General features: G+C 31.9%; 6 protein-coding genes and 2 non-coding genes across 8 annotated transcripts in view; 4 read left to right on the forward strand and 4 right to left on the reverse strand.

Annotated features, from left to right (window-relative positions):
- LOC145603940 (uncharacterized) overlaps positions 1–2633 on the reverse strand; it is a 7737-nt gene extending 5104 nt beyond the window's left edge. Inside the window, exon 1 of the mRNA XM_081659907.1 lies at positions 2494–2633. Within this exon, the coding sequence (XP_081516033.1) occupies positions 2494–2633 (140 nt within the window). The remainder of the gene's footprint in view (positions 1–2493) is intronic.
- Positions 2634–2760: 127 nt separating this feature from the next.
- Positions 2761–11040, forward strand: LOC145603745 (serine/threonine-protein phosphatase PP1-like). The gene is made up of 4 exons (XM_081659721.1): positions 2761–3215; positions 5308–5867; positions 6463–6729; positions 10588–11040. Exons 1-4 carry the CDS (start codon positions 3041–3043, stop codon positions 10600–10602), a joined length of 1017 nt encoding a protein of 338 aa, XP_081515847.1. The 5' UTR covers positions 2761–3040; the 3' UTR covers positions 10603–11040.
- Positions 11041–28881: 17841 nt separating this feature from the next.
- Positions 28882–30669, forward strand: LOC145604566 (phosphoenolpyruvate carboxylase kinase 1-like). Its single transcript, XM_081660455.1, has 3 exons — positions 28882–29340; positions 29472–29866; positions 29979–30669. Exons 1-3 carry the CDS (start codon positions 28943–28945, stop codon positions 30029–30031), a joined length of 846 nt encoding a protein of 281 aa, XP_081516581.1. The 5' UTR covers positions 28882–28942; the 3' UTR covers positions 30032–30669.
- Positions 30670–36431: 5762 nt separating this feature from the next.
- LOC145605055 (inositol phosphorylceramide glucuronosyltransferase 1-like) lies at positions 36432–44196 on the reverse strand. Its single transcript, XM_081661069.1, has 10 exons — positions 43540–44196; positions 42784–42904; positions 42468–42653; positions 40286–40449; positions 39965–40072; positions 39463–39600; positions 39247–39384; positions 38810–39086; positions 38599–38722; positions 36432–36826 (listed from the first exon to the last, which is right to left on the reverse strand). The coding sequence occupies exons 1-10, from the start codon at positions 43792–43794 to the stop codon at positions 36691–36693; spliced, it is 1647 nt and encodes a 548-aa protein (XP_081517195.1). The 5' UTR covers positions 43795–44196; the 3' UTR covers positions 36432–36690.
- A 7958-nt stretch (positions 44197–52154) lies between these two features.
- On the reverse strand, positions 52155–52227 carry TRNAR-CCG (transfer RNA arginine (anticodon CCG)). Its single transcript has one exon. It is a non-coding gene; the product is annotated as a tRNA-Arg (tRNA).
- A 1848-nt stretch (positions 52228–54075) lies between these two features.
- TRNAR-CCG (transfer RNA arginine (anticodon CCG)) lies at positions 54076–54148 on the reverse strand. The gene has a single exon. It is a non-coding gene; the product is annotated as a tRNA-Arg (tRNA).
- Positions 54149–54251: 103 nt separating this feature from the next.
- LOC145605356 (protein CHLOROPLAST J-LIKE DOMAIN 1, chloroplastic-like) lies at positions 54252–59063 on the forward strand. Its single transcript, XM_081661396.1, has 10 exons — positions 54252–54471; positions 54579–54678; positions 56037–56141; positions 56242–56319; positions 56829–56884; positions 57608–57665; positions 57900–58025; positions 58134–58229; positions 58603–58674; positions 58787–59063. Exons 1-10 carry the CDS (start codon positions 54338–54340, stop codon positions 58847–58849), a joined length of 888 nt encoding a protein of 295 aa, XP_081517522.1. The 5' UTR covers positions 54252–54337; the 3' UTR covers positions 58850–59063.
- Positions 59064–69765: 10702 nt separating this feature from the next.
- The window catches only part of LOC145604510 (low-specificity L-threonine aldolase 1-like), a 9282-nt gene continuing 6958 nt past the window's right edge, over positions 69766–72089 (forward strand). Inside the window, exons 1-2 of the mRNA XM_081660395.1 lie at positions 69766–69961; positions 71799–72089. The exon at positions 71799–72089 is cut by the window's right edge and continues 163 nt beyond it. Coding sequence (XP_081516521.1) covers positions 69937–69961; positions 71799–72089 — 316 coding nt within the window. The 5' untranslated portion in view covers positions 69766–69936. The remainder of the gene's footprint in view (positions 69962–71798) is intronic.

Genomic DNA, 72089 nt, shown 5'->3' on the forward strand with positions numbered 1-72089 from the left:
ATTATTAAATATTGATATTAATAATATTATTATCATTAAATATTAATTATTAATTATCATTATTATTGAATATTAATTTTTAATTAATATTATTATTATAAAATAATATTTATTATTATTATTAAATATTAATTTTTAATAGTATTATTATTATTACATATTTATTATTATTATTAAATATTAATTATTTATTATTAAATATTAATTATTATTATTATTAAATATTAATTATTTGTTATTTTTATTAAATATTAGTTATTATTATAATAATTCAATATTAAGTATTATTTTTAAGCAAAGCAGATTTCAGTAGAGTAGAGCAGAGCAACTCTAAAGAACGGGGCCTTAGTATCCTATACTAGATTGAATTCTTGTGGCAGGACATTGTACTCCTTTTATAGGGTTTCAAGTGGTAGTAAAGTTTGCCTAAAAAAAAAAATAAATAAAAAAAAAAAATTGGTAGTAGAGTTGGTTAGAGAAAAATAAGAACGACTCCCTTGAATTTAGATGGTGGCAGACTGGCAATTGACTCTTTCACTTGATCTTTAATGAATGTGGACTGTTTTAGGCTGTGTATTCATATTTACCAATTCTTTGACTCATTCTAGTTGTTAGATATTCTCTCCTTGATTTAGGAAGCATTAAAATTTGACTTGTTTCGCAGCTATTTGGGCCATTTGGCGTCATCTAACTTGTATAGTGGAGTCAGTCGACGTTGTATGTGTTGACACCGAAATTTTGTTAATTATTAGGTGTCTAATTTATGTAAATTAAGATATAATATCAAAAAAATATAAGATATTATCTTTAAGATCTCGTAGAATATTTTATAGCTATCTTGTTTACTACTCTACGACACTCTATATAAAGAGGGTCGTATATCTAGGGTTTAATCAGGCTCAGATTGAACAAGTCACAGAACTCCATCTCCTCCCTACTACCAAACATTGTAGGTACATAGTATGGAATTAGACAACAAGGCCCCGTACGATAGACAAATATCAAACCCTAGCCCTTTGGAGAAATGAATCAAGAGATCTACGAAAATTGTAACCCACAAATTATAAATGAAAATAATTGTTCCCGTATATTTTTCTGCCTCTTTATTTGTATATTGCAGGTTTGAATTTTTATGGTTTACAAATTAAATTTGTAAACACAAATTTTAAATCTGTAAAATATAGACTCAAAACAAATTCAACAAATTAAAGTGTTAATCTTATTAATTTGATAATTTTGGGTACAATCTCTAATTTGATCCTCTTATTCGATTTCCACTTTGACGTAATTTACAAATTGACATGATTCTTGAACGAGGGTCGACGAGGCTTGATCTCAATCGAAGATTTGATGCAGAACTTTGACTTATGTTGATGTAGACCCTTGACTTGTACTATTGTTGATGTAGACCTTCGATTTGAATTCTTGATTGAGGGCCGACGAGGCTTGATCTCGATCAATGATTATTTGATATAGAGGTTGAACTAGTGTTCTTGATGATTTGAATTCTTTCTTTCCTTCGTGTTGAGGGCCGTCGAGGCTTGATCGATCTCTTCCACAGGTGATCTTCTAGAGTAAAACGACACGTTGAATGCTTGTTGTTCTTCTTCTAGGTTTCGAGAGGATTTCTTTGAAGAAGTTTAGGGAATTTGACGAGAGGTTTTCTTTGGAGAGGTTTTGAACATTTGATGAGATGTTTTCTCTGGAGAGATCTAGAGTATTTGAGAGGCTTTCTCTATATTCCGATCTCCTTGTTTTCTCTCTTTTTCTCTCTAGGTTTTTCTTTCTGTTTTATTTCCTCTAGGTTTTCTCCTCCCTCAAATGAAATAGAGAACCTCTATTTATAGAGAAAGACACCCTAGGGTTAGGGTTTGATGTACAATGAAAGTGGCTTTGCTTGATTATTATAACCCATTTTTAATGGGTTAAAAATGGGTTTAACTATTAAATAAATATTTTAATTAAAATAACTAAAATGGACTAATTTAATTTATTCACCCAATTTAATTAATTTCAATTAATAGTCAAATTAGTGTCAAGTCAATAAACTGATTTTTGACCCATATAAATCTAATGTGGCACTTATATAAATTTTTCGTGCCTACAATATGTTAATCATCAACGTCGATCACGAGCTAACGATGACGGTTGCATTACTAGTCGCCATTATCAGAGGTTAATCACGATGCCTGTCACAACGGTAATCGTGATAGAGATACTTGTTGTGATGGTATTGTTAGAATAACAAAATCCTTAATTGTAGGAATCAACTTAATCTTTCTTTGATACTTTATTTGTATCTGCACGAAAGTAGGAATTCCTTTGTCGAAGTAGGAAATTTTTTTAACCTTTCTTGATAAAATAGTAGACTTTAAGATTGACTTCATCTTATGTCCTACGGAGTAATTTAGTTCGTACAAAATATGCGCGTAAGTTACATTTGATTTATATATACCTCGTATAATGTATTGAATTATCTATGAATCTCAATACAAATCATTGAAATCATAAACAATAACAAGAGTGTCACACTTATCACCAAAGTCCCCATCATAATCATCATCCTCATCACTCACACTCTCAAATCTCAACCTTAGATAATATTTTATGGACACTATACGCGGCACTCCCATTTTCAACTTCAACTCCCTTTATCTATTATCTTAATACTTTTATTAATTTTTATTTAAATAATTATTAATTTTGTTTCAAAAAAAAAAAAAATTATTAATTTATCTTTATTGAATTATTTCAAATGCTTCCCACGCGCCACACTTCTCTCTCAACAATCCAACTTTTTCAAATCTCTCTACTAAAACGACACTCAAATCCTCAAAACGACACCATCTAATCCTCGAAACGACGCCCAACTTCAATCCCAAAATCCCACATTCCTCCGAAACTTCCTACCATTCTTCGCAATCATCTTCTATCTCTCTCTAGAATTTCCCATTTTCTCTCTCTAGAAAAACCCACCAAACCCAGGAAGAGAGAGAGAGAGTGAAAGAGTGGCGGGAAGAGAGAGAAAGTGAGTGTATTAATGGAGCAATCAGTATTGGATGACGTCATCCGTCGTCTACTAGAAGTAAGAGGTAGACCAGGGAAGCAAGTTCAGCTTTCTGAGTCTGAGATCCGTCAATTATGTTTACAATCTAAAGATATTTTTATGAAACAGCCTAATCTTCTTGAACTTCAAGCACCTATCAAAATTTGCGGTAATTTTTCATTTGGGTTTTGCTTAATTCTTTGTTCATTTAATTTATATGATTGTTTGCAGTGTTTTTCAATCATAGTTTATCTGGGATTTGCTTAATTTATGTATATTTGATTAATATGATTGTGGGTAGTTTTATCAATCATTATTTTGATCTGGGGTTTGCTTATTTTTTCTGTATTTGATTTTGGGTTAGTGTTTCCTAAATTTGTTGTTTTTCAATCATTCCTATATCTTGCTAATCTGGATTTTGCTTATTTTTTTGTAATTTTGCTGAATTTGATTTGGGTTAGTGTTTTTAAATCATATTTTTACATGGGTTTTGCTTAATTCTTATGTATTTGATTTATATGATAGTGGGTAGTGTTTTTCAATCATTAGTTTATATGATTTCTGCCCAATTTTCTGTCAAGTTTTTGTATTGTAATATGGGTAGTGTTTCCTATTTCCTAATCATTATTCTATCTGGTTTCTGTTTAGATTTGAGCTATTTGATCTTAATAATTATGAGTGATTATGTTAATAATCAATACTTTTTTCTTTTATACCTGTTGACCCATGATTGATGTGTTAATAATTTTATATAATATAGGTGTATAGGTAATTATCTTCTTTTAGATGTTGAGTTTAGATACATGTCTATTTTACCAGTTGACCTTTTTATTTAACACTAATTATTTGAATTATATTTGGACTCTGTTGGAGTTATTTGGTTACTGTTGAAGTTAAGTCTGTGAGCTCTAATTCACCCAGAATGAGATCTTGATTCAATTTCGCTGCTGATGGGAATCATTTCTGTTCTTTTGATTTGAATCCAACACATTGTGGTTGAATTAGATCAAGGTCTGAAATCTGAATTTCATATAAAGACCTATCAATTTAATCAGCTAATTAACGAGAGAAAATAGTTACGTTTCTGTAAGAGTGTGTTATGCTATGATAAGAGTGTTGCTGATGCATTAGTTTATTACTTTTGGTGTGCTGAATTCAAAATATGAAGTCATTAACTTGAGCTAGTAACCTGAAATGATTAATTAGTCTCACTGATTAAATCATTTGTTGAATCATTTTTATAATTTAGTATTTCTCTTGTATAGAATCAGCTATTTACTGGCAGTTGCAATAAATATTTCTCTAATTCATTTTACAAAATATCTACTGCAGCACCTCAATAGCTAGTTTTTTTTTTAAAAAAAAATTATTTTATTTTATTTTATTTTGAAACCCCTCAATAGCTAGTTTATCACATATTTTTAATGTAATCAACTAGTTTAAACACTTTTTGCTAACAATCATCGGCCACCATTTCATCTTTTAGCTAATTTCACTAATGAAAGATCTCGGCTGAGACAGGATGATCAAAGGATTATTGTTTTTAACTTACAATGCCATGAAACATGTTCATCGCTAAAAGTGATCTCCAATCATGTTCACTATCTTTATGTGAAGTACTATTTTTCCATACAAAGTGATAGAAATTAAAGGTGGTATGTGGGGAATCTGGGGATTGATATCAATAGCGCAGGGAAGTTTTAGTAAAATTTGGAAAACCCAAGGAATTTGTCACTTGCCTGTCAGCTTGAGTTAATATTTGCGTAACAGAATGTATTCCATTCTCTGTTTATCACATAAAAGAACATATATGTTGTTGCGAGCTCTACTCTCGCTGTGAAACAAAGAAAGTTACATTATAGCTACCAGCCTGCAACAATTATTCTGTAAACTGAAAACTCTTAAATCTATAATGCTTGAATGGTTTGTTGAGAACTTTTCTCTTTCTGTCTAGGTTTTATTTTTTCGTATAATCTATCACTGACGGCCTATTGTCAACTGGAATTTCAATGTGTGAATTATGACTAACGTACTTGGAACTCTTTCGTAGATCTAAGGCATGCATGTTTGACTGCTTTAGAACTCTTCTAACCACCATGGTTTAAAACTTAATGAGCCAATCATCATAACCTAAAAGCCAAAATAGTATTGGTCTTTGACTCCTTTAGAAATGGACAGCATGCTATTTTCATTTTTATCTATTTTGGTTGTTGAAGTGTTGAGTATTCATGTCTGATTGCTTAATTACATGTGATTTTCAGGTGATATACATGGTCAATATTCTGATCTTCTCAGACTTTTTGAATATGGTGGATTTCCTCCTCAAGCAAACTACTTATTTTTGGGTGATTATGTTGACAGAGGCAAACAAAGCTTGGAGACTATTTGTCTTCTTCTAGCGTATAAGATAAAGTACCCTGAAAACTTCTTCCTCTTGAGGGGAAATCATGAGTGTGCTTCAATAAATCGTATATATGGATTCTATGACGAATGCAAGAGAAGATTTAATGTTAGATTATGGAAAGTCTTCACTGAATGCTTCAACTGTTTACCAGTTGCAGCCCTTATTGATGAGAAAATTCTGTGCATGCATGGAGGCCTCTCACCTGATCTGCATAATTTGGACCAGATACGGAATATGCAGCGGCCTACTGATGTGCCTGATACAGGTTTGCTGTGTGACCTTCTCTGGTCAGATCCTAGCAAAGAGGTCCAAGGCTGGGGTATGAATGATAGGGGAGTTTCGTATACATTTGGTTCTGACAAGGTGACAGAATTTCTTGAGAAGCATGATTTAGACCTTGTTTGCCGTGCACATCAGGTCAGGCTGCCAATTTAATTTAACTGTTTTTTTAAAAAATCTTTGCTCAATTTTGCTTCCTTTTTCTTATGATAGTGGATAATTAGAGAAAGTTATTAGCAGCTGTTGTGATCTGCCTCTCTTGTGCATGTTATGTGTATTCATTTTATAAGCGTTGAATATACAACCCGTTTGATAGGCTGTGATAAATGAGGGTAATAGGAAAGAAGACTATATGCAATTTTGTTAAAAATAATAAGTAAAAAAATAAACTAAAATAAAAAATCACATGCCAATGTCTGTGGTAATGGAATTTTATCCCAAATCACGTGACTCATTTCTTTAATTAATATTTCAACTCAATACCCCCTTTATGGTAATGGATGATATTAGAAATTGAAAATTAGTAAGGAAAAGCAAAATTCGGGATGGACAAGCATATTGCAATGGAAATTGACAAGGGATGTCTATGAAACTACTCTAGTAATTTTATAAAATTCACCCACCATCTATTACCATCTGCCTAACGAATTGATAGTATTCTTTTCTAAAATATTCCTTCTACTCCTATGCTCTCAGAAAGTCAGAACTGATATCAATCTTCTTGATAATCCAGGTAGTAGAGGATGGATATGAGTTTTTTGCAGATCGGCAGCTTGTGACAATATTTTCTGCACCTAATTATTGTGGAGAGTTTGATAACGCTGGTGCTATGATGAGTGTGGATGAAACTCTGATGTGCTCATTCCAGATATTAAAGCCTGCAGAAAAGAAATCAAAGCTTTTAGGTAGCAGTACTACTACTGCTAAGCCTGGTAATGGAGTCAACTTTTTTGGTAGCACTACAACCATGAAATCTGGAACTTCTCTCCCAGGGGTCAAGGTAATCTAGCTTCCGTTTACTATATAAGACCAAGTGGAAAATTCTGGAACTCTAGGTTCAATTTAAAGCTTTGCATCTTGGCTTTCTATCATGCCTTCCCATTTCCTGGAACAACACTATCTTCCTTTTGTTTTGTTTTGTACTTTTAGATTTCTATGGTAAGCAAAAACTTAGAGTTAACTAGTTGAGGAGCCAAAATAAAATTCACCTTTCTTTTTTTTTTTTTTTTTTTTTTTCTCTCTCTTGTTAAAAGCTCGTAGGACTAAGCTAACCTGAAATTTGGCACTTGAATCCACCTATTCTTTTTGTTTGTAAATTCTGCCCATCTTCACCTTGGTTAGAGATTACTATTAAATTAAACCCCTGGTTTTGGAATTTATGTGTGCTCTTGCTTTTCTCCAATCTTCAACCTCAAAGTGGCAAAAGTGCCTTGAGTATTGTTGCTATTGGTTTAAAAAAAGTAGGTGACCAATTAGAATCATATTATGAAAGTATTTATATGCAACAATGCAACATTTTTCATCAATAAAGTTAATATATGTGAACATGATAGCATGATTGTGTTGTTACTGTTGATACCATATACTTTTTGATTTGCAAAATGAACCACTTCTAAATTTACACTATTAACACACTATAAAATTTCTATTTTTGGTGATTTTATAAGCGTACTCTTGTGGGGTAATGTAAGAAACGTCACATAAAAAGGATTGAAGTTATGCATTGTCAAGCATAAAAAAGTGTTTCATTGAAAAGGCGGTTGACACTAATTTAAATGAATGGAAAAAGGAACAAGGAACCTCGAAGGTCTTTAACTGACCCTTCATGATTTTCTTGTATCTATCATACTATGTTTAAACAGATTTGTCTCCTGAACTAAAACCTGTCTATTACTTCCTCGATCTTTAAATAATCGACCCCATTCGGTCAAAGATAATTTTTCTGGAATTGGGTTGAATAATTGCCTAGCTGTTGATCTTCCTAGTACCTACATCTTGACTCTTCGAATTATTTCCAATACAACCTATGTGATCAGGTGAGATCACCAATCTGTCAAACCCCACACAGAGTATTTTCCCATTATTTTCTCTAAATAATAGATTTAGCAAGCATCATTCTTGTGGACTCATTTCTTGCCCACAGCATCTTGACCAAAAATTTCTTACTGAAACTACAACTGCTGGGTTATTTCATCTGATCTCCCATTTGAATTAAGATATTCTGAGATCATTTGATAACAATACATTTCCTCCATGCCTTCTTAGAGTCACATAACAAATAGAGTTGTGCACATGAGTACATCAGGACATGACCCAGGTTCCTTGTAAAAGTAGCAAACGTTGGATGTAGTTCAAACCTCACTTAAAATTATCTATCAGTTGTATGCCAAAGAGTGAAAGACAGCTTGGGATCTAAACACTTGTGTGATTGTACCTATCAAACCTTTGCTGCATCATAATTTACTTCACCTTTCAGTTCCTTATAGGTGGTTTAAATAGTTATTTCACACTTTGATTCATTCTTTCTGCCTTTCCTTTTTTTACCCCTATTAATAGATACCTTTTATTTATAAATCCTTGATTGGAATTCCATATTCTACGTAGACTTTTTAATTCTTTCCCTCAATTTCATATAGTAAGTGTAAATACAATGTAATTTAAGCACCCTATATTCTTAGTTAGTCAGTAGTCAACTCAGTACAGCTTTATTCCTTATGTATTGATTTAGCTAATGCACATCGCAGTTTTATGGGTGTAGAATGTGTGGACATGTGTGCTGATGTAGATTGGAAATGAGAAAGGTCTAGAGAGAACATATGAAGGAAGACTCTCTTAGGAGACGCATACTGATATACAACTTCAAGTAAATGAATGCCCATCAAAGGATAAAAAGCCTGCAAGGCAGGAAACATGAGCTGCCCCTGGGTGTATCTAGGGATCTCCCTTATTGGAGAAGTAGAGAAAGGAGATGGGAGTATGTAGGTTATTTTGAGATAGTGACTACTGATTGACAAGGTTTCAGCTCTAATGTTGTAAAAGAGTCCCCTTAGAGACATGAATGATGGCATGGAAGATTAGATCTATATGGACTCCCGTGTGCATTACCTCTTGTTAATCTTCACTTTGGTCACTACATATCACTGAGCTCAATTCCTGAATTTTGTGAGGATGAGGGATTATCTATTCACACATTTCTAACCAATTAAACATGTTTTGACCAAAATTTTTTTTTCTAATCTGCATCTGTAAAAAATTTCCTTGGTATTTGAAGTATGTGGCAAAATGTCTGCTTCTTTTCTTCTCTGAAATATTCAGGATACATGCATCCTAATTCCTAAATATCTCTAATTTTGAGGGTCACTGTTTAGCCTACTGGAAATTGATTTGATTTTATTTTCATCTTGTGCTAACTTCATTCCTGTTTAATTTGTCACACAATGGCTAAGCTAGATGCCACTCCCAGTGATTCTTTAGCTGTAGAGTGTAGAATATTATATTTAATCTATATCTTTATTTTTGCCCACTTCATCGGTCAAGTCGAAGGATTGCTAGGTTTATTTGGTAATTAAATTGCAAGTTGAGCAATAATAAGTTGGAACCAAATAATTTTCTTTTCTGAAGAAAATAAAGAGGCTATAATATACAGTGAGTATAAACATTTGAAAATAAGTGCTGTAAGTTGTATGAAAGAAAAGATCTAACTCCAAGATTTAAGCTGCTAGAATTTGTACAATTGGAAAAGGAATGCTGTTTTGAAAAAAAGTGAGATGTTGGAGTTAGAAATTCATTTTCCTATATTCCTATTCTACCTATATTATTGATAGAGAAATTATTCAGCCATCCACTGCATTCATAGGTCTGAGTTAGTTGGAAGCGCAATCCTTTGTCCTATCCTACTGCTATGTGTTAGTTGTAAAAGACGAAGCTTCTAAGATATTGCAACAGCAGGATCCCCACTCTTGAGGCCATTTACCATGAATATTACAATTATTTTGAAGACTTCCTGCAAAAATTGTCTAAGTTAAGATATGATAAGTTCAGGATATAAGTTATTACAATTATTTTGAAGACTTCCTGCAAAAATTGTCTAAGTTCAGATATGATAAGTTCAGGATATAAGTTAAGATAAGGTTACCTAAATTCTAATTACATATAACTAAAGTAAGTTCAAATAAGAGAAGGTAAGTTTAGACAAGTGAAAATCAGGTGAATAAAACACGCCCTAAAAGGTCCAATATGCTAAGAAAATCATGGTCCTCTAGTGTTATACTTCCTCCATTTCACTAAAATTGCATCACTTCTTTTTTCATGTTTGCCAGTTCATTATTTTAATCGCTAATATCTTTAATTAACAATAAGTAAAACTGAGTAAAAACTATTAAAATTTGATAATATGAAAAAATAAAGTGAGGTTATGCTCCACTATTCCTTCTATACAGAATTACTTGCCATGTTGTCTCAACTCTCAACCTCATATAATTGGTGTATAACAAATTTTATTCTTTCAAAAAATGCATTTTATAGTGGTTTTGTTATATCTTATCTTCTTTCCATCAGTTAGTAGTGGTGTATTAGAAAATCAAAACATAAAGCACTATATGATTTTTGGGATGGTAACTATTTTTCTTTCAAGACGGCTAACAAATATGTGACTATCAATTTCATGTGGAGGGAGTATCGTGCTGTATCGTTTTTTAACTATATAGTTGCTGGCATGTGTGTGGCATTCGTAAATGTTTTCATTAAACTTATGCTCTTTTTCCCCTTTTTTTTATTTTTTATTTTTTTTTATTTTTTTTTGCGATTATTGGGTAATGCTTTAAATTTTTTGCTGACTGTTGATGTAAATCTTATGCAGTCATATGGTCCTTAAGTATGATAGGCGGTGGATTTTTCCAAAATGACAATTCACAGTAAAAAGCTCCCCTACGCTGTGACTTTTAATGGACATGATTAGCACAAACCGTGGAGACTGGAGAGTACAATTTGGTTTACTACGGTCTGTTAATTGTACAAATGAGAAAGAGAATCTTATATGTGATGTATGGGATAATTTTGCTTGGCAGAAAGTAGAGGGCTGGGATTTATAGAAGAGGATGCTTGTCATTCCCTTCTGTTGTATAGACTGGCTGCTGTCATGGTTGCTGCTGCAACTTGTATGTACACTTGAAATCGGATCTCACTCTCTCTATCTCTCCCTCGCTATTATTTATTGTCTTTTCTTCCGAGAATGTAAACATGTCCTAACTTGTCTGCAGCATTGGCAACCCTGATACAAGGTAACCACAGTTATTTAGTTTCTCCTTCTGTACTTTCTTGAACTACTGTATACTCCCTCCTCTTCTCTTTTGCTACTTTCTAAACTTCATTACCGATCTGCATGTGTATTTTATATTTCAAAGCACGGTCAGTTATTAGACCTTAATAAAATTTTATACATCTATGTGATGCTAGCTCTAATCTCATTATAGAGAAAACAGGTTTAGGGTTTAACTTATATGCTTCTGTGGAAGCAAAATCTCTTTCATCAATATTGATTAGGTCAATGGGCCTCGTCCAGGCCATCGTCGTCTACTTTTAAAAATGTTACTTGATCTGTGATCATCGAGCACCTTTCATCGTGAATTGTTTTAGCAAACATTCAACCATGGTATTTGGTTATTTATACTTTCGGTATGAAGATATTTAGTAAGTTCACGTTTACTATTGGGGTATTGGCCAACATTATTCTATGAAAAACCAAAAAATTCCATCTTCCTTTGGAACTTTCTTTGGTGCTAAAATATTGTAATATGGTTAAGCAATGGTGGGCTATTGTGTGTTTGAATGTGATTTACACTGTGATTTGTTCAATGCATACCGCGATTGACTTTGAAACTGCTGTATAAGTGTTGGAAATTCCAGTCTTAAGAACATTCACGATCATGGGTTGAATTAGTGTAGTGAGAAATGTGCAACTTTTCTTAATTTCTCGGTCATTTTGAAGCACGCGTCACACAAATTTGACCCATATTGTTCAAGCCGTAAGGAGAGCCAGTGCCCAGTAGTGATGTTATTAGTTTACTTTACTACCATGGCTTGATATTAGAAATCTGACAGTAAACTCGTTTCCTCTTAAAGGCTAGTAACGACTGTTATTGTATCATTGTATGCTTTCACAAGCGTTTTCGTTGCCTTAGTGCCAGAAGCCATTTTTCTAAGCGTTAAAGAGATGTACACTGCATCAATTTATAGATGGTATTGAGTGTAATTAAAAGTCATGAATAAGAAAACATATTGGAGTTGACGTTTCATTATTAAGGACATCGAAAATATTGTTATATACATCCAAGTGTACGGTACACCCATAAGCTTTAGTTTTTTTTTTCCTCCTCTTCTGATTAACATATTGGAGTTAAGGCTTCATTATTATGGACATCAGAAAAATTGTTGTATACATCCGAGTGTACGGTATACCCATAAGTATTTTTTTTTTCCTGATTGTGATATTGATTTCATTTAATCATCAAATAAAATGTAAAAATTAACTTTGAGTTAGTTGGGTGCACTGTGTATGGTACACCTGGATGTGTATAAAATATTTCATGGACACCGTATGAGATTTTTCTTATAAAATAACACAAACATAATATTAATTCACATCATTTATTAATTACCACCCACAAAAATTTTAAAAATAATCAATAATTGATCTGTTCCATGACGTTTTTTACATTGTGAAATTTTTACACGAGTTAAGGAAATTAAGATAATAACAGTCATATATCCTATGCAAAAAAAGGTTCCAATTGTGGTAAATTGGTATTCATTCTACTACAAACCATCAATTGACACGACATTCACTGAAGAACAAGAAAATTAGTGGTTTATTCCGCTGGAATCATCATTAATCAACAACTAGTAGCTTAATTTGTTTGATTATAACTAGGATTATTAATTAAATTAGTGTATCAGATTCACCAAGAGCTGGACCAACAGCACATGGATACATGTTACAGCGTGACTCTTTTGGAGATACTCAATTATCTAATAATCTAATCAAGAAATTGATTAATTAATTAAAGTGTAACAATCAACTTATGAAGCACCTAGAAACCATTTAATTAGTACTTCTCTCCGTCTCTTAAAGATGTCTTGACTCCCAATTTAGTTTTTAAGCTGTCACGGAAACATTGTCCCATTGTTATATTAGTTAAAATGATCCTCACAATTCCTTTCTACCATTTTAATACGGAGTATAGACATTCTTACAAAAAACAAATCTATCTACTCACTCAATACAACTCTTAAATAAGTGAAAACTGCATAAACTATAAGACAAATTGAAGGGAGTATAATTATGTGTAGTATTCAATTATTCAATCCTCAAATTATCCAAAACATTTAACAAATCCCAAATAAATTGGAATCTTTTTATCTATCCTACCAAACTAAGAACAGTAGAACTAAATAATTAAAAGTATCCTTAAAATTTGAGAGTATAAGTTATCATAAAAAAGCAGTTAAAAGTGGGGCTTAGATGGATCAACTGTCGGTTTGGACAAACATGTTTGGGTTTAAAATAAGAAATAAAAAAAATCAGCTTGTATTTATGTTGGCAGTGTCACATGTTTATAGGGCCCAATAATATTGCCCTTTGGTGCCCTTCAAAATGTGCAACTTTACCTAAACAAATTAAAATTATAGGTCATTTTCATGAAAATAGACGAACTTATTTTCTTGGCTTATTGTTTTTCAATGAATGAACTCACTACTTCACTAGTGAAATAGTGAGAATTGTTAGGTTCCGTGCTTCATATGTACTATGTCCGCTAGTGAATATGACTACCTACCTTTATCACTCCTTTTGTGGCTTTTGTACGATTGTGGTACTTTGTTAATGTCCATCAATAACTTTTTTTTAAAGAAAAATTATCCGGTTTCTGCGAAACTAGTGTTGCTTTATAATTAGGTTTTAAATCGAGAAAAACTCTATTGATTGATTTTGATGCATTTGAGGATCTAAACATATGGTAATTGTCAATAATACGAGTAACTTTTAATACTTTGTACTTTTTTTTGTCTTCTTAAATGGTCCTATTGCTAGTAGATGATTATTCAATTAAAAGTGACTTTCATGAGTAATAAAGAACACCTTAAAGTTATATGTGTGTATTGTGCCAATGTACGGAATTATTTCTCATTTTACTTTGCTATCTTAGGGTTTGTTCACTTCAGCTTAATTTCAATTCAGTTCAGTTTAGCTCCAATCAGTTCACTTCAGTTCTTAATTTCCTTCTCTCATAAAATATTCATTTCAACTCTATTACTTCGGCTCCAATCAGTTCAGTTCAGTTCAGTTTAGCTCCAATCAGTTCAGTTCAGCTAGTTCAGTAAATGTGAGTAGGTCCTACATACCCTTACTCCGTATTAGCATATAAACTAAAATAATTTTTCTTATGAGGTGCGTATGTTAAATAAAGATATATATTAAATTAGTATATTAATAAATCAATTTTTATCTTAAGAAGGAATAAAATATTTTTTGTTTAAAAAGTATGGTTAGTGGTTCAAACTCTCAGATTTTTAAGAAGAGCATTTGTTCGAAATCCCACCACGAGTACTTTTAAATATTTTAATTGAATTTTAGCTTATTGTAATTTATAAATATTTGTCGTACAAAGGGTAATAAACGACCATATTGCTACAAATGAATTAATGAAATCAAGGTGTGCCTAAAGCCCTAAAGGAATGTGCCTACTACTATGAAATGATCATTGACAAACGTACCACATAAAATATGTGTATATATACTACTCTGAAACAATGATTGTACACATTTGTAGTACTAAAATGATTTGAAATTATTGAGATTTTTCAAACTTGAAATAGTTATAATAAGTTTATTTTTTATCCGAGGTTAAAAAAATGACAAGTTCATCTTTAACCTTACAAATCAAATGAAACAAGATATTTACGTAGTATTTTGAGCATTAACGCGTGGGACATGAAACCGTTTGAGTACACACCCGAGTACCACCCGACCCTCAATAAATGTTGCAATCTCTATTTTAAACAATTCCAAAGTTCCAAACATCGATCAAATATCTTGATCTTCCTTTGAATGCAAGCCATAAATAAGCTTAATCGTGGTCCTATTCCAATCTACATCAATACTTCAACCGTGGAGAAACTACAACCTGAATTTCTAGTACCTTCTTGTAAAGAAATGCCCTTTGGAAATCATGAAGAAGTAGTATATTCTCATGTTAACCCAAAACATGCTTAGTTTTTGAACTAGGCCAAAATTTGCTTAGTTGTTTGTTATACATTTTGTCAATTTTGATACTCTTAAAATATATTATATGGTTTTTATTTGATAAAGAAACTTATATTTATACGGAATTTATATAATATTAATTGATAGATAAATTTATAAATGATAATTTGACATTTTGACGTTTGACAAGTAACGTTGTGGGGGACGAACAAACTACATGCATCGTTACAACTAATACAAGGTCACATGGGTGGGACCCATTTGTATTTTGACCTAACTAATTTTGTGGACTATGGTTAATCATGATTTATGAAGATAATTAAGTGTCCTTTTCTCTTAATTTTTCCGTACGTATTTCAGTTAACCTACCAAAATCATACTCCGTAAAGAATATCTCTTTAGATTGTTGCATATATCTTGTGCTCTAAGTATTTGTCATGTGCAAGTTTTCTCAAAATATGAGTCAATGAATTATTCAATCATTTTATTAATAAATATTCTTTTCTTGGTTTCACATTAATGATTCTTATTCTTGATTGAAGAAAAATTTTAAAATGTGAGTATCAATTTATGGGATTATTTATTTTTTGTGGCTTGTGCATTAGATCATTTAAGAGAAGACGTGGGTGGTGTGAAAATGTATTATATAGATTCCAAAAATAAGAAAAAATAAAGTTGATTGAATAAAAAGTTTATTTGTTAAAGTCTTTAAGTTTATTAGAATTTTTGCTTGTTCAAAGCATGGAATTTAAATGGAGAAGTATATGAAAGTCTATGGTTTGAGTCATTTAAGTTATTTCAAATCAATAATGTTACTTCCATTTTACAAGTTTGTCCTATATTTCAATAATTTTCATTTAAAATTAAGATTGGTTAAAGTTGTGCACATGTATGAGCAAAGTTGGGCACATGAGGAGAGGAGGGGGAAAACAGATTAAAATATGCATATATGGGCAAATTTAAAGGCACACCCCAAAATTATACAAGGGGCAAAACTTATAAATTAAATAAATTGATTTTTGTATTTTAAATAAGATGTGCAAAGAGGATAAGGACATTGTTCATAACAGTTTGTGAGTTCAACTTTATTTAAAAGACCGAGTAACCAAAAGTGCAAATATACATATTTAAAAAAAAAAAAAAAAAAAAAAACAACGACAACAACAATATACTACCTCCGTTAATATTTAGTTACAACTTTGTGATATTATTTGAGAGACATAAAATATTCCAAAGTTGCAACCAAATGTTAACGAAGGTTGTATACTTATATATGTAGTACTTAGGTAATGTCATATGTAGTTTTAAAATAAGCATTTAATATATATATTTCATAATTTGGTAATTAAGGAGTTTTAATTTGATAATGCATGATAAGATCATATGCAAATCCGTGTAATTAATTTTATATGTTTATTTATTTATTTATTTTTAGCTTCATTGTATGTACCTGTAAGGGCTACATATACAGAGTAACATTTTTCTTTTATAATTTAATACGAAGTAGTTTTTGATAAAACTAGTTGACAATAAGTTGTAAAGGTCATAGTCATCTATGAGCTAGTTTATGTACATATTAATTTGTAGACAAGTGTTAGAGTATATTGATAGCATTCTCAAGTATATATTCTGTGGTTATATTTTGTGTATTTATGTATATTTTATATTCTCGTGATCTAGGTTGTAATCCCTATATATATATTTATTAATGAGAATATGATATTCAAGGAGTTTACATAATCCTACATGGTATCAGAGCCTATAGGAATTTTTCTCTCAAATTCCTAACCCTACGATCATAGCCTTGCCTAGCCGTTTCACTGCCGCTGTCCTTCCATCTCACCCATGGCCATCAATGATGAAAGTCCAAGTTAAAGTAAAATGGATTTCTATATGCTTTGTTGTTAACATTAAAGTCCAAGTTAGAGTAAATCAAACAATTGCAACAAATTACCATTCAAAAGAGTAAATTCAAATACACGTAATATGATAGAACAATAATGTATGACTAATTATCAAAGAAGAAAAGCACGTATCAATAATAAAATAAAGGAAAAGAAAAGCCAATGAACGTATCACAGTACACTACTTAAGGCAAATTCCCGTCAAAACGCACATTAATGACCCGTAAATGCCGTCGCAGTTGGATTATTGACGTACATGCAGATACAGTGGTCCTCTTTTTGACAAATCGCTGATTTGACGCTGACACTTGAAGCCGACCATTCATATTGGCGTTTAAAGTAGGTTTGTATGTGCATTTGTCATACTATATGCTCTCTCTCTCTCCTCGTGTCTATTTTCTAAATATATGCTCACATACATATTCATCGTTTTGTATAAGCTTAGCTTGTAAGCTTGTTTGTATAAGGATTAGCCTTTAGGGTTATGATAAATGTAGGCTACATAGCCTTTAAAGTGTGGGTAGAAACCTTTCACCCTTGAGTTTGGGGTTCAATTTCTTTTATAGAGTCTTTTAGGGTAAAGACGTACCCTCCCCCCCGCTTTCAAAGTGTTTAGTTTGTTAACTTGAATCATGTTGACTTTAAAGGCTAACAAACACTGGTATGTGTTGAATAATTTAGAGAATGGTAGATTAATTTCATGTCATTTAATAAATTTACTTAGGTTAATTAAGTTATTGTAATTATTAATTAAATAAGAAATTAGAGCATATGACCTTGGTTATGAGAAAACAAAGCAAGCAAACACTGGTTGCCCAGTCTGTCGCCCGGTCTGTGTGGTGCTCGCACCGACCGGGCCCTAGGGTGGTTAGGGACACTGCTCCGCCGCGCGGTCGGGCAACCACCGCCCTACCGATCGCGAGCGTGGAGAAGAAAACAGCAAATCTACAGCCCGGTTCTAGGTTTTACCGCCCTACAAGGCCCGAGTCTTCATTCTGGATTTCGTGGCTTCACCGCCCGGCCGGGCGCGTGAGGGTCCTTGTTTGCGTTGTTTAGAATAGCCCGGTCAGGCGCGGGTCTTAGCTTGGCTGGCAATTTGTGGCAGTTTATTCGTGTTTCTTCGTTCATTGATTGTTTGCTGGAATATATTACTATTATAAATATGTTATTTAACATATGATGAAAACTTACTTGAGAAAATAGCAGTTGATTTATTTTCTTGAAAACCTTTTGCAAACCCAATTTATCATTATCATAATTATCAAAGTGTATGTAATTACATTAGATTACAAATATACTATGATTGTCTTTGTTATATCTATCTCCTAGTAATTTCGTGATAACTGGTGTGTATATTAAGGTCGAAATATTACTTTGAGAAAGTAATTTTGTTCACGCCTCGAAGTGTTTAAATTTGTCCAATTTCGTTCCATTTTTGTGACCTGGTAAACCAATTTCCCCAACATCATGATTGTTCTTATTAATTACCTAAACAATATAGTTAAAAAACGAATATAGGATCTTTGCTGGAAGAGTAGACAAGTTAAGGAGAAACCAAATAACTAACATGTGTAAATGTGTAATAGGTGATCAAGGGTGATCTTGGAAATACATAAAACTAACTCTTGGCTCGAGCTTATGGTTTTTATGTACTTCAAAGATATTTATAAAGATTTTAGAAGTATTTTGATCTAGGAATTTTCAGTAGTAAAGGTGGCCAAGTATCCTTTCAAGAGTATGGAGAGGCGAGAAGCTAATTACCTAACAAGAGGTTAGATATGTTTTGGACAAACGAAGAAGTTAAATAGCTAGAAACAAATTATGCTCTCTAATCTCACCATATTTCTGGTGGTAGTATTAATTTAGGTTGTAAACTTGTTTCTAATAACAATAAAAGAGCAAAAAGGACATTTCCTACTCATAAGTCCTAGAAAAGTGATAAGTGGTTGTCCTTATTTTTTATGGCCTATGGCTATTAGCCAAGCTTCACTTACATGGAATATTACATATGATATTGCATTTCTTCCGTTTAATCCTTGTAATAGTTTTGACAATTATAAATTATTATTATTATTATTATTATTATTATTATTATTATTATTATTATTATTATCTCCTATTAACCTTGCTTACACTACTTTTTTTTTAAAAAAATTATTTTTCTTTTATTAACAATACTTTATATTATGTACTACCTCCGATTTTACAAGTTAAAATCACGTCAACAATAATAATACTGCAAGAGAAGGTAAAGTTTTGGGTGAGACGGACTCACGTGAGTCCACTATCATGTTTTTGGTGTTGCGGGCCTCGCGATCGGGTTTAGTTAGCCCGCGCCTTTTTATTGGACTTTTGTTATTGAGCCCGGTCTCACGTGAGTCCGGTCTTACACAAAACCTTTTGGCAAGAGAAACTTGACCAATAGTGTTAAAGGACTTGGGCCGCACCTGCAAATCAAAAGAGAGAGCCCACTTCACAATTCCAAGAAAGTTTCATCCCAAAACCATATGACAATAGAAGGAGTAACCTCTTAACCTTATAAAGTGTTTATCTCTCTCTTATTTTAACAATGTAGGACTCTTACCTGTGTCATTTGGTGAATATCTTAGATTTTTCCACTAAATTGATCTAGAACAAATCAACCTTTTTAATTAAGTTAAAGATGTGATTCTTCAGTGCTTACATAATCCATTTGACCATTTTCCCCCTATTTTCAGGATTAATGCATGTTAAGGTTAGACCTTAATCCACCCACTCTACTTATATAATTTATTTATTTTTAATAAAAAAAAAAAAAAAAAAAAGTCCAAAAAAGGAGCATATAAATAAGGCAGACCACTTATAAGGTAAAAGAAATATGAAAACGATAAAAAGAGATCACATGGGATGGACCCAATGCTTTAAAAGACAGTAACCCCACATGGGTTGCCCTGATATGTTGTTCAACTGATCAAAATTTTGGGAGCTCAACTTCGACAGTGTCAATAATGTCATTTTTCTGCTTTCAAACTACTTGCCATCACCGTTATAAATTGTAATGTCAGATTTTTAAGAGTATTCCCTCATAATGATTCCCCGTTCGGCGTAATTTCAATTTAGTTTAATTTAGCTCAGTTTAGTTCAGTATAGCTCCAATCAGTTCAGTTCAATTCAATTCCTAATTTTCTTCTCTCATAAAATATTCATTTCAGCTCTATTCATTTCAGTTTAGTTCAGATCCAATAACTTCAGTTCAATTCAACTCCAATAAATTCTGTTATGTTCAGTTCATTTTAACTCAGTTCAATAAATGTGAACATGCCCTTAATATCTTGATATGGAGTGCATGAATTAATTTGTGTGAGACAAGTGTTAATCCTTTTAATGTATAAATTTGACCATTAATCGTAATAATATTTTTAATTGTTTATTAGTAAAACATATATGGTATAAAGTTAAAATTATTTAAACAAGGTAAGAAACTAATTAAACTATATTCTCCTCTTTATCAAAACCTACCTAAGTTACTATCAATTTGTCTTGTGTAAATAAATAAACAATTAATAGTAGAAAATCAAGAGTAGTTTCAGTTATTATAGGGGGCAGTTGTGATAAGGTAGTTATTTTTATTTTTAAAAAAAAATTAATATCTAATTTTAAATTTCACTTGTAAGGTAATTTTGAAAATTGAAGGGCAATTTGAGAATAGTGAAATTTATCACCCAAGATGCCCTTTCTCTTTATATATTACTTAGATATATGACTGAGGGTCTGTTATCATACGATTATTTTCAGTTCAGTTCAGCTCTAATAAATTTAGTTCAGTTCAGTTCAATTCAGCTCATAATTTTCTTCTCTTATAAAATATCTAGTTCAATTCAGTTCAGTTTAACTCTAATAAGTTCAGTTCAGTTCAGCTCACCTCAGTTCAGTCAATGAGAACAGCCCCTAAGATACTGTTTTTAAAAGCAGATGTGGTGTACTCTACTCTACTCAGGTCTGCTAAAATCTACTTTGCTCTGTTGAGTGTTAATAATTTGCTGACACCAGCTCTACTCTGCTCAGAAGTCAAAGAATGGGGCCTAACTTAGGGCATGTTCTAATTGACTGAAATAAACTGAACTGAGCTGAATATTTTATAAGAGAAGGAAATTGAGAACTGAACCGAAGTGAAATGAAGTGAACTGAAAATAATCTGAAGTGAACATGCTCTTAGCAAAGATACCAATTTCCCTTTATCAAGAGAATCTACAATATTGCCATATTCTTGTATTAATATTTCATTTTTCATTTTAAACTAAACTAAATTTAGATATGGTTAATTCAATGTCAAACCTTGATATTTTTACATACAGAGCATTAAAGTCCTTAAAATTATTCTTCTAACAAACATATTATTAATCGTATCCATAAGATCATCATGAATTCATAACCTTTCATGTTTTGGATAACATTTTTCCGTGTCCATCTCATATCAATGTCTATATATTATCGTACCTGTAGGGAATATTTCAAGCATTACGATAACCCCAAACTTGAACCCCACTGTGATCATACACTAAAGTACGGTGGCGTTCCAAAGGGAAAGAAAAAGAGCAAAAAGAGTCGCCAACAAGTTTTAGGAACTTGTAAACCCAAAAGACAATCCAAAGGACCGTCAACTACTCCATAAGGTCTTGAACCAAACAGGGTCCGGGGATGAGGGTACGAATCCAATCTACAAAAGAAAGGACCCGCCCTATAAAATAGGCCTCTACTTTGTTCTGCTCGTATTCATGTGCGCTTCTCGAATAACATACAAACATCATATTAAACCTACCCTGTTTATCTATGTTGGTTGAATATTAATGCACAAACAAATCTATTATTGGCGATCACTTGAGTTAAAATCACATTAGCCTAAACTAAATTATTAATTATCTTATTAAGCATGATTTCAAGTACAAATTCCCTTTAACAACCATAAAAGGTGTGATCAAGCAATAACAATAATATATATCAAGCAACATAATAATAAATCAATAACAAAATAATAACGATGATAATAACATGATAAGGCATAATAAAGCTTAAATATAATAGCAAGACCCTAGGCATGATACTAACAAGATTAATAACAAATCCTAGCATGTCACTAAACGATAAAGATCGAAGCTTTAAACCTAACATGGTACTAACATGATATTAGAAAAGAGTAAAGGCATCCTAAACATGATACTAGAAAGCATAAAATAACATCCTAACATGATACTAGAAAGCATTAAAAGCATCCTAACATGATACTAGGAATCAAACAATAATAAACATGCTTTCTACATTGTGAAAGAAATAGAGAGTAAGCTAATCTACTTACTTTGAAGCCTCGTACCTCTTTCTAATAACAAAATACACAAGTTAGTAAACTTCAATGAAAATAATAAAGAATAATTAAAGAATCAAATTGAAATCAATTTAAATAAAGTTTTGACTAGTTTCGGACCAAACCCTCAGAAATTATCAAACCTTGCACGTCTAGGGTGAAGGCAACTTCGAACTTGGCTAAGTGATTCAAGATCTTGTGAATGCGGAATTGTGTTTGTAAAAAGGTTGGTTTAGAAAGAGAGAGAAAATAAGAATTAAGTAATTCTTAATGAGAGTTGATAGAGAGAGTTGATGATGAGAGTTGATGGAGAGAATTGATTGTTGATGAGAGAACATGAATAAAAACGGAGGTTTGAGACCCTATTTATAAGGAAAAAGTCCGGAAAATCATAGAATTTGATAAGGAATAAAACTACACGCTGTCGCTAACAAACCGACCTTGTCGCCAGAAATTTATCCTGTCGCGAGGCGACAAGCCTGTCGTTTGGCGACAAAGACAGTTTTTGCAGATTTTGTTTTTATCATATCTTTTGATCTAGAAGTCCAAATAAGTCATATAATATGTCGTTGGAAAGCTCTTGAAGTCTACTTTCTAATGCAATTGGAATCAGATTAAAATATTTTGTAGATAAAAAGATATGGCCGAAATAGTGAAAGAATGTCAGTTTTGGATAGAGTTTCGTATATCTTTAATATCTTTTTCGTTATAGCTCGGAATTAATATTATAATATATCATTGGAAAGATAATTTCAAGATCTATCCAACCATATAAAATTTGGATAAAAAAATATGAGGCACGAAAATAATATCTGACTATCTTTGAACATCTTTAAATCCGAATAGAATTAAGAAAGTTTTTAAAAAAGGAAAGTTTTATTTAAATCAAATTCCATAATCTTATCTTTTCAAAAAAGGATAATTAAGATATTTTAGAAACTTATAGAAGATTCTAATCAATCCTAATTATTTTAGGAATAGGATTAAACCTTTGGACCCTCCACATGATCATTGGGTCGTAGGTAAAATCCGGTTTGGGCCCAGTTTAGTATTTTGGCCATAACTTCCTCATTATTCATCGGAATTGGGCTTATAATATATCGTTGGAAAGGTCTTTTCAAGCCCCATCCAACTACACCATTATTGGACCCTTACCATGGACCAAAATAAACTGAATTGGACGTTTTCATAAAATAGAGTGGATTTTCGAAAACAGAAAGAAGGATTTTAATAAAAACTAACCGCAACACTTGACTTTTCACACTTTCACCTCATTCGTTTATGGTTCGACGTGAAAGGTATTCATCACTGGGTTTGGTTTTGGGGAGACACAAATGGGTGTCTACAGTACCCGAAACCTCTAAGTTGCGGATGACATTTTCCTGTGTTCATTTTCATCAAGTCAGTGCCTATACTTGTGCAACCTACCGAAGTACAGTGCAACCTACTGACCTACCTACGACTAATCCACACTATACTAAAAAAGCTACTAACCAAGTGAACAAAGTAAAATTGACAATTGAGAACAACATTGATGTTAACTGTTTAAAACAACCAATTTAAAAAATCAATTTAAATTCTATTCACGTAATGAATGACGTTAATAAGATCAACATGATGACCAATTTTCCAAAGCATGCTCCGAAACAAATTACTACTTGTAGTAGCATAAAGTATCGTCTTAACATAATATTCCATTAGATTTTCTTACTTGACCAAATTAATTCAAAATATATACACCTATATTATATACTCCGTATAATATGTTCTACGTAAATATTTGACTTTGAGAAAAAAAAAAAAAAAAAAAAGACGTGTTTTACTTCTGGAAGTTGTCTATCAATTTCATTATTTTTTTTTTCTAATACCATACGTCATTCTCAAATAAAACTGTCAATAAGTTTGATTATTAAGCAAGCCAATAATGCATGGGTCATACGATTGATTAAAATAATTTATTTAATTAGAATAATATAATTATATAATTAAAATTGATAATGGCCGTCATACGTTCAATTTCAACAGCTAATGTCACTTTAATTTGTATGGGTCACCCCGTCAACTTATACTCACTGCCTAATTTCTTAGTTTGATTTTTTAAAACACTTGCTAAAAGCAGGGGAATTTTGATGTTTTTTAGCATGTGTTTAATATTTAGAATTGAATTAACACAAATTATATTGAGTTTTTAACTTTTTAAGATGCCGTTGAAAGATTCCAAAACTATATACGGAGTTTATTATTTGACCATATGTTATACTTTAATTGTATGGAGGCGCTGCCGCCATAAGCACATACAAGTAAGATTTAATTTGGGATTTCATCTTTAATAATTAGCTATTTATTAATATAGCTAGCTTTTTACTTAAGTCATAATTTGTGATTAGTGAAGTACTTTAAGCTTAATAAATTTTTAATTGAAGGAGTGGGGTGGGGGTTCAACGTATTGCGGCGTGGGACTTGCTTAATGACGTTACGTAACATAGATTAGAAGAGTCGGTACTCTACTAATGCGTGTATGCTAGTTAGTTTAGTTGATTAACAATCTATATTAAGATAAAATTCAGAGTGTAGTACAAAAGCTTATTATGAACACAATTAATGATAAATCTTTATAATATGGATGCCCGGAGGAAGAATATACAAAATCTTTTTAGCTAGAGGTTTTGTTGTAAACAATTAATGGTTAATCCTTAAACAATCAATTATATCATCAAGCAAGATTTGGTCTAGTGGTACGAATTTGACCTCATGACTTGAAGGTCTTCATGAGATCAAATCTCACTAGAGGTTGTTTGGGATGGGAAATTTCTTTATCCTTCCCCTTTACTTCCAACGAGTTTGACCAGTAAAGTTGAACTAGATTAATCTATGAGAAATGACGGACTATCGGTTCAATTTTGTTACGTACTCTCCTTACCTTAGAGATAGACATTACTTAATTGATCCTTACGCTAATTACATTATTGTTGAATGTGAAGACCAAAATTTTCATCTAGAAGTTTGCTTGATTTGAACGTTGGTAACTTGGTATATATCACTTCATCTTAGTTTCAAATGGAAAATATATAATGTAATTGGACTATACTAGGCTACTAGCTACTACTCTAAGGCAAACATTTGCAATGCTTGTAGATCACACTATTTTATCACAACATTAATAGCCTCATGGCCGAAATATAAGCTCCCTGCTATTGAAGTAAGATGCTCATGTAGGGTTTTATAGGTATTACGCAGCGGAAATAACATGAATCATATTCATAAAGCACCTAAACCAAGGATCATTGCATAACACATAAAGAACACATAATTGTACCTTTGAAGCGTGATTCCACGTGCAATCGAGCAAGAACAAGGGGAGATAAAGAACCTCAAGCGTGATTCCTCTACTTGGTCCACGGGCACAGATTAAGACCTCCACTAATGCTAGTTAGTTGCAATCGAAACCTTCAATTGACCTTCTATGGAGAAGAGCGAGCAACAAACCACCATGAACCACCACGAGCACCACACGCGCCACCTAGGGTGGCCGGCCGTACGGACGAGGGGAGGAGAGAGAGAGCCGTGAGTTAGAGAGAGGATTAGGGTTTTGGGATTGGTTGCCTTGATGTCAAAATTCACTGTGTGTGAATTATGACTGCTTACTGCAAACCCTAGGCATGGATCTTATTTATAGATCTCATCTCTAAATAAGAGCCCATGTCAAAAGCCCAAAACCTAATTCCAATCTAATTATGCTAGCCCAATCCAATTTATGATTAGTTAATTGCTCATGAGGCCCATTAATGGGCCTCTAACTTGCTTAATACAATACCCTTGTGTGTGACCAATATAGGATCCATTCTAAAGGGCTTTGGACCATTTGACTAGCCCAAAGATCATCTCTCATAGTCTAGCAACAGAGGATGACGCCCCAATAGAATGAACTTATTATCTCCATAATAGTGATCCTCGATATATTTAGTAATTGCACTTATCGAAGACATAATTCCTTCAGCTCATACGTCACATCGATCTTTATCTCACATGTAAATGCTTGACACAAAAATACACATTCAAAAAGTAATTTAAGAACTACGCTCTTTCCGTTTTTAAATACAAACACGTAACATGCATTGACCTTTTACATAAGTTACGTACTTCGTATAAATTGTAACCTCATTTTATTAGACAAAAATTAAAGAGAAGTTTCATTATTTGATAATTTATCCTTTTTTACGGGCTTTGAGATCTTGTTGGACTTAACACAACGAATTTTTTCATGAAGTTTAATTTACATTTTACAAATTCATCTATTGTATGATTAAATATATCAATGATCAAAGATAATATTTGAATATTGAATGTGCAAAGAGCTTAAATTTCACTTTATTTAGTTTATTGTCCTTAACATAATCTATAAAATAATTTAAAGGTTCTCTATTACTTGACAAGCTAATACACGTATATTAATATATTTCTATAAGTGTATGGTTACGTCCGAGTTTTTGTAACCTAAATATGACACAAACAGCAGATCAGTCAGGACTAGAAGTTAGTGAAGTGGTTATATGATAGGAGGATATATAGAACAAGAAATCAAAGATGATAAGGTGATAGAACTATATATTTTACAACAGATAAGATGATATATAGTGATCAGCTTATGCACTTTAGTAGGGCAATTATTGTTCTTCTAATAGTGATACCTAACTCTCTTTTTGTTAGAGATGATTTGGTACAAAGAAAAATTTAGGAAATTATAATTTACATCAAACTACCATGTTTAATTAAGGACGATGTACAATATTTATTTCTTGAACTATGTTGTATGTTCAGACCTTATCTTACTTGGATTATCTAATAGGACTAAAATGATCGTATATGTTTTATTTTACTGAACTGAGCTGAACTAATTAGAGTTGAATTGAACTGAATATTTTATGAGAGAAGGAAATTAGTAACTAAACTGAACTGATTGGAGCTGAACTGAACTGAATTGAAAATACGTTGAAGAGAACAAGCCCTTATTAGACTTACAAAAGTAAAATTAAAGCATATATCAGAGCCTACATAAACTCATTATGATTATCTGAAATTCTTTTTATGGACAAGTAATTTTATTTAACTTTATTATCTTTATAGTAAACTTTTTAGAACTCATTTTATTTAAATTTTATTTCAAGCAAATGAAGTTTGTATCAAACTTCACAATCGAAGAAAATACAAGATGACATATTTCCTTTCATTATACATTTGAGTAATCTATTCTATTAACAACCTATAATTATCCACATAGATTTGCATTAGCAATTATATATATCTAAAGTATGCTTGTTTTTTTAATGCAAATATCTAATTGTGCTTGTAAGCAGGGAATAACAATAGCAACACTCCAAACCAATGACCACTAACCCACATAATACATACCAATATAAAAATAGTTTAATTAATTAGAAGATTAGGAGCCCATAATTTAACATAATAGCGACAAATCACACCTTGAATACAGCCCTAATCAATAATAAAATGCGCAATTCCATGACTACTTATAATACTAGGTGAAGAGTGCCTAACTGCCTATCAATTAAAAAATGTTGGATCAAAGATAAAAGATTCCAATAAACTAGTCTATTATTGGTGTTACAAAGAAAACACACAGTAAAGGGCACAAACACAAAATAAAGTTATGGGTGGTTTGTGGGCCCATTTGTTACCGTATTGTAACGTACAACTTTATGACTAATACCACTCTCGTCGCGCTACTACTTGACATTTGGCCTATTTTGAGCTCCTTGTTTCCCCCGTTTTCCGTTTTTTAAACACATGACTCATTGTTGTGATTTGTGAATTTGTTACTTACGTCCTGTTCTTTTGAGCGGGTTTTTTTTAATTTATTGACACCTATTTTACTCTGTTCTACTCAACTTAATCAGAAATAATAATAATAATAATAATAATAATTAATTGCTTTGCTGACACCTTGGAATATGGTATGAACATATATTGATATGTGATATGAACAAAAAAGGTACTGTATACGATAACAAACTGTACATTCTACGGTTTTATGTTCGGTCAATGGCAGTTAACAATGATGAATCAAATAAATCATGGTTACGGGTTACCATGACTTTGGACAATAATAGGTTGTGTCGAATTATACTCGTAATAGTTTTTGAGTTCTAATTGTGTTGGATACTAGTTTGGATTCAGATTGTTTTCAGATTGGGGTAAATCGGTTTACGTTATTTATCAAGTCGGGTGTAGGTTTGGAATCGGGTCATAAAATATTGGATCAAATCGTTGTCGATTTACATATGATCTGATTTTAGATCACTACTTTCACCATTATAAATTCATCCACATTCAAGGTTACATTCTAAAACACTGAGGTAAAAGATAATGTATTACGGAGTAATTTCCGGGTATATTTTTCCTCCAACTTCCATACAATCACCGTTGGGGTATCCTTCCAAAAAAAAAAATAATAATAATAATAAATTGTTATTCACTTCCTTAAACCCCTCCTAAAAACAAAATAAATAATAATAATCAACCAAAATACCAAAACTACCCTAACATAAAAAAAACTACTCAAAAGAATATTCGTTTATAATATCCACAAAATTCTCCCATCTCATCTCAACCGCTTATAAAAGCACACTAACCACCCTTTCTTTGAACCCCAACAAAAAAAACACCCTCAACCAAAATACCCAACCTTTAGGAAATGTGTGATAGCTTCAAATCCGAGTACCAAATTTGCGAGGAGATCGGCCGAGGACGATTCGGCATCGTTTACCGCTGCTTTTCTCCATCATCACTCGACTCCTTCGCCGTTAAATCCATCGACAAACGTAACCTCCTCGACGACGACATCGACCGTCAATGCCTCGACAAAGAGCCTAAGATCCTACAAGTCCTCTCGCCTCATCCAAACATCTTACAAATCCACAATATATTTGATTCGGATTCTCATCTTCTTATTGTCACCGATTTGTGTAAGGAAGAGACTTTGTACGATCGTGTTGTGTCAGCGGGCCCCTTTTCTGAACCCGACGCCTGCTCGGTTTTTACCCAGCTGGCCGAGGCGCTTTTTCATTGTCACCGTAACTATATCTGCCACAGGTTCGCCTCATTTGACTTTTTATGGTCTTTCAGAATTTTGTTTCAGCCAACACAGGCTGCACAGTTTTTTTTCTGAAAAAATATAATATATCGAGACGAATCTAACAAGATCTGGTTTGATATTATTACAGGGATATAAAGCCTGACAATATATTGTTCGACACACGGAACAGAGTGAAACTGTGTGATTTCGGATCCGCTGAGTGGTTTGGTTGCGCAGGGGAGACGGAGAAGATGAGTGGGATAGTCGGGACGCCGTATTACGTAGCGCCCGAGGTTTTAATGGGAAGAGAGTATAATGAGAAGGTAGATGTTTGGAGTGCAGGTGTAATATTGTATATTATGCTGGGTGGTGTTCCTCCATTTTACGGTGACACTGTTGAAGAGACTTTTGCTGCTGTTCTTCGTGGTAATCTTAGATTTCCGACTAAAATTTTCAGGTCTGTTTCTCCTGAAGCTAAGGATTTGATGAGGAAGATGCTCTGTAAAGACGTTTCCAGAAGATTTTCCGCCGAGCAAGTTCTCCGTAAGTTCTCGGAAAATACTCGTTTTACAATACAATACACCCGTTGTATACAAGTCTGTACATTAGTTTTTTCTTTTGTCTAATCGATTTTTGTTTGTTTTATTTATTTCAGGGCATCCTTGGGTAACAAGTGGAGGAATGACAAGCATGAATGACATGACTTGAAAGTTTGAAGAATGAATCAACCAAACAAAAAGTACAAAAATGTTTGTAATTTTGAGTTTGTAAATAGGAGATAAAAGTGGGATCAAGATGAAATTCCTAGAGAATGGATTGTTCCGGAGTTCTTCAAATCGACCGAATTTGATCCCAAATTTTTTTTTTGAGGCAAAAAAAATCCCAAAAAAAAAAAAAAAAAATAAAAAATTGAAGATCCAAAAAAAATCAAACCCTTTTCCGACTAATCGGCGGCGACTCGGCTTGGCTTAGCTCGGCTCATTCGAGGAGAAGATTCTAGACATGGTTTCCCGGCTAAGAGTATTATATATTAGATGCACCTTTTTTTTTCTATATGGTGTGATCAATATGTAAAAAAGCATTATTATTATGCTTGTTTTTGTTAATCTTTTTGTTTAACAAAGAGAAAAAGTAAAGAAAATGTAGATATTAGGAGGAATAATGATGTTTAGGCGTCTACTTAATCACTAAGTTTCCCATTTTGCCCTTCTTTTTTGTAGAGTAATTTAGAGGCAAATGTGAGAGATTTTTCTTTTTAGTGAGTGAGTGCATCTTGTGGATGTTATGTAATATGCCTAATGAAGTAATGAGTAATAAATTTACTTTTGTACTATACGTACTACTTACTTTTGTTTGTGGCCCAAATCTTTCTTTTTATCTTTTGCTTGATTTTTCATGTGATTTTGTCAATTTTATTGGGAGAAAAATAATTATTACTTCCATTTTATACACCACAACTTGCTTTTCTTAATTAATCTTTGAAATTCTTGGGAATTTTGCTCTTGATTGTTATTGGTTTGTTTCAATTCACGTTTTAGAAGATAACAATGATTCAAATTAAATGTACACATAGACGATTATAGCTTTCGACATTAATATATTAGGCCCACTAATTTTGCCTTTCATCAACCAAATATTAAATAAAGGCTAAATTAGGCAAACAAAGGGAGCATAGCAAGATTGCAATTTAACTTATGTTTATTATATTTTAGGTCTCACAAATATTCTATGATACGATTTTGTACTTATATTGTAAGTTATAAGATAGTCAGGTATGGATCAGGTGTGATATTCTATACTTTCATCTTTTATGTAACTTGCGCGTTATTAGGTGATTTTTTCAATAATATTTTTAAATCTCAGGTAAAAAACATAAAATTGCATCTTATCGAATAATACGAAGTTCTCCGTATCAATTTTAAAAAAACTTTCAAGTTTCAACAAGACTCTAGAAAGGGAATATAGGATATGCTAAGTGTTATGCCAAAAAAAAAAAAAAAAAAAAAAAAAAAAAAAAAAAAAAAAAAAAATTCAACAAGATGCTTTTACTTTTGAATCTCCATATATTTGGAAAAAGTATGTCTACGGCTGTTACTTTGGCAGTACATGAAATCATGAATATTTCAGTACGGCTAATATCTAGAACATGCAACTTGCTCTTTTCTGAGAGTTTGGTTTGGTGTAGCCAACTGTACGTTTTATCAAAAAATAGGCCTACAATAAGGAATCAATTAAAGTAATTTATATAGAAAAAGTATTTAATTAAGTTATAATTTTTTCTCTCAAAAAAAAAAAAAAAAAAAAAAAGAATTCTTAACCTTACTTAAAGATAACAAATATTCCAAATTCATGTTTTTTTGAAAAAAATAATTCATGGAATTTGAAACATTTTCCTCCCTAGAAGAATCTGATTCTATCAAAGTATTAACTATTAAGAAATGCAGAGTAGGGGAGGGTACAATGTAATTTTGAATAAAAGTCTCCTTGTTAGTTTGCGATTGATTGGAGTTTAGAGAATAGTATAGATTATTGTGTGACTTGGGCATGCTCAATTGCTCGGCAAAAAGTATATGATAATTGTCACATAATAATAATAGTAAGTTATTCTTCATATTTAATATCAAATTAGATTTCTTTCACAATTCATCTCAATTTATACAACATAGTACGTATAAGTGTTAAGAATTCTCTATTTAAACAATGTAGTTTTATTATGATAAACTTACAGTGTGAATTCCTCATGTATAAATAACGAACTTTGTATTTATGTTTACCTCTAATAGACAAGAATTAGGTCAAACCTCTTTTATAAAACAACCATGGGTGCGTTCTTGTTGATAGCATTATATTGGGATTAATCAGCCAACGTAAATGTAAAGTTGTTACTAATATTATTTTCAAATCCGCCACTGATTGTTTTCGGCTAATGACATTCTTTTGAACAAGTCGTGAAAGTAATTGTCATTCAATTGATTGAATAACATTATAACAAGGTGGTTATTGTGTGTACAATTGGCAATATAATCACCCAACAATATAAATTACCCTAATTGTCATTATACTCTCTTGGGAGGTAATTTTCAATGTTGCACTGTCATTTGTTGGACGTAAGGCAACATCATGGTCCATGAAAAATGAGTGTTGTGTTAAATTGATAGATACATCATTAAACATGTTAGTTGGTCAATCAATGACGATTAACCAACTTAATGTGCACGCCATAATTTTTTATTTTAATTATGTATATTCTTGTAATACGCCCTTAAATAGTACTGAATCTTGTACATCATCAAGTCATTCAAGAAGTCTAGTATCTTTCCATTAAGAAAAAAAAAAAAGTCAATTTAAACTTCTCATAACATATTGTGGTGCTGAATTTTTCAACATTTGATTTTCTACTCAAGGTGCTTATTTATTATCACACCAAAAAAAAAACAAAAAAACAAACAAGGATTATACTTTTACTACTTGTATTTTACTTAATCATACTAGAGTTAGGCCCTGTTCTTTTGAGCTTCTGGGCAGAGCAGAGCAGATTTTAGCAGAGCAGAGCAGATTTCAGCAGAGCCGAGCCGAGCAGATTTCATTATTATTATTATTATTATTATTATTATTATTATTATTATTATTATTATTATTATTATTATTATTATTATTAGTAGTAGTAGTAGTAGTAGTAGTAGTAGTAGTAGTAGTAGTAGTAGTAATAGTAGTAGTAGTAGTAGTACTACTACTACTACTACTAATACTACTAATATTATCGCATTATTACTAATCATTAAATTTTATTGTTAAATATTAATTATTATTATTATATTAATTATAATTATCATTATTATTAAATATTATTTAATTATTATTATTATTATATTAATTATAATTATCATTATTATTAAATATTATTTAATTATTATTATTATTATTATACTAATTATAATTAGCATTATTATTAAATATTATTTAATTATTATTATTATATTATTATTAAAATTTAATAATCAATATTATTTTTTAAATATTAGTTATTATCTTAATATTAATTTTTATTATTAAAATCAATTATTATTATTATAATTAATATTATTAGTTATAAGTATTATTATTACTATTATTATCATTATTATAATTACTATTATTATTATTAAAAATTAATTAATTATTATTAATATTATAATTATTAAATATTAATTATTTATTATTATTATTAAATATTAATTATTATTATTAATAAATATTAATTATTATTATTAAATATTAATTATTTATTATTATTAAATATTAATTATTTATTATTATTAAATATTAATTATTATTAAATATTTAATATTTATTATTATTATTATTAAATATTAAATATTATTGTTATTATTAAATATTAATTATTATTATTGTTATAATTCAATATTAAGTATTAATTTTAATCATAGCAGAGCAGGGCAGGGCAGGGTAGAGCAGAGCAAATTTTAGCAGAGCAGAGCAAATTTTAGCAGAGCAAAGCAGCTCTAAAGAACGGGGCCTTAGGCATGGGCTAGATCAACATATAAGTTGGATGGACTCGACACAATAAATTATATATGACAAATCTGAACTTATTAGACCTTATCTGAACTTATTAGCCCTAATTAGAACTTATTTTAGTTATAAATTAAACTTAGATAGCCCTGATTAACCTTTATAACAACTTATCTGATTTTATCTGAACTTATCAAACCTGAAATAAGTGGAAATAAGGTGAACGGAACCGGGCTTTAGACTTTGAAAAACAAGTATTACTTCGTAAAAGTTAGGTAAAGAGAGCAAAACCTTAAAATTAAATATTAATATTAACATTTATCAGCCAAAGAGGAAGTTCTATGTTAACATGTGGAAGGTTTTGATGTAGTATATGCAAAATATAATCAGTCTTGAATTAGTATAACATATGGAGTATTGTATATTTGACTGTTGGTTTAAATCATTTATAATTGCCAAGTCCATTTGTGCTTTCTGTATTATGAAACAAAAACAAAGCAATTGGGCCTGCATATTGAAAGGTTTTCTTAAACATCAATAATGGAATGCTGACCTTATATTTCAACTTCTAGCAACACTATTTTACATGTATGATTGCATTACTAATGTCTATTTTAAATTATAAATTTAGTAGTCTTATTTGTATTTATTACTTATAAAATAAGTTGTCACCTGGCTAGAAGAAATTATTAGGGAACTATTTGCAGTATTTTTTTGGGTGTAAACATTTAAGTTGACTTATGTTCATATTATGTGGTATATGGTGTGTCCAGGAGTCTTACAATGCATGGTAGCTCAAGTCACTTTTCATATCCATATTGTAGATTGGTAAATCAGTTGAAATCTACATAGGTTTTGCATTATTACACCCCCCACCACATGTGTTTGCGCATTGATTATCATTACTAACAAAAGGTCGATTCGAATTAGCTTATACATTCTTTTAGTTGACACTTTTTGAATTTTTGACACTTTTCATGTTCTACTTTAACTATTCATGTGTGATCCATACTTTAGATGATAAAGAATAGTAATGTGCAATCTTATTAGCTTTGCCTCGTTATACATTTTCACATAGCAATTACTCCGTATTATGTAAATTTTACTTATTGATATTACAAGATATCAATGATTCAATTTATACTATGGTAAACATGATTAAAAAAATAATAATCAATAAATAAAAAATGCTCCCAAAAAAATATAAGTTAGTTGATTAAGGGTCTGTTCTGTTCAGCTTAATTTCAGTTCTGTTCAGCTTAGCTCCAATCACTTCAGTTCAATTCCTAATTTTCTTCTCTCATAAACAATTTATTTCAGCTATATTTAGTTCAGTTCAGCCCCAATCAGTTCAATTCAGTTGTTTTTAGTAAACCGGAACAGATCCAAAGAGTTGATAATCAAATTCTATCTATATCGTTGTACTTTATCCATTCATTTAAAAAAACCACTGATGGGAGCAAAACTTGGAACGGATACTAAATCAGTGCTTAATTTCAATTTTTGGTGGACCAACATATGAAAAGAAAAAGCTATGCTACTATGATTAATGACAATTGTTACAGTTGTTTCTATGATTAGACAACATTTTAGTGAATTAGTGTTGACCAACTTATTAGGCTTTATATCATTTAAATTTCAAGTGGATAAGCGTGATACAAGATTTCACAACCTTAATATAAATATACAATGAGTGGAAGTATGCTAAAAAGGTTTATTTATTTTTATTTTTATTATGTATAGGTTTGATCTTCAAATAATTATTAATTATCTAATCTATCTTTAAATGTCCCAACTACCAACTACTGCCAAGATACTTCATCAACCTAAAATTTTTATTTGTATATTAAGATTCCAATCAATCTCCCTATAATTCAGAAAGTTGGAAGTAATGATTGATTTCTTTTTCCTAATTTTCAAATGATTAAAACTCAAACTAGTGTTTGAAATTCAGGGTATCTGATCTATAGAGATGAGCAAGAGTGCAGATTCAATCATTGTAGAACAAGTCTATTATACACCCGGTGGAGCCCAAATGAAGAACAAGTAAAACCTTATTATGGACGATACTTTTATTGATGAACTGCGGGGAAAACGTAGTATAAACTGTTGGTGAAATATACTACAGCGCTTCGTATATACGAGTAGTTAAGATACGAGTAAGGAGAGGGCATGAATTTAACCTATGCTAAATCAGTATATGATGCTATGATAAATGCAAGAGACTAACAAATTCATCAGTGAGAGCGCATGAAGCTATGTTAAATCTGTACATGATGATGCTATGATATATGCAAGAGACTAATGGTTTATCAGTTACTCAGTCGATATAATGCCATGATATGCACAAGAGACTAACAGGGTAGTGGTCGTTTTAAGACTGATGAAATCTGGGATTATGCCTACGAATTTTGCAGCACTATGTGTAAAATGTAAATTAGTAGTTTTGTACTGAAATTTTTAAGTTACAAATAATGTAGGATTTGCTACACTGCCAGACACCATATCATATTGCACTGAATCAGGAGACAAACTAAAGCCATGCAATTTACAGGCTATAAACCACCAAATTCCCTTAAACAATTTCGAAAATATGGAAGATACAACTAACATTGATAAGAGTTGCTCAGAAATTCTAGCACCTGAGTCATGTACATCTGAAAACCGAAAAAAAAGCAGATATCTACAGTTTGTAATCATTTTGCCTGAAACTACTAGATTACAACAACACACAAGTTAAGCAGGGGGGCGTACTAAACTCTCCCTCCCTCATATATTCTACACACAGATTAAATAGTGTGGGAACAATCAAAATTGTTAAGTTACAAGAGGAAAAAAAATTAATCGAATTGATATTACCAACATGTGTGCCTAGACCCTGACGTTTCTCGGTCTTCAAGCCCTTTCAAATAGGATTGAATAGCGAGGTGTTCAGATGCATAAGCCATGAAAGCAGCCAAAACTATGCCTCCTACAACCATCAAACCTAGTCTGCAGAGGAAGAAAGCATCTGTTAGAAATGCAGAAAATTGCATCTGAATCTAATGTCAAAAGGAATCGGCATGCCCAATTACAGAATTTTCAACAAGGTTATGATGCTTATATGCTTGCAACCTCACAAGTCACAAGTTGCAAATTTCCAGTTTATTCATCACCATGCTCAATTGCTCATAGAATTCCATGTTAAGGTAACGGAAATAGTAAACTGTAAAATATCAAAGACTCAAATTTACTGCTGCACAGTTCAAAGGTATGAACTTAACACAGGAACAACAGGACCAGAGGACCAGGTGTGGAATCCAGCAGGTAGAGTATGAGGTAGTTAAAATGCTGGCAGGCTTCCTCAAATTCTTTTTTTTCTTCTTTAATTTGTACTATATATTACTGTATTTTTTTATTGCAAATTGGGGAAAGAAAACCTGCATATGTATGAATAAGTCATATAGATGAGAAAATTATTTAATCCTTCATGTGACAATTATCGTTCTTCTAGCAGTACACAACTACACACACAAAATTCCATATTTTCAAACTCACGCACACCTTCAAGTTGACTGGCAGCATATAATTGGCATGAATGAGCAATTTGGGCATAGGTCTGGAACTGTTTAAGTACTAAACTTTTGGGTTGTTGACATGGGAGGGTGATTCTTTGGTGGTATAAATGTATAAGACAACCAATGTGGAAATGCCAACTGGCAAACGCATTATATGACAACCACCATACCTTCCCCTAACAGATAACAAAGTGATTCGATAGAGGAAATTCTAACAAATTCAGCTATTGCTTTCATTATCTTAATTAGATACACCTAGGACCAAACATAACATTGGACACCCCTAATTTACAGGATCACTGTTATTATTGGCTACTACCCAAATAATTCATTCTAAGGGTACAAAAAAATGCAAAAGAAACCAGAGAACCTGCTAAAAAGATAAGAAGGCAATCAAAGTAGTAAAGTCTGCAGCTTCAACATACCCCATAACCCCATTATACACAGGTAAAAATTAAGAAAGAATAAAGAGAAATACATCCAATAACCACAATATCTTATGCTCACATGGGCTCCAATGGACTGATATTTGACCAACATTTACAGCTCAAGAGACTTGTAGAAAACAAAGCCTTCCATGTAGCCCTCTTAGCTTTTTGGGTCTCTTACAGTTAATTTAGCATGATAAAATGATCTAATTCATTCAGCCTCCTAAGTAGGAGTTGCAAATCTAGCAATATACAATTTAAGGACGACATAATTTTCTTTGCACAATGCCTAATGAGAGAAGAATATATGATATTCTAAAGGTGACCTTAAATAGTTCAATGAGATGCTTATGATCTTACAGCTTAAGCATTGTTCAAGAATACTAAAATTTCTAATACCCAAGTTCTGAACTGAAAACATTTATATGCCCTTGCATCTAGGACTCAGTCCTAAAAGGCTAAAAGGTAAAGCATCTCTACCAAAAGCAAATGTTCAAACCCCTGGATACACATTATAAAGCAAAGAGAAGGGTGTTTAGATTGGCACTATTAGTACGCATGGGATATTTCAACAATTATAGGCCTCTTGCTGTCCAGCTATCTAAGACATAATCCATAGATCGAAAGAAGTATCTGAATCAAAATTCTATAATTGCTAAAATTTATCAACATATAAAGATATGGAAATTAGATAATAAAATCATGAACATATTCAAACTCTTCAAAGAAACTTCTTCAAGATCAATGCTCACAACATAACTTCTGATACGCAACATACCTCACAAACAAAGCAGTAATTCCAAAAAGATAAGGCAATGATGGTACTGCAATTGCTAGAAAAGCCATTCCCAATCCATAATACAGCACTGCGGCATCATAAGAAAACACCTGTCGCTGATGACCTAAGACAAGCGAGAGCCAGAAAACCATGAGAACCAACTGCCATTCAGGAAAACGGAAACGGTAGAAATTAAGCAGTGACTACATACCTTTTCCATAATCATAATCCAAAGATTCAGGATCAGAAGAATATAAGCCTGCTTGGACAGCGTTGACTTTTCCCCACTGATAAATAAGCCGTAAATAACCTCCAAAGAGTAAGATGAAAATTGTAAAAGTCCATTGATACATAAGTAGCAATCCGGTCCAGGGAAGCACTTGTCGTGGTACAATTAGAAGAGCCAGTCCAAGAGAGATAACCACAGCTAGAAGACACACAGAGATTGACATTCCTCCAAGAAACCAAGGTAGCAAACCACTGTAGAGCTGCTTAAACATCAAAGAAAAGATGTATGACATAAATTAGAGAAAGAAAGCGACTTAGCATCGATGCAATTCAATACAGCTCATATCTTCCACTATTTCATCCTAATGGCAACTTATCAAGGCCTGAAAATCTAAATGCAAACAATAAGGAGAGACAGACCTGTTGCTTAGAATTCATGGCAGATGAAGAAGAGACTGCCGCAAATGGATGAACAGCACCTGTTCTTAATCTGACAGCGAGGTGTCTCATACGGTCCCAGAATGAAGGCCTACAAAGTGAACCAAAGAACTCGAAGGCCTACAACACAATTTAGTTTATATCATTCCAATGATATTTTCAATTTTGTTCTATAATATCACGTTGATCCAGTCATACCTGAAGTAAAGAGCGGTAGTACAGGAATATGAGACCAATGAAAGGAAGCAGAAAAAGAGCTTTGACCAAAAATTCATCTTGAGGGTTTCTTCCTCCCCCAGTTCCAGGTAGTGATTCCTCAACCCTCTGCCTAATGTCCTGCAAAGCTATGCATTAAATTCAACTTGTTGAAATAGGCTCCACAAAAACACAAACCAATTGAGTTAAGATCCACTCGGTGAAATTGACTACATAAATCATTCTAAAATTAAATACAAGAAGCTATCAGGTCCTTCCTTACTAGGCCCTTCCTTCATATGATTAGAAGGCAGGAATGAACAAGAGATCAAGAGGTCAAGAAATAAAGACAGGTGATAACAACAAATGGCGTGGGGAGGAGGAAGAATAGGATTATGCACATTATAACAGACTGCATCGTTGCGTATGGAGTATGTACTATGGACTACAGTGAGAAAAAGACATATATAGTGGAGATAAGGGGAAAACAAAGGTATGCAAATACCTGCCAGAGATCAACAGGTTTCACCAGCCAAGCTGTCCACCAATCCCATGGTTTCAGGGGACCGAGAGTATAATGAATAACACGAAGTTCTTTCTCATCTACCATCCACTGCGTATGCAATGCAAATAGGTCAGAATCCTCTAATAGCATAAATAATGTGAATCAAAGCGTATACTTTCAGCCAAGATAAGCAAAAACCTCAATGCTACTGGTGACCCCATGTTAGGGGGGATGCCAATCAACATTTAGCCAAGAACGTAGACAAAAATAAATAAGAAGCAAGACCAGTACATTTGATATCTTACTAGAGAATATGAATACCTTGTTAGCAAGCATGTACAAACCAACATCAGCATTATAGAGAGTAGACAGACGCTCCATTTCAGGAACAGGTCTAGACTTCAACTCTTCAGCTGATAGATTAGGATCAAATAAACGTGCATCGGCAAATCCAGCATAATATGAATTCAGAAACCCTTGATCCCCTAAGATAAACAGTGGAAGTGAAAGGAATAAATAACTGCAAACTATAAGTGACCAGTGGAATGGTAAAGCTTACATATCAATGGAGGGAAAGGAATAAACATCCAAGGATTGCAGAAAACAATAATCTAATGACATGAATTTAACCATGTAAGTCAGAGTTGTGACAAACAACAAAACACTTTTAAGAATGAAAAATTGCAAAGTGTATACAGCATCACCGCCTACAGTTTTGTGCTATATCACTGGAAAAAATTCAACATAACCTCCAAACCAAGTCAGCACACAAGAGGGGGGGGGGGGGGGGGGGAGGTGGTAACATTATTTGGTTGACTGACTTTCTTTCTTAAGAAATTATGTACTTCCAATGTAACTCCTCAAAAAAGATTAACGCCCCGCTTGGTTACCAGTTATAAACAATGGAAATGGAATTGAACTTATATGTAAATTCTGAAAGATTATCCATGTTCATTTACATGATCACTCAAGATTAACCCCCAAGTTTTCTATTTTTTCAATAAATTTCCAATCCCATCTATAGGGGTAATGGATAGTAATTGAATGAAGAAAACACATGCTTAGGGGATGAGATTGTATTCCCATGGAGATTATAGGTTGTTCTCCATACTTAATTACACTTTAAATACATTCCCATTACCGGCTACCGAGCAGTCCGTAAATGTTTCTATAGGACACGGGAGGTTGCTTATATAGGAGAAGATAAATAAAGTTAGCTTGCCAGATTCATATCTTAAACAAACACCTTTGTTTTATTTTTTTATAAATGAGGTTAATATGCACAAAAGTAAATCTATAGAAAATATCGAGCTTTATAAATTCATGATGTTTGACTTCTGTGGATTTATGTGTGAGCTAATTGGACTTGTTGAAGCAGCGTTGTTGTAGATTAAAAAATTATACACAAGGCAGAAATCGAGCTACTTAGCAAAGCAAACCTTTGAAAGAAGGGAATAATTAAGGCCTGAAGATGTATAGGAAAAAGGGTCCCTTTTATTTCATTAAAAGAGGTATCTGCAACCAACAATACACAGTCCAGAATAGGAAGTAAAGAATCTACTCATAGCCAATTGTTTTATTTCATTTGGTGGTGCAAACCTCTTACATCTACACATATAGCTCACAATATTCTACACCATATTCCAAATAATAAAAATAAAAAAATAAAATAAAAAAACCCTATCATTTGACATATGAGACCAAAGTTTGTGCATATTTTGAAACACTATTACTACAAGTGTCAAGTAGCCAAAGAATAAACATATAGTATATCACTACTTAGCTAAAAGTAAAAATCTAGAAGGTAGTGTATCGCATTCTGATACTAATATTACCAAAACATCTTAGATACATTGATAATATTGAAAAACCAGCACTGTGGTAAAACCCAAAGTGTGAAGTATTTAGTGAAAAAAAATGTGGGTCTGAGCCTGTATTTTGTCATTTTTCTATAACTTCAGAGTTTGTGAAGGTGTAGTAGAAAAGGACGCTAATAATTAAATCCTAGTGTAACTTTGATTATGTTCTAGGCAAAGTAATATAAGTAATGCACAGAACCTATTTGTTGTGTTTTAGCTTATAAGTAATACACAGAACCTATTTGTTATGTTTCCTCTCAATTTAATACAGATTATTACTTGTAATTTGAATGAGAATTGACTTAGTTAAACATTGAAATATTTCCCAATCACACACCCAAGTATTTTTTAATACATTCAACTCTTAAATCTTTCAATTTTTCTATGTATGTAACTATGTCCTCATCTTATCTATGAAACATATACTAGAAGTTCTTTTTGCTACAAAATGTAAATGAGTGTCTAGTTAATCTTTCCAAAGATAACTGCAGATAAATCAACAATAGCCTTCAAGTTGCCTGCTGGAGTTGAGACCACTATAAAGCCAAAATCTAGACCAAATCAGGTCCATAAGACCATAAGGCATAAGCAGAAACTTCTGAAACATGCTTAAAATACTAAAAGATTACAGGAAGAGCTATTACCTCCAGTGTAAGAAGGCAAGGTACTAACTTTCTGGAGCATGTCGCTAAAAAGAGTTTTAGATGGTTCGACAACCAAGACGCCAGAATTCAGTCTTTCAGAATGCTTCAAGTTAGCACAAAACTTCCCACATCTAAAAAGCTCATCGATGCTCTTGATCACGATTGTATCTGCATCAAGATACACAACTGCACAACACACACAAGTTTGTCTAGTCAGCAATCAAGAAACCGACACAGAACAAGCATCTGCATAGTAATGGAAAACCATAAACAGAACTGGATGATCAAGAGTATGATATCTCAGAAATCAAGTTACCCTTTTTGTAATTTGTCATGTTAAATATCTTAAGCTTTGTGTAAACACCCCAAAATCTTGTCGGTCGAACACGATTGGGATTCTCCAGCAAAGATATCTTCTCTACAATCCAGCCATCTGCCTGTCCACAACAAGTTACATTTATAACCTTCTTAGCTAATTCACCATCAAATGATGCTAATGTGTAATGCAACACAGCAGTCAGCAGCACAATACAAAGCAAGCTGCTTGAACCATAATCCAAGAAAACAATAACACCCACATAAAGCTGATAGATAATTCAACAAATCGAAAATCATAAATGGCTTCTCCAACTCCATGTCTCCATGTTAAAGATTCAAACTTAATTCAGTAGGAAGTAGCCCTAAACAACATTCTAGCTCTTACACATGAAAATCAACTTCAATTATTCATCCTGCCATACATACACAGCTAAAATTCAAACTTGAATCACTAGAAAGTAGCCCTAATCATGAAAAATTAACTTCAATTCATTCATCCTAGTATCCTACCATACATACAAAGCCATTGTTCTCATTACACCGAACAAAACACTGTTGAACTTATTACATCAAAACAAATACAAAACAAAATAAGCAGACATTTGATCAAATCAATCACAAAAATCATATGACATAACACATTTAATCATGTAACAATCAATTAATCATTGTTGTACACTATAGTCCCCGGAAACCGAATCAAATCTCGTCTACATTACTGCCCTTTTCAGCTCAATAAAAAATAAAAATATACCTCAAGGAGGGTTTTGGCATAATCAGAAACACCATCAGAAACCAAAACCACCATATCTTTCTTAGAGCCAGTGTCTCGAATTGATTTGCCCAAAACTCTGACACCCAAAACGAATTCATCTCCATACAACAACGTTACATACGCTTCATCAGTAGATTGGGACTTTTTAGCATCTATACACCAAATTGAAGATTGTAATAATATAAAACAAAAAATTAAGGAAAACCCATGATTCAAAATCCTGAAATTCACCATAATTGTCTAGCAATTTGGGTGAATTCAGGTGGGGTTTCGATTTAAGGAAAGAAATATCAGTCAAAGATGGGAAATTGACTGATGAAATTTCAAAAGTCTAAGATTTGAATCTAACTTGGTGTACTTGAGATTAGGATTAGCGTACTTCGATAGTTCGATCGCAAATAGTTGTATGGGGTATGGACTCTGGTATATTTTAAGAATATTGTTAAAAAAAATTTTTTTTAAAAAAAAAAAAAAAAAAAAAAACTTATATTGATCCAACCAACCAATTCCAAACTGACCCGTAACATATCTAATTCAAATTTCAATTTACATGGACTCAAAAATTTAGCATGACACAAAATATCCAATTTAAATTTTGAATCATATGGACACTTGATCCGACCCAACCTCATCGAACTCGATTCGAACACCCGAATTGACACCTCTAGTATACACCATCTTTTTTTTTTTCTTTTTCTAGTGCCATTATGACTTTTGCGGGGTGTTTTGCAACGGGGATAGTGATAATGAGGATAAGAAGGTAGGATAAAGATAGGGAATTAATAGGTGTAATAAGGATAAAAAATTATGTTTTCCATTGTTTGGTATGATTTGGGAATTAAATCTAATATATATATAAAGGGGAGTTTTTCCCCGAGTTTTTAGAGAGCCATGTAGGATTATAAATCTTAGTATTAGCCAATTAAATAAGAGATTATTAATTTCTTTTAGAATTAAATAATTCAAATGCCACGTAAGTAAAATTGGCGAATGAGATTTTTAAGTTTAAATTAATTAAATATTAAATATTATCTTTTAATATTAGGAATTTTATCTAAATATATAACAAATTTTAGCTCAAAAATAAAAAAAAATAAAAATAAAAAAAATAAAAAATCAAACAAACCGTGCATCACACGGGTTTCATCTAGTTGGGATAAGTAGTAAACTTACTTGACTGTCCTAACTAACATTTCTCCTCTCTCCTCTTCCTTCCCTCTCATTCAGGGTAAAATTGTCTTTTTTACTTTTCAATATTAATCCCTACACCTTGTACTTGCCCCCCCTTGTTATAAAAAAAGAGGGATAACTCTACTGTATTTTTTTATCCCTATCCCTTTCATATGGATACAACAATTCCCATGAAACAAACAAGGGATTATTAATCCCTATCCCACTTATAATCCCTACAAACAAACACCACTTTCCACGTAATTCACATAAGAAGTACGAAGTATATTGTGAAAATTCAAATCACAATGCTTGCTTCATTTTCTGTTTTAGTTCGATCCTGTAAATTTACCCTATACTATTTTAGATTGAATAAAGAAACCAGAACTTTTGGCTAAAATATGTGGAAAAAACATATATAACCTCTAGGCTAGACAATTAGGATTTATTTATTCAACTTTAGAATAATGGGCAATGAGATAAACTCGAAAATCACAATTGAAAAATTACTGGAGTTATTTATCATCGATGGGCGAGCATGTAAATAGTCCTTGAGTTGCCCACTCTATATCCTCATAGGTGAAGAATAATAGAACTACCAATGTTATTTTAGAACATACACAAAAGTTGTTATGTTAGGAAAAGAGCACACATATTAAATTAATGTGATTATTTTAGTAACGAAACAAGAAACTGTGTTCTAGTTTATTAATCCCAAGAATTTGATTTTACCTACTAGTATAGAGGCATTTTTGTTTTTTAGGCGTAAAAATTATTCCAAAAGAAGTATATAACATGCGTTGTAATATTTATATTTAAGAGCGAGGTATGTAATAAGTATTACAAAAAAAAAAAAAAAAAAAAAAAAAAAAAAAAAGTTTAAATGATAGAGTTGTGGTATCGCTTTCTCACTTTAGGTGATTAAAGTGGTAGGTTTGTGGTATCTCCCCATCTCAGATTATGTGATTTAGGGATGAAATTTCATGTAATGTTTAATTTTTTATTTTTTTTATTTTTGGTATATCTCCTCCTCATGTAGGTCATAGAGATGAAAGTTCTCACTCTTCAAACCTAGCCACCATATTAAAACTTAGGGGCTGCCATTGATTTTTATTGATGGTAAGCCCCAAATTCTTCTTTAATTTAATGTTTTTGGCCAATAAAGATCATCATCAGTATGGTGATTATAGTCGGTCCCTCCATGTAGGGTTTTGTCAGTCCCTCTATGTAGGGTTTTGTTAGTCCCTCCATGTAGGGTTTTGTATTGTTTGTTTGTTTGGTTTTGGTGTGTGCAGGGATACAAATTTAGAAGATTCGTTTTGTAAATTTGTGGAATTGCGCGTCTGTTGGTATAGGGGTGCAGATTTAGAAGATTCGTCTGACAAATTTGCAGATCTTGATGATCAATCAAGTTATATCTCTTTTGCGACTATACATCAATGGAGCTCCGTCAAAAACGATGCAAAGACATCTAAATTATCAAGAAGCAGTTCAGAAGCGATGACATTAGTTTAGGGGTATTTAATTCTTGTATTGAGAATTTAGTTCTCTTAAGGGATGATTGTAAGTGCCGAATGACTATTATTATTTAATGAAATCACCTCTCCCTATTCCATTAAAAAAAAAAAAGTTCATAGAGATGAAAATGGTTAGGGATGGCAGATTTGGCATAACATGCCATATGCTTTCATTGTAATACCCGAGATTTTAAAACCTGATTTATTATACGCTAATATTTATTTTATTAGCTTAATTAAAGTTTTGTCTCTGTTTTAACAAGAACAATGTTTTAATCTTGAATTTTATTTTAATATTATATTATTTCGGAAGCTAATTTTAAGGAAAGTAAATTATTATTTTACAGCTTATTTCCGGTCAGTAAAATGTTTAAAGATTTGTATCAAAATATGTATTTTTACCCGAGAAAATAAAATGACCAAAATGCCCTTACTTATCATAAGAGACAAAACCCACCTCTTGCTTCTCTATTCTCCTCACGGTTAAGAAATAGATGGTACAAAGTCTAATTTTGCTTCTTTATGCAATTGATTGCTCATAACCCCATAATTATCATAATAGCAATTTGATCTTATCATCCTTTTCTTAATGCAATAAGAAGACAAATTCTACCTCTTCAATTACCACCTTCACGGTTAAGAAATGACTTGGGATAAGACCAATTTTGTTTCATCCAATTCCTATTAGAATCAAATTATAGTTATCAAGTGACTTAGTTAATTCTATTTTCTTCCTCCTCCTCTTGCAAGTCTTAGCAACAAACATACTACTTTCCAACCGTTAAAGAAATACCGCAATTACTGTCACCCCTCTTCTCCTACTACCGCCTGACCTCTATCATCATCGGTCAACCGTCGCCGCCCCCTCGTGTGCGCTGCCTCCCCTGTACTGCCCAAAACCACCCATCCATTTCTTTCATTTTGGGTGATGCGTGCTCTGTTCTTGCCAAGTTAAAGATTGGTCTTATGAAATCAAGCTCTTAAACTTGTTTATTTATACACCCAAAGTAAGGGACACTTTATAATTTATGTTTTGTAAAAGGATTTGATTTAATTAAATATACTTGTTTACTAGCTTTTTGAAGGAATTATGATACAACTACTTTTATCAAAAAGTTCTCAAAAAGTTACGTAACATTTATTTCTAAAGATGAGTTTAATATTGTTTTCATACTAAATTAATTAAAGAGTTTATAATTTTAATAATTTTCCCTACTAATGCAATAATTTATATTTTTAAGAGGAATCGGACCTCGGAGCTCAGTTAGAACGATAGAATAAAGGCTAACAGGAAGGTTGTCAGACTGTAAATCCAGGTAACGGCTATTGCTAGTACCCGCAATTCCCTTCGAAATACGTTTATTAAAGTATGATGTTACGATTGAACTGAAAGTGATTTATGTATTTAATATATTTTATGATTTGCGGGATTATAACTATGATTTGTCTGAAATCTTTCCTTGAAATATATGATTTTTTCTGAGGAATCACAAGGATACTGTAATGATGAGTTTTATGATACACTGTAAATATTTTATAAGGATGTTATACTATTTTATAAAAGCATTCTGAATGACTGGAAATTTCTTGATTTCTATTAATTATAAGAAAATATAAATATAATCTGATATGATTGAGCAATAGCTCCCCTGAGGGCACTGTCCCATTCCTGTTATGGAGCACTAGCTCCCCCTGTTAGGAGCACTGGCTCCCCCTGATATGTATGGAGCACTGGCTCCCCCTGTTAGTAGGAGACGTCCTACCCCTGTTATATGTATATTGATTATAATGATTTATTAAAAAGGTTATGAACGAAGGCTTACTGAAATGTTGTTTTATCACCTGTTTTAATATATTCTGCTCTCCCTGTTTTATTAACTAAAATGAATTGAAATGATGTTACGCTGCTAGAGTAGTACGTTACTGAGTCTTCGGCTCACCGTCTGAGGTTTTTCTGTTTTAGGTACTGCTGGAACAAAGGGAACACGTAGTGGCGAGGATTTTAATTATCTTAAGTAGCTCACTAGATATTTATAGTTTTAAGAGGATGATTTATTCATTTAATTAGCAAGTAAGGCTTTAGTAAGTTTTTATTAAAATAAGATCTTCTATTATTGAAGTAGGATTAATGTCTGTACTGAATAGATTTCTATACTTTATGAATTAAGGTTGTTATGTATGAATGTTGCCTTGTAACTCTCGTGTGGGAGTTACGGCAGTGACGTCTCGACCAAATTAGGTTAATTCCGCTGCTAATTAGTCTACCTTAATACCCGAGTTAGAGGTCGGGGCGTTACATTCATTCATTTGATATGACACAAGAGGCACGTCGGTGGACCATGGGTATTAGATTGGGCATAGACTTTATTTTCAAATTTTGGCACGAATCCGACTTGAACACAACGTGCCGACCTGCATTTTGGCCCACTTATTTTTTTAACCAATTTATTATATGGCCTGTGTAAAAAAAATATGGGCCACTGGCAGCACGACACGACACATTACAAATTTTTGGCTACACCCAAGTGTAGGCAAAAATCACTGCACCCCCTACCAAACGAAACCGCTTCGCTGATGATGCCCCTACCTCCCAACATCAATCTCCATGCTTCCACCAACAATGCAGCCCTCACCTCAACACCTTCACTCACCCAGCCAACACCGTAAACACAACGAATTATGAGCAAAAATGATAATCATATAAATCAAAAATCAAAAGGAAAAAATATTGCAAAAAGAACCCTAGATCAAGCAAAAAGGGGGCAAAAAATCGAACTCTAAATTGAAGCAGCAAACAAGCAATTTGAAGAAGCTATTGAGTTCACACGCACATCAATCAAGTTCGCTCGAATTGATTATCAGTTTAAGAAGCAAACCACTAGCCTAATCGTAGCAATAACAAGCAAATAATACGAGAATCATATAGAAAATCTAATCCAAAATCACGTAATTTTTAGGATTAAGATTTAATTTGGATAGAATTGCAATGATGGTGATTTTTAGTTGTTGTGGTGGCGTCGTGGCGACTATGATGAGGTAACAACAATAACTGTGACAACGATATAATTTTTTTTGTAATTCTATGTGTTATCGAGTTATTCAATGATCATTTGCAATATTAAAATAAATACAAAGTATATATGTTGTATTTCTAATTGATCATAAGCGCGTTATTAATAGTGAACATTTACATGTTATATTTGTTGTTTATTAAAATTTGTTCATCTATGTAATAATAAAGGAAATTTTGTCAGAAAAAAACCATTTATAACAACCTTTTTGTTGGAAAAAACCTTATACAAAAATTTTGGCACAAAGAAACCAGATTGTAAAATTTTTTTTGTTGAAGACAACTTGAGTTCTCTAATCACTCAATTAACCTCTAAAATTTCCCTTAATTCTTCAAATTACTCATGATTCTCACTAATTAATTTAATAATTAAGTTAATTTATAAATAAATAATAAAAAAAAAAAAAACAAAACCCACTCCTAACCACCACCAGGCATCAGCCGAGCCACTCTCTCCTTCTCCCCCTCCTATGACAGCAACCCCCTCTCTCATCCCCAACCTCCGCGTAGAACCCCCGCCCCCGCTAACCAACCTCCACCGCCAAACCGACCCCTCCCTTTCCCATTTACCCTCGCCGCGACTACTCTCCTACACCCTAACCCAAAAATGTAGCCACCATCACCCCCGCAATCAACAGCGACCCATTTCAAGAATGGGGATTTGTCATCTAGGATTCAAGGCATTTATTAGAATTGCTTAAATCTCTTCCGAAATTGAGATTCAAAGGGTTCGAAATTTGTGCGATTTGTTTTGATAACTTGCCGGCACAATTTGTGATGATTTCTTTTGGAAGGTGAAACTTCCCGGTGAACCAGGGTAGGGGCGGCATCAGCGCCAGCGCAGGGTAAGGGGAGGAGGAGGTAGACGGCAAGTGGTAGGGGCAGTGCCGATTCTGGCCGCCGCGGCTGCTGTAGGGAGGGGGTGGCTGAGGTGGGGGTAGGTTGTTTTATTTTTTTTAATTAATATAATTAATTAATTGAGAGTTAAAGGCTAATTAGGGAAAATTAGAGGGTAATTACGATAATTAGAGTTTTTGGTTGTCTTCAACAAAAAAATTTTACGATCTGGTTTCTTTGTGCCAACAAGTTTTTATAAAGTTTTTTCCAACAAAAAGGTTGTTAATTATAAATGGTTTTTTCTAACAAAATTTCCAATAATAAATGAACTTTTTACAATTTTGAGAATGTCATGCTCCAAATGAGGATTTTTCCCCCTATGTATTCTTAGATACCTTCCTACTTAATTTATATATATATATATATATATATATTTATGCTCTTGCGTCTTTTAAAAAAATGAACATTTTTGTGTAGTTATGTTTTGGGATTTATTATTTGTTTGATTTTCTGTTATTGATCATATGCTCTTCGATTAATGAACATTTTATCATATAAATGGTTGATCATATGTATTAGTGTTTATGTTCATTTAAATATTGATCATTTATAATTTATGCAGTGGGTAACAACTCACAAGGACATTATTTCTTTTGAAGAGTCAAGAAAATCTAAGCAAGGAGAGAAAGAGTTTTGGACTAAAAACGACGGTTTTGTAAGATATGAAGAATGATAATTTATTACAAATGAAAAAAAATAATTTGTTTGTTCTAATGAGGCTTATGTTGAGACTATTTTTATATATCATCATTTAATTTCTTTAATTGAAGGCTAATACAAAATCACTTTTTGAATAAGTTATTTCATCTAGTTTTAAGGGAGTAGTGGATGATAATATTTTTAATGATTTTGATTAGATAAATTTGTGTAATTGATTATTATTCTAATTGGTATTGTACATTGTATTTGGTCATATTATAACAAGGCTTTCAAATTATAATACAAAATAAAACTTGAACGTACTATTAGATATTAAAATATACAATACAATTCCACATATAATTATCAAACACAATAAAATTTCTCGATCTAAATTTGAAAAATTCAAGCTTGTATTATTGGTTCATGTTGTTTGGCGACTCCATTCATGCCTTCTTGGTTTCCCTCTTCTTGGCATTTTTCTTTTTTCCTTACTATTGTGCGGTCTAACTCATTATAACTATGATATTTTTAACTGGTAGACAAAAACAAATAAATTTATTGGATTTGAACTAAAATGAACCAATTCTCATATAAATGTGAATATAGAGTATAACAATTGATCTGATCGATATGGAAATGAACATCTATTAATACATAAATGAACATATATTAGCTTGAAATTAAAATGACCATCTACTACTATGTAAATGAACATCTATTAATACATAAATGAACATGAAATATATAAGTGAATAAATTCTTGAAGCTAACAATATGTGAGGACCATATATACATATGAGAAAAGACATATATTGAACGTCAAAATTAAAATCAACATGAAATACTTGAAGGAAAAAATATGAACAAACATTTATCAAATTCTAATAACCGTATGTTAATATGTGATGTTGTAATTGACCATATACTATTATGTGATTGACCATCTACCAAAATAATAATGAACATTCAATATTTATATTATGTGAAAAAGATAGAATGACTTATTACGTGAATGACTATACATATGTATATTTATAAACATTATTACGTGTATGATTAGGTACTAATGTATAAATCAATATTTATATAAATCATTGTATACTAATATATAAATGAACATTTATCAAAATGGAAATGAACATTCATATAAAAAAAAAAAAAAAGAAATCCACTCACTTATTAACTAATAAACAACAAATAGCCACAACTACATTTTACCAAACACTTTTGTAATAGATGATTTAAACAACTATAACTTAAAAAGTCAATTCATACAAGTATACAACTAATACTTCCAGCGTTCACAGTGGGACTCGAACCCACAATCTCCCGCTCCGGAGGCGAGCGCCTTATCCATTAGGCCATGCGAACAAATCAACGATGTAGTTTGTAGTAAACGTAAATGATTCCTTAAATCAATATTTAAGCAGCTTTTGCCCATTCTTTTGGATGTTTGTTTAGAAGTCTTAAATTATTTCAATTGTAGTTTTAAAGCATTTCTTTGATGTTTTAAAAAAAGAAAAACAAAAACATTTCTTTGATAGAAACATTTTAAGTGTTTGTTTAATTTGGTAGGATAAAAAAATTGAGCACTAAAATATTACTCTTTTCGTTTTTTTAAATGCGTCGATTCTTTTTTATGGGGTATTTATTAAAAATAATGTATCACTTCTATATTTGAATCACTTCCCTTTTAGTCGTGCATTATAATAATAAAGCAATAAAATACGAAGTAGAAAAAATTGGTCACAATAACACTAACTAAGACAAATGTGCGTGTAGCAGCATAAAATTTAATTTCGCGAGTAAACTCAATTGATTTAGGGGCCGTTTAGTTGGGGTTAATAATCTAAGGGAAAGAGATTGAACGTGCCTCATTCCCTTTTGTTGCTGTTTGTTTGTCACTTTTTTCATTCCCTTTACCCATTTTTTTACTTTTGAATCCACCCAAAATCATTCTACATTGATTCCCCACCCCCTTAGCCTTTTGCATTCCCTTTTCTAAGCCACCACTACACCATCATATCCACACCGGCTACTACCTTACCTAGTTACGCCCCACCGCCCAGCCACTTCGCCGAAACTCGCCGCACCTCCCTCACTCCTCGCCGGAACCTGTCGTACCTCCCCTTCTCCTCACCAGAACCCGTCACACCTAAGGATGACCATTCAATACGAGTTTGAATCAAATCCGATCCGATTCGAAGAAAAAATTCCATTTCAAATCCGAATAAAGATAGTCCGAATTCGAATCTGATAAAAATAAATCTGAACTCGAATAGGAGGCGGATCGGACTTGGACCTTGCTCAAAGTCTGACGGAGTCCGATCCGAATCCAAGTCTGACCCAAGTTTTAGGTTATAATTTAAATAGATTATGTTTAGAATTTATCTCCTAGGTTTTTTCGGATTTTTATGCACTAATGTAATGTAGAAAATATAATTAAAACAATACAAACAATTATAAGTATATGTTACACATAATAGTACTCAGATTAATCCAGTTGTTCGAATAAACGGACTAAATTCGAACCCTTCAAATGTGAATCGGATCCGGATTTGGACTCGAGTCCATGAAACAAATATTTAACGGATTGGATCGGATTCGGATTTTGCCCCATACGACCCGAATCCGATCCGTTTCCATTCCTAGTCGCACCTCCCCTACCCCTCCCTGGAAATCTTTCTCCCGCCCACACAAACCCTAGAAAATCATCCTCCTCCCCTTAAAACTGTCGCCCATCCCTTCACCTATTCTAACCTTTATCGAAATATTGGGTAGTTAATAGTAGTAGTACAAAAAAAGTAAATATATAGGACATATATAATTATGTAACAAGATAAATATTACTCTACATGTGAACTATATATGTACTCCTTCCTCTATTCTAAGTATAATGCACCGCGGCCTATGGGGAGTTGCAATCTTGCAAATGTACAAATGTAAAACACGTTCTTTTGTGGCAATCTTTGGTTAGCTTAGCCTATCATCACTTTTTTTTTTTTTTTTTTTTGGACATACATCATTGATTATATTACAATTATGTTTATACCACAATGTCAAACAAATAACAGAACACATGATAAGAACCGTTTTACTTTTTAAGTCTCACCACTAATCTAAATTAGGCATCAATCACTCAAATAATTAATGGTTGTTCAAGAATCCTCCCTAGTAAAGCCGCCAAATCATAGGCGATTAAAGAAATTTAAAAAAAAACGTTCACAGTGGGACTCGAACCCACAATCTCCCGCTCCGGAGGCGAGCGCCTTATCCATTAGGCCATGCGAACGCCTCAATACTCTTTTATTCCCCAGTTATTTATTTAAACAAAACTAAGAATAATTCATCTTCAACAAACCCAAATTAATGGCTGATTCCTTTCTTCTTCCTCATCTTCTCTTTCTACATTTCTCCACAATAAACCCTAACTAAAACCCCCCTTTTTCTCTCTCCTCTGACCAACATCTCCAGACCATCAATGGCGTTGACCACTCCAAATCTCTTCTCACACTGCCCTAAATTGAATATCTCCCGCAAAAATTCACTTCCTTTTGCATTTTCTTCCTCCACTTTTCGCCCACCTTATCCTTCTTCTTCATCTTCTCATCTCAGGTAAACTTCTATTCGTGATTCTCAGTAATTTGTTGTTTTTCGTGATTTGAATTATTGTTTTGCATTTGTTTGAATGTGATGGAATGAATTGTTTTGATTTTAATCAGGGTTATCAGAATTGCCCCGAAAAATTATGGAAGAGTTGTTTGTTCTGCTGCTTCTGCTGCTGGAAGTTCGGGTTCCGACGCCGAATTAAATCCTTATGAGGTACAGTAATTTCTATTCGTTTTTGTTATAATTTGAGTTATGATCATTTTTAGAAGTTTGGATTACTGTGTTGGTTAATATTATGCGGTCGAATCGGATATTGAAGTTGAATTTGGAGATTATTGTTCATTGAAACAGCTAGCTAGATGGGTGGGTGTTGGTAATTGTATGGAAATGGAATTATCAATGTGGGTGTAGGATGATAATGGATCGTCAAAAAAACTAGCTAGACGGGGATATGTGATAATAATGTTTGATATTAAGAATTAAACTGGTAATGTGGGTGTATGATTCCATAAAAGAAATCGAGTTAAAAAGGGTATATGATGATAGTGTTTGATAAAAAGAAAAAATTAGCAATGTGGATATGTATTTTCATTAATAGAAAACGAGTGAGAGGGGGAGATATGATGATATTATGATAATGGTTCATTAAAAGAACTAGCAAGAGGGGTATATGATCATGTGGTGATAAAGAAATGATACAGAATATGCGAATATGAATATATGATGATGATTGTCCATAATTAAAACTAGCTATGGGTATGTGATAATAGTGGTTCATCAAAAACAATAGTAAGGTATTTGATGATAATGGTCTTTCCAATGGCAAGAAAGAATTGTGAACAGAATATTTTCTTGTTGAATCTGTTGTGAATCTAGGGATGAATTTTTCAATGTCTTTGGGTTGATTCTTCAAATCTTTGGTAGTGACAGTTGTAGGGAAAAGGTTTGGTGCTTCACAACACTTGTTTTAGCCTTATGATGAGCCATTGCTTATTTCCTCTTTTATCAATCAACTAGATGAAGCTCGATGCACGGGTCGTTTATATATATATATTTTTTAAATATTTTTTCTATTTATGTGATTACATTTGTTATTTTATTAGTTGTACGTAATATATCATTTTCTCTGTATTTGTTTTAAAATATTAGATAAAATTCCTAATCTCAAAAGATAATATTTCGTATTTAATTAATGTAACTATTAAAATCTCATTGGTCAATTATACTTATGTGGCACTTGAATTATTTATTGGATAGAGCTATAATTTATAATCCTACGTGGCACGTTAACTTATCTTAGGTGGCATAATGCTATTGTAGTTTTTTAAAAATATTAATCATATGTGGCGCTCTAATAATTTTTTAAAAATAAAAATTCTACGTGGCGCTCTAAAATCTCGGGAAAAAACTCCCCTTTATATATATATATTAGATTTTAAAAAAACCAAACACTAGCTAATGATTCATGCTAGCTGTATCTAATACGGAGTACTATTTTTAAAAATTCATTACGACTTCTAGTCTGGTGGGCATATATTTTAGTTTCATATATCTAGGTTTGTATCTTTTAGGTGCTTGGAGTGAGCCCCTTTGAAGGATTTGACACGATTAAGACGGCCTATATTAAAAAACGCAAAGACGCTGAACGGAGAGGTGATGAAGCCACTGCTGCCATGGTAAATATGCATTTTTCCTCTTTTGGATAAATGCTCATGTCCTTCATTTCCTGATCTAAGTGGTTGTTCATATATTTGTAACTAATTCGTGCCTTTTCAGTTAGAACGGGCTTACGACAAGATCATGATGGCTCAATTAACTAAGAGGAAGAAAGGGGAGACATTTGGCTCATTTAAGGTACATCATTTGATATTATTTCCGTGACCTCTGCCTTTTTTTTTTTTTTTTTTTTGTTTTCATCAGCTGATATTGTTATATCTCCTTGTCATGCTGCACATGTTTTATAGCTGGTCACTCTTTTTCCTGTTTCTGGCAACATTGTTTGTGTAATGAGTTGTTAATTGGTACTCCATTGAGATTTGGTAGGTAGTGTGAGATAAGGTTTTAGAAGGAAGCTAGGTGGTAGATTTGATAGGCTTTATCTTTCAATGGTACTTAATGTGCTTGATTGTTCTTTGTCATTTTCTTTTTCCAATGTCAAAGCTCACTAGCTCAGTCACATTTCATGCGTTTTTTGAAGCTAAAAGGTTTTTTTTTTTTTTTTTTTTTGAGGTGATTAAAGGAACTTGCTTTATGCTTAAGTTGCTGTTTTATTCTGTAATCCAATTTATTCTCCCTTTCTCCTTGACAAACCTGAGTCTGCTTAGTACTTTTGATTAACTGTTTGGTGCTCTTGCAAAATACAGGTTTCAAAGGATATTAAATATGCTGATAAGCAGCCAGTGGTATCATGGGGACCCAGGTTTGTGTTAAGCTTTTTTCTCTGGACATTGTATTGTTTGTTATTGCTTGTGTACTGTGAAACATTTAGTTCCTGTTTCTCCTTTTATGTTGTTCTTGATGTATCGGATTTAGTCTTTCCATAGGATAGTTTATATTTCATCTAAGAGGTGATACCTACGTGCTTAATAAAATAGTAAAAGTTCAATCAGGGTTTGCTGTAGTGTATTAGAGGATTTGAAGAGAACAGAGAAAATATAGAAAGAATTGGTGGATTTCTGGAGAAGAATTGAGATACAACGAAGATCAATGTAATAAGAAAAAGGAAGGCTGTGCTGATGATCCCTAAAAAGGGTGGTAACAATCATCTTTCAAAAGGCTGATACTCCCACGAAAAGGATAATTACAACAATTCAGAATGATTCTCTCTCACCTCATCTTATTTTTATCCTCTCACCTCATCAATAAACTGAAATCAGACACTCACGGTCTCACCTTAATTAACTTCCATGCATCAAATGCCTCTAGCAGAAGGTTTTGCTGTGACCCATTTAACTTCCTTGGTAGCACCTGTTGTAGGGTGATTTGGATGGGTGGGTGATTAGGTGGTTGTATATAAATTGGAAAGAATGCCGATTAGCTGTCGTCTAAATTGAATTATTTAGCAAATGGGCTACATTATCATCTCTTCTTGTCTTCTTTACCAGTTCATCTAACTATGAAATGAACTATGGTATGCTTTCAGGTCCAGTAAGTCTGATGTCAAGGATATACGTATCAACATGGCTATATCTGCTGTATTTGTAAGTACTGATTGACCAGTTGCTTTGTGCATCCCTGTCTCTTGTTTGGCACATGTCGTTATTCACATTTTCTTGTCTATGAATAGACACTAGTGGTCAGAACAATGTTGGAAACAAGAAATGCAGTTTCTTTGAGTGTCATATGACGATTAATATTTTACTGTGAAGCTCTTCTACTTCTTTGGAAAACAAAGTTCATATACTTCGTACTTATTTAGCTGTTTTGCTATGCAGATAGCTTGGATTTTCATCAAGCAGAATGCTGAATGGAAGCCAATACAATTTCTGGGTTTTGTTTTTGTGTATCGAATTTTTGAGAAGTTAAAAGCCTTTGAACCACCAGTGTCTCCAACGTTCTCTGTAAGAACGCTTAGGAGTTTACAATGCTTATTTTTGAGGGCTCTGTTCTGCACTTATGCAATTTTATCTTGAACTTCTGCTAAGTATTTGTACATGGCCTGGTTGCAGGAAGATGGTGAGGATGATGGACGGGGTCTACGGATGGGAAAACGCCTTCTTCGATCTCTTTGCCTAGTGTTTGGTTGTATTGGTCTTGCTTCCTTGGTATGTATCCTTCTTGACAGCAACTTATTCCGCTTATTTGTCTGCTGTCTTTCTATAGTTATTAAGGTCTGCCATTCAACTTATACTAACAGGTTTCAAGACAGACCTATGTTAGTGTTCAATATACTGAGTTCCACAAACACATCACTGTTTTCACTAATTATTTGAACTTGTTATATCAGAAGTACTTGTTTAAATTCATGGCCCTAATTTTTCAAAGCACTGGACAAATAATATACCACGGAGTTTTTTTTCCATAGTTACCGAACATAGATTGTTAAAACCAGGGCAAATTTAATAGGTTGCGCTTAATTCTCTGCTCCCACTGTACATTTTTGTGCTCCTGTTTATGTGATCTTCTTCCTGTTTTCAGGCTTTTACTGGTGTTCTGAATCTGATAGAGTATTCTGGCAATTATATACCTGCTGCCCTTTACAATAGTCAGGTAAACCCTACCTCCTGTTTCTCTTTCCCCTCTTACCTCATGCTTGATTGCAGCTGACTGAAATATGGATAATTTGCTCAAAATCTTATTCTTACTCTTGTTGGTATAACAGGAACTAATTGTCACTTCTTTATCAGCCATCATTCTCTTCATCCTGGCATCGTATTATAGATGATACAAAGTATGAGTTAAATTTCCAGTCTCTTAAACTTGGTAACAAATTTTGTATTGATTCTAAATGTTGAGTTATGACTGCCAAATTTTGTCAAACTACACTCATCCTTACCTGCTGCTCAATTTGAGTACCTATGTAGTGTAGCTTGTCCATAAATGTAAATTACGGATAACTTTTCTCCTTTCTACCGTATTGTATGCTTCAATTTATTCAATTATGCAATGTCTTTTTTGTGTTCGGGTAGCTTAAGGAAAGTGCAAGTACTTCAAGCTTATACTCATTTTTTCGAGTTTTGAGAGTGAAATGTGTGACAACTCCTTGCATCGATCTTTGAGATGATAGCATCCTATAAAGTTATCAACAATATTGACACTGCAATTTCATGTTACAACTAGTGCTTAGGGACTTTAGCATTGATGTATTCAACATTATGATGCGTTATATTCAATTGATTGAGCTGATTCACTTTTATGAATTTATAACTCTTGTTTTGTAACTTACTAACTTCAAGAATCAAGATGCATTTTGAACTTTAAACATCTTTAATTCTATACACTTAAAATTTAGGAAAAATTGATTCTAATAATCCCACCTTTGGCCGGTTAGCTATCAATAATCCCACCTTTTGATTATTATTTAATAATCCCACCTTTATATGAGATTCTCTTCTAATGGTCCCTTATGACTGGTTACCTGTATAATGGGTTATTTTTTTAAAAAATAAAATTTATGTGACACGTGTAATTATGTAATTGGTAAAAATAAAAACTTAAAAAGAAACTTTTTTTTGAAAAAAAAAAGAAAAAAAATACCCAGCACTCCAAACCCACGCCAACGCATCCGCATCCCAACTTCCGACAGCCGAATTCCACCACGAAATTTTTAACCCAACCCCTTTCTCTCTCCTCACACGGCCGCCGGCATTTTCGGTGCATCAATCTCCAAGTATAATTTTTTTTTTTCTTATTTATCTGAGTTAAATTGCATTTCATCCTTAAATTATTCAATTTCTTCATATCAAATTATGAGAATTCATTTTCCTAATTTTTATAAGATGGCCTGGGTCCTTTTTTGATGATAAAAGGGATTGAATTATTGATTTTGGATGCATTGGGTATTTTTGAACATTGTTCGACACCAAGGAAAGGGATTGGATCATAAGAGTACTGTTCAAAAAAAAAAAGGAAAGTGATAGGAGTGGTTTTTAAGGTCGGAAATAGGGGACGGGAAGATTTTTGGGGCTGGGTTTAAAGTTTCGTGGTGGATTTCGGGGAGGGAGGCGTTGTCATCAGGTGGGTCGTGGAGAGGGGAAAATTCTGGTGGTGGTGGGCGTGGGGAAGGGGCCTGCCGGATGGTGGAGGGGGTGTGAAGGGACGGCTGTCGAAAGTCTGAATAGGGTAGCGTGGGGTTGAGGTGGCTAAGTTATTATTTTCATTTTTTTTATTTTTTTAGTTTTTTTATTTATTTTTTAATTTTCAACCAATTACAAAGTGACACGTAGCATGTCCACCTATTAAAACCGGTTACCAACAAGTTAGGGACCAATAGAAGAAAATCACTTATAAAGGTGGGATTATTAGATAATAATCAAAAGGTGGGATTATTAACAGCGAATCGGACAAAGATGGGATTATTAGAATAATTTTTCCTAAAATTTATAGAAGCTGGTATTTAAAATTTTGAAAGCTTATACATCTCTTAACTAAGAGTTGTTTAATTTAACTTTTCACAACCTTCAACAATCAAGAATTCAAGATGCACTTTGAACTTAAAATATCTTTAATATTTTCCACATAAAATTTATAAAAGTTGATATCAAGATAAATATATTAAATTAAATACAATAAAATTCATGACTCTTTTCTTTCTTGAAATTTTTTCAATGGAGGCGGATGCATCCGTTTTTTATTTTTTATTTATTTATTTATTTATTTTTAAAAAGACGGAATGAACATTTAGTTGTTCAGTAAAGAACATACAACTATTTTGTAAAGAAAACATAGCTATTTTATAAAGAACATCATATATAGTTGTATTGTAATGAACATATAATTGTTTTGTATAGAACATATAACTATTTTGTAAAAAAAAAAATCCAACCTTATGTTCTTTATATATCTAAAGAACATCCGTAATATTAGTAAAGAACATGATAATTAGAGGTGATCAATTTCGGCCCGGCCTGATTTGACCCGAAAATAGGGCGGGTTTGGGCAAGCTTAAAAATGCATTCTTAAACTACGTATCTATATTGACCGGATACATATTACGAAGTATACGACAACAAAGGAGGGTAAATTGATAGATAAATCAAGTCAATAATGCTATAAAATGGAAAAAAATTGGGTCATAAACTAGTTAATTTGTAAAAGTTTGTACACAAGTTGTATCAGTTTTCCTTAAAACTAACAGTAGAATTCAATCCCAACTACCAAAATTTTCACTGGTGATGAGAATTGATTTTAGGATTCCCTTAAATCGGAAGGGAAACTCTAACCAACTAAATTACCCCTCGCTCTCTCGTAATAGCACATTGTAATTGCCAAGTTTGAACGCAATTCTTAGAGGACTATGGCCCTGTTTGATTCATCTTAATTTTGCTGAATTGAAATTATTTTTACTGAACTGAACTTATTTTTACTGAACTGAACTTAATTTTACTGAATTGAAATTATTTTTACTGAACTGAAATTATTTTTACTGATTTGCTATTATAATTCTTCTTTAAGAAAACTGAATTTTACTGAACTGAACTTATTTTTACTGAACTGAAATTATTTTTACTTAACTGAAATTAATTCGACTGAACTGAACTTATTTTTACTGAACTGAAATTATTTTTACTTAATATTATTTTTTTAAGGTGAAAAGAACATGACCTATATTCTTACCGCAACCTTTCTCCATTATTTTCCAAATGAATTGTAGAAGACTAAAAGTTGTATGGTAGCACTTCTATCCTTCAAAAATTGTCTTATATTTAATGTTTTCCTTGTTGTTTTTAGGTTTATATTATCTCTTCTACATAAACTTTATTCGCTTAAAAGACATGGTTTTTCTTCTTCTTTGGAAGATTCTTTTCCCCTTAGAAAGGCAAAAAATTGCTTTTCTTCTTTGATGAAAAACTGTGAAATTGTTTCATTGGTGACGAATTATGTGGTATTGCAAAATTTATCAATTTTTGAAGTACAATCAGATAAATTAGATGAAAATCATTATCACAACTACACAATGCAAAAGCTACTCGACAATCGTGATTTATATGAAAGAATTCTTTATTTGATTCAATATGTTATGAATTTATTATTTTATTAAATACGAATATCTTTTGTACATGTTGTATGATTTTTTATTAATAAATTGATTTTACTATTTAAAAAATTCTTATTTTGGTACGAGGTCACAATCTCTAAGGGGGGATGGAGAGATGATCCAAAACTTTGGTTAAGTATTCTCTTTGTAGAAACAAAATAGTCGTCTTTTCAAACTTATTAATGAGAAAATGCATCTTTTAAAATAATGTTAGATTAAAATTGGATTTTCTATTGTTAAGTGATGTCATATATTCGAGCTTAATATGTAATTTGCTACACTCATGAAAATGCCATAATTTTTAAAAATAGAACCTATATGAACTTAATTGCTTAAATTCAGCTTACAATATATAGATCTAGGGTTTGTTCTAATTGACTGAGTTGAGCTGAATTGAACTGAACTAAATATTTTATGAGAGGAGGATATTTGGAATTGAACTGAACTGAAAATAATCTGAAAAGAACAGGTCCTTAATCGTGGTGTGTCTCACTCCGATTATTTAATTTTATAAAAATAAATAAAATCATCATCGAGTGACGATAATGGAACAGTCGAAGGCAACTACGTAGTAATCAAGATCAAACACAACTACACAAGTTTGGTGCATGCAGAAATCAATTAAAAAAACAATTACATAATAAAAAATTTGATCAATTTAATTATATGATGATAATCCAAATAATGAATTATACTTTATCATCTCATGCTCGGCATATTTATTTTTTATACTATAAACAAAGTTATGATTCTCGCCAACCTATAAAATTCAAGCATTATGACATGATTATACGCAAGAATCATTCTTAGTTTCTTACGACGAGGAAATACATACATAATTGATTCGATTTTGGTCATAAATCATTGCTTCTTTTAAATAATGTTTGAAAATGATTGTTGAAACCAAATAATAATATTAAGGGCCTGTTCTTATTTACTGAACTGAGCTGAACTGAACTGATTGGAGCTGAACTGAACTGAACTGAACTGAACTGAATTGAGCTGAAATGAATATTTTATGTGAGAGGGAAATTAAGAACTGAACTGAACTGAACTGAACTGATTGGAACTGAACTGAACTGAACTGAACTGATTGGAGCTGAACTGAACTGAAATTAAGTAAATATGAACAGGTCCTAAGAACCCTAACAGTTGAAGATTTATCTAGTTTTTATTAATTTAAACAAGTTAAGAAGTACACGCGTAAATATAAAAAATTTATTACTTTACTTTATTCATAATTTATAATTTTATTTCGTTAAATAATATTGCCTATATATAAAGAAATTAATAATTTTTTTGATGATAAAAATTAACCATGGCTAAAAGATCATCAATGTTCTTTTTTGTTTTGAACCACTTTGTTCCTAAGATATATGTATGATTAAAGAAAGTAGTTTGTACAATTTTTTATTTTTTTTGGTTTTTTTTAAAGAGTTTTTTAATTTAAAAAAGCAGTTTTACTTGAACTAAAATACAGTAAAAAGCAGTTTTTGTACTTTGATTTTGTAAAAAAAAAAAAAAAGTTTTTATTGGTGGTTATTTTTTAATGTGGCATGAGTAGTTAGTTTTAAGGGTAGTTCTTTTTTTTTTTTTTTTTTTTTTTAACATGAATAAAGGGTAGGTTTTTTTTTTTTTTTTTTTTTTTTGACAAGGAATAAGGGGTAGTTAATTAGGGAAAGATATACAAATGTGATACAAATGAATTAGCATATATATGTATGCAAATGAATTAGTACTAAACAACAAAAGAGAAGTTTGTAAGTGCAAGTGAATATAAAAAAATAGGCCTAAGTTAACCATCTAAGAGAAGTTATTTTTTTTTTATTAGTACCACGTAAGGGAAGTTATAATTTTTTTTTTTAACTGTTGTTATTAGATGTAATTGTGCAAAAAGAAAAGGGCATTATGGGAAAAATCAAATTTATTAACCAAAATGCCCTTTCTCTTTATATATAGTAGTATAAATTTATTAAAAATATTATACATTATGAGAGCATTTTTTTTTTTTTTTTTTTTTTTTTTTTTTTTTTGAGAGGCTTATGACAGCTTACTTTAGTAGTAAATAAGCTTGGATAACCTTTATTCATACTTAATAACCTAAAAGCTAAGCCAAAAAATGACAAGGAAAAAACAAGGATAAACCCTTATTCAACTAATATTCATTGACTAAATTATACTTTTCACTAACTTTTATATGTGGCTCGCCACACTGTGTGACCAGTTACCGTAGATTACTCGATTAAGAGTATAGGAGTTACTTAGTTAGTAATATAGGAGTTACAGGAGATATACTGCGGTATCGACAACCACCATGGGTTACTCACAAATTTATTAACTCTAGTAGATACATTTGCTTTTCGACCTTTTTCCCTCATTTAATTTACTCCCTCCGTGTTTTTTTGAGTGATACATATTGACCGGCACATAGTTTTAGGCAATTTAATTGACTTAAATAAAATAAGAGGTAAGTGGGGTAGTGGAGTATTAAAAAATTGTTAAAAAAATATAGTGGGGTTAATAGTTTATTGAAAAGTAATGAATGTGAGAGGAAAGATATAATAAAAAATGTAGTAGTGGGTTTGGGTGGTGACCATGAGAGGAGAGAGATATAATATTTTAATATATTGTTTTGCCAAAAAAGGAAATGTATCACTTAAAAAAACACGGCCGGAAATGAAAAATGCATCACTTAAAAAAACACGGAGGGATTATTTTATTTAAAAGCTACCACTATTAGTCTAACCCTAAAATTAAGTTGGGTCGCTTTGAGATAATTTTTTAGACCAAACTACGAGCCTGTTCACATTTACTTAATTTCAGTTCAGTTCAGCTCCAATCAGTTCAGTTCAGTTCAGTTCAGCTCTTAATTTCCCTCTCACATAAAATATTCAGTTCAGTTCAGTTCAGTTCCAATCAGTTCAGTTCAGCTCCAATCAGTTCAGTAAATATGAACAGGCCCTACGTCTCTTATATTAATAGCCATGTCCTTCTCTTACCAACCAAAAATAAGGATGCCATTTTTTTTTATATACGTGTGAAAAGTGATACAACTATACATTTAAAAAAGTACGAAAAATTATTTGCGTGGTTACTTTACTCACTAATAATACATCTATATAAGTTTGTGCTCAACATATTGGTAGCTTATCTTGCATCAAAGCTTTGAAGTATATAATAATTAAAAATTAATAATTAATAACTAATAATTGAAGTTTTTTTTTTTTTTTTTTTTGACGAGAACTAATAATTGAAGTTAATAGTTAATTGTTAATAGTTAATAGCTAATAGCTAATAGTTAATACTTACTCCGTAATAGTTAATAGTTACATAATCCTTTGTCTATTTATTAAAAATCTGTTTGGGTTTTTCCACAAAAATCTAGAAAGTTGGTTCAGAATTATTGGGTTCAGAATAATTGAAGAGAGGATGATAGAAAGTGTTGGAAATTGATGTAAAAAGTCATTAATAGTACAAAAAAGTGACGACAACTCATTAAATATTGAAAAATATTCTCAAATAGTACAACCTTAAAATAGTAATAGGTCTGTAATCTTGATTTTTCAAAAAAGAAATACAGGTCTTTAATAAAAGGACAGAGGGAATGAGGGAGTAATAATTAATAGTTAATAATTAATAACTACTCGTATTAGCTAATAGCTATTGTATTACTTTATTAACTATTTAGCTATTAATTGTTGATGTCATTTCTCTAAACTATTCTTGCGTGATGTCATTTGAAATGAAAATTAAATTAATGAATTTAAATTTTATTATTTGATGATTTATTAGTTTTGCATCAATAATTGTCCCCTAATTAATTAAATCCACAATTATGTCAAAGAAATTAAGTAATTTAGCCCAATTAATTATAGTCGTAATTGATAATCCAACCTACATGGCTACCTCATTGAGTTAAATGGTTTTGAAATGGCTAGGGCCTTCTCTCTGGCAATTTGGTGCTCCTGTTCTAACTATAAAAAATTGGGCTCTTAAATTTTTCAAGGACTATTTTTAAAAGTTTAAAAATATTATTATTATAAGGAAATTTTGTCAACAACTACCAATTAAAGCACGTGTTTAAAAACAACTACCTATTAGGCTTTTTTTTTTTTTTTTTTTTTTTTTTTTTTTTTTTTTAAAAAAAAAAAAAAATAGAACTACCACAAAGTTGTACAAAACTTAAGTAGCACTAACATTCGAACAATTTTTGCTAGGATCTTCGGAATTTGGGTCCCACTTTTTATCATTTTTTACCTTTATGAAGGGTATTTTAGTCAATTTAGATGGTGATTTTATGAGGTAAAGGTAAAAAGTGGAACCTACATGTCAATTATTCTAGTTGAAATAGTTCTTTTTTCTTTAAAAAAAAATGAGTAGATAGTTGTTTTCAAAATATGCGCTTTAATTGGTAGTTTTTGACAAAATTTGCTTATTATTATTAGGATTTTTTGACTTTTACCACAAAAAAAAAATCAAGAAATTGTTTTTTACCACCAAAATTTTAAAAGTTTTATTTTACCACCAAATAAAAAATTAAAAATTGTTTTTACCACCTGTCGTAAAAAATCTAACGGAATTTTTAAACTTTTTGATTTTCGTGCGCAAAACATGTTACTCATAGGTTTAGGGGGGACATTTTAGCCCTATGGGTCTAATTTGAGATCAAAATTGATAAAAAAGATCAGAAATGCCTCGTTTTGCGTGTTTAAAAATACTTCGAATTGCGTGAAACATGCAAAACAAGGCATTTTCAATCATTTTTTTGTCAATTTTGACATCAAATTGGACATGAGGGCCAAACTGCTCCCTAAACCTTTGAAAAAAAATTTTGGCTCACGATAATCGAAGAATTTTTTTTAACACCGTTAGATTTAACGGTTTTCTTAATGGTATGTGGTAAAAAACAATTTTTAGAATTTTATTTGATGGTAAAATAAAACTTTTAGAAATTTTGGTGGTAAAAGTCAAAATATCCTTGTTATTATTATAGAGTGTTTTTTTTTTTGTTAGTACAACACTACAAATTATAGAGCCAAAATATTCGTATTATTAGGCTCCTTCAATTTTTCCTAAGGGCATGTTCTCTTCAGCTTAATTTGTGAATTGGAGATAATTATGAAAATTAGACGTTTAACTAAGGGAGTTTTATTTTATTTTTATATATTTATTAATTTATCTTTTTTTTGGAAAATTTAAAAGCAAAAGTCAAATATTTAGTTTTAGATAGAAAGTATTTTGGGTTTTACTTTGAAATAGTAGTCTTTTACGGGGAAGAAGGTGAATATGTAAGAATATTACAATTGTTATTTTGTGCACCATGGTGCACCTAGTAATATAAGGGTGCACCACGTGTATACTTTTGAACATTTAATTAAATAATTTGAACATTGTTTCAAAAAAAAAAAAAATAATAATAATTTGAACATTTTAACAAAAACTGAACATTCAGTAACAAAATATGAACACGAACATAAACATGCAATTCATACGTTCATATTTTATAAATAAATATTCATTTTATGTGCAGTAAATGTTCAGTTTATATTACAAAAGAATTATTATGAGTCAGACAAACTACATGTTCAAAATTTGTGATTGTTTAGATCTTTTTACTATATGTTCAAAAAATAGGCATGGTGCATTGCGATTGTTCATATTTTTTTTATTAAATGTTCAAAATATGGGATGTTCAAATTTTAAAACTAAATATTCAAAATTTGTGATTGTTCAGATTTTTTTTTAACTAAATGTTTAAAAGTATAAAGGTAGACAGATGTAGTGCATTGTAATAGTTCAGAATTTTTTTACTAAATGTTCAAAATGTGTGATGTTCAGATTTTTACTAATGTTCAAAATTTGTAATTGTTCATATTTGTTTTTACTAAATGTTCAAAAATATAGGCATGGTGCACTTTAAAATTTGCGAGATTATTTTTTTTTTTATTTTTTTTTGAGTTAGCGTCTTTTTTTAAGTTATGGGCCCCTAATTTATGGGGCCGCTGCTCCGGGGGTCCGAAAAAACTTGTCCATAGCCGGGCTTGAAAATGGTTCATAATTAACTCCACGAAACCCAAAGCTAGAATTTGAATTACTCGTAGAATTGAGTCAAATTTAAACCGAAAATGAAATCGAATACCAAACATATAACCCTACATTAAAACCGCACAATTCAAACATTTAACTGTTGTTACATTTCTTGTTTTAGTTTTTGTTGGTTTCTTTTTTATTTGATAGCTCTTTTGTCAAAATAAAAAATAATACTTCGTTACGTGGTAGATAACAACTTTGCTTTTTCTTAACTTTATTTTCCTGGTCATCAATGATTCGCCCTATAAATCTTCTCCTAATTGGCATTCTTACCCAAATGACATGGGCCATTTTATACTTTTTTTTATTAAAGACATGAAACTACGTCCATGAAATAAATACACACGTCCATGTTCTCGGGTTTAAGAATTTATTTTTACTTGTGAAAAGAGTGCTTACTAATCTAAGTTATTCGTTCAATTTACTTACAAATTGGTTGATTCAAGTTTAATTTAATTGGAGAAATTCAGCAGAATTGATTCAAATGGGTATGTGCTTCACCTCCTTCACCTCTATTATTCCATTGTTCGAGAGTATAATTGTACTACTACTACTACTAGGTGTTTGAATGAATATGGATATATTTATTCATCGATTTAGTTTAATTGTGTTGATGTTTTAACAACTAATCAATTGGTATGATCCATAATTTAAACTACATATTGTTTGTTGTTTTAGAGTGTCATGTTCATTCAGGACTTTTAATATTCATATAGAATTTATGTTCATTTGTATAAATATTTATATTGACACTAATACCTGAGTCCATGAAACATAGCTTGAGTCACAACAACGATTAATGGGGTGAGACACGACATTAAGACTCAACTTAATTAGTGGGCTATTAGCCCCAAACATTGCATTTGGGAAGCGTTTTTAGATAAAAAAAAATCTCTAAACATTCAATTTTTTTTGAAAAAGAAGAATCTATCAAAGTCCTAAATGCTTTATATCTATTTTTTTCTTATATCGAGTATCAATGAATATTCATTGTCAAAATTTTTCACTATAAAGTGAAATATGTTTTAAATTGAACGATAATGAACAAAATGAATCGGATAGAGTATTCGACAACGACTAATGAGACACTTTTAGAAGTGGGTATCCCATTCCGATCATGACAAAACCCAAAAAAATAAAAAAAATCTCATGCAACGGAGTGTGACAAAAGTCTATAGTCTCATAATTTTAAGTAAGTTAGTTAATTATGATAAAAACACATGTTTGGTACATGCAGAAATCAATTAATACCATAACCATACGTGGAATCCTTACCACTTTTAGAATTTTTAGACCAAAATTGAATTAAAAGGTGGGGAATTTGAATTTGTCCAAAGTAGTTTGATCCATTTATTTTGGTCTCACCAAATTTATTTGTTTGTTTGTTTTCAACTTTTTCACTGTCACACAAAACTTCAGTTTTTGATGTGGCATCCAATTTGTCCACTTTTCTTTTTCATCAAATTTACGTGTCTTTGTTATCTCTTCCTTACTTCATAATTTCACTTACATAATAAATACTTGGTTTTTGTGTTTGTTCATATTTCTCAAGAAAGTGCTAGAAAAAAAAAAAGATCAAGAAATCAAATTTAAGGGTTTTTCAAGAATTTAATCTTGAAATAAAACCCACAAATTTGTTTTGAAAATTTTGAAAATTTGTATTTTTGTGTGAAATTTCAGGTGAAATGGGTGAAGTTGCATCACAAAACGGTAATCTCTGATCTTTTCTTTGATCGATTTTATTTATTTTTTTTCATCAATTTTGCATGCGTGATTATTTTGGTGGTTTGAAATTATTGTATTGTTCTAATGTATGATCCTCGAATCGTGATCGTTTGGTTGAACGTAAAAAGTTGTTGGAAGTTGATTTTCCATAGTAGTTTTATTTCTTAGGAAGTGAATAACGTTGTTCGGTTGATCATGGGAAGTAACGGGAAGTTCTATATTATTCTCACATTTTTCTTGTTTTTATCAACCAAATTAGCTTCACTGTTTTCTGCTTCCCATGAACTTCTCTTCTTCACTACTTCTCAATTCTCATGTATATTTATAATTTATGTATACCAAAAAGCATTAAGTAGGGTTAATTTGCAAAGTCTGGGGTTAATTCCTTTATTATTTAATTCTTAGGGGAGATTTCTGCTTGTTTCATTGGTTTGATTCATTGATTGATGGTGAAATTTTTAGTGAAAAACAGAATTGCTATTTTTATCTATTACTCTATATTAAGCTTTGAGAATATTGTCAATTCTCTGAAATTGATGATTCTGTGAAGGAAAGTTAGATTCTATATTGTGTAATACTAATTCAAAGGACAATGATATAGACAAGATTTCATCGAATTTTTTGTGTTGTATACATCCACTAAACACCTAACGGCCCGTTTGGTAGCCAGTAATAAATTGCGGTAATGGGAATATAATGGATTTTGATTGTAATTTAATATGGAAAACAACATCCATGGGAACATAATTTCATCCTCCAAGCTTGTGTTTTTTCTTCACGTCTTTCCAGTACCATCCAGTACCACTTGAGAATTGCTATTTTTATCTATTACTCTATATTAAGCTTTGAGAATATTGTCAATCCTCTGAAATTGATGATTATGCGAAGGAAAGTTAGATTCTATATTGTGTAATGTGTAATACTAATTCAAGGACAATGATATAGAAGAGATTTCATCGAATTTCTTGTGTTGTATATATCCGCTAAACTCCTAACGGCCCATTTGATAGCCAGTAATAAATTGCGGTAATGGGAATGGATTTTAGTTGTAATTTAATAAGGAAAACAACCTCCATGGGAAAATAATCTCATCCTCCAAACTTGTGTTTTTTCTTCGTGTTTTTCCATTACCATCCATTACCACTTGAGAGCAGCATTACCACTTGAGAGCAGTGGTATTAGGTGGGATTGGAAATATTTGAAGAAAAATAGACAATTTGGGGTCGTCTTGAGTGATCAAGGGAATAAACATAGATTTTCTTTCCAAATTTACGTACAAATCCATTCCCAGTTATAAACCTGTTATCTAAGGGGCAGTGAAAATCGTACCATGCATCCGTTAAGTTAGCTAACATCTGCATGTTTGACACTAGGAATCAAAACTTATCTTTGTCAAAAAACTTTCCTTTTGTTTCTTTTTCTTGCCTTTCTTTTGGTTAGTATTAGACTTTTATGTACATAACGTAGAACGCCGATAAGAAATCTATGAAGCAGAATAAACAGAAGAAAATTGAACAAGTCACAAACATTGCAACTCTTCATAGTTTCTCAAGCTATGTTGATAAAATCAATATTGACAGATTATAGAAGTTGTTTTATGAGTAAAGTGGTAAGAAAGATGAATCTTGATCATCAGATATTCTTAGATCGCTTTTTTGTCTAAGATGCTTAAAGTTGGGATTATTATAGTCCACTTCAAATAATTTTCTTGTAGTTAGATACAAGTGAAAGTAACTGTTGTATGTTACTATGTTATAAGAAACAAAATCTCTATGAAAAATATAGTAATGAGTTTACTAAATATTCATTCTGTTTTCTTTAGATAATGCCGAGATGGTAAAAAGGGTGGTGGACATGAGATCAGATACAGTTACCAAGCCCACCGAAGCAATGCGTGTAGCAATGGCAAATGCTGAGGTTGATGATGATGTATTGGGTAACGATCCAACTGCTCTCCGCCTCGAAACAGAGATGGCAAGAATCATGGGCAAAGAGGCAGCGCTGTTTGTTCCTTCTGGGACTATGGGTAATCTCATTAGTGTGCTTGTGCACTGTGATGTTAGGGGAAGTGAAGTCATTCTTGGAGATATCTCTCATATCCACATTTATGAGA

The sequence above is a fragment of the Chenopodium album genome, chromosome 22, assembly GCF_948465745.1.
Source record: "Chenopodium album chromosome 22, dcCheAlbu1.1, whole genome shotgun sequence".
Lineage (NCBI taxonomy): Eukaryota > Viridiplantae > Streptophyta > Magnoliopsida > Caryophyllales > Amaranthaceae > Chenopodium > Chenopodium album.

Coding starts and splice junctions, on each gene's coding strand:
- LOC145603745 (XM_081659721.1), top strand. CDS start 3,041: ATGGAGCAATCAGTATTGGATGACGTCATCCGTCGTCTACTAGAAGTA. Junction 3,216..5,307: donor AGCACCTATCAAAATTTGCG/GTAATTTTTCAT, acceptor TGTGATTTTCAG/GTGATATACATGGTCAATAT. Junction 5,868..6,462: donor TTGTTTGCCGTGCACATCAG/GTCAGGCTGCCA, acceptor TTGATAATCCAG/GTAGTAGAGGATGGATATGA.
- LOC145604566 (XM_081660455.1), top strand. CDS start 28,943: ATGTGTGATAGCTTCAAATCCGAGTACCAAATTTGCGAGGAGATCGGC. Junction 29,341..29,471: donor CGTAACTATATCTGCCACAG/GTTCGCCTCATT, acceptor ATATTATTACAG/GGATATAAAGCCTGACAATA. Junction 29,867..29,978: donor TTCCGCCGAGCAAGTTCTCC/GTAAGTTCTCGG, acceptor TATTTATTTCAG/GGCATCCTTGGGTAACAAGT.
- LOC145605356 (XM_081661396.1), top strand. CDS start 54,338: ATGGCGTTGACCACTCCAAATCTCTTCTCACACTGCCCTAAATTGAAT. Junction 58,026..58,133: donor CAGTGTCTCCAACGTTCTCT/GTAAGAACGCTT, acceptor GCCTGGTTGCAG/GAAGATGGTGAGGATGATGG. Junction 58,675..58,786: donor CTGCCCTTTACAATAGTCAG/GTAAACCCTACC, acceptor TTGGTATAACAG/GAACTAATTGTCACTTCTTT.
- LOC145605055 (XM_081661069.1), bottom strand. CDS start 43,794: ATGGTGAATTTCAGGATTTTGAATCATGGGTTTTCCTTAATTTTTTGT. Junction 42,654..42,783: donor CATGACAAATTACAAAAAGG/GTAACTTGATTT, acceptor TGTGTTGTGCAG/TTGTGTATCTTGATGCAGAT. Junction 38,723..38,809: donor GGATTATGATTATGGAAAAG/GTATGTAGTCAC, acceptor CGCTTGTCTTAG/GTCATCAGCGACAGGTGTTT.